General features: G+C 39.4%; 3 protein-coding genes across 3 annotated transcripts; 1 reads left to right on the forward strand and 2 right to left on the reverse strand.

Annotated features, from left to right (window-relative positions):
* The first annotated feature begins 2214 nt into the window (after positions 1 to 2214).
* Positions 2215 to 3948, forward strand: LOC146703027 (serine protease 33-like). The gene is made up of 6 exons (XM_085466125.1): positions 2215 to 2348; positions 2491 to 2511; positions 2705 to 2867; positions 3133 to 3401; positions 3490 to 3635; positions 3713 to 3948. Exons 1-6 carry the CDS (start codon positions 2294 to 2296, stop codon positions 3941 to 3943), a joined length of 885 nt encoding a protein of 294 aa, XP_085322251.1. The 5' UTR covers positions 2215 to 2293; the 3' UTR covers positions 3944 to 3948.
* Positions 3949 to 4648: 700 nt separating this feature from the next.
* Positions 4649 to 29320, reverse strand: LOC146703028 (receptor-type tyrosine-protein phosphatase H-like). The gene is made up of 23 exons (XM_085466135.1): positions 28952 to 29320; positions 27983 to 28100; positions 27380 to 27634; positions 27025 to 27270; positions 24946 to 25191; positions 24547 to 24792; positions 23707 to 23952; positions 23308 to 23553; positions 22463 to 22714; positions 21278 to 21550; positions 20498 to 20755; positions 20076 to 20306; positions 16358 to 16615; positions 16098 to 16191; positions 15967 to 16020; positions 13853 to 13934; positions 13613 to 13703; positions 13425 to 13501; positions 13055 to 13189; positions 12776 to 12898; positions 12418 to 12578; positions 8100 to 8235; positions 4649 to 6343 (listed from the first exon to the last, which is right to left on the reverse strand). The coding sequence occupies exons 1-23, from the start codon at positions 29012 to 29014 to the stop codon at positions 6173 to 6175; spliced, it is 4062 nt and encodes a 1353-aa protein (XP_085322261.1). The 5' UTR covers positions 29015 to 29320; the 3' UTR covers positions 4649 to 6172.
* Positions 25198 to 26611, reverse strand: LOC146703029 (tenascin-like). Its single transcript, XM_085466126.1, has 3 exons — positions 26185 to 26611; positions 25786 to 26031; positions 25198 to 25641 (listed from the first exon to the last, which is right to left on the reverse strand). The coding sequence occupies exons 1-3, from the start codon at positions 26585 to 26587 to the stop codon at positions 25487 to 25489; spliced, it is 804 nt and encodes a 267-aa protein (XP_085322252.1). The 5' UTR covers positions 26588 to 26611; the 3' UTR covers positions 25198 to 25486.
* Positions 29321 to 56671: the final 27351 nt, after the last annotated feature.

Genomic DNA, 56671 nt, shown 5'->3' on the forward strand with positions numbered 1-56671 from the left:
AGGACTCTCCATTTACATGTATAAATTAGAGTCTATTAGATAGATATGATACAAACCACTGCAGTGCAGTACTTGTAATACTCTATTGCTGTAATGCTCTAATCACTCTAATGGAATATTATGGTCGACAGGATCTAATGGTATCGAACACTGAAGAAGATTTGTAACATTTGTAACCTTCACTAAAGCTGTTTCTGTGCTGTGATGGGCTCTGAAACCTGACTTAAACTCTTCAAATAGGTCAGCCCTCTGCAGATGATCTGTTAGCTGTTTTATAACTACTTTCTCAAGAATTTCTGAGAAAAGCAAGGTTGGAGATTGGCCTATAATTAGCTAAGACTGCTGGGCCAAGAGATGGCCTCATAAGATGGCCTTATAAGTTCCAGTTGAACTACTGCCAGCTTGAAGGCCTGTGGTACATATCTAATTATTAGAGACTGGTTGGAGTAATTAATTGTGGGACTTCTTAGAGCAGTCTTGTAGCAATGGGCTCTAAAAGACATGTTGATGGTTTGGAGGAAGTAATTACTGCAATTAACTCAGACAGAACAATTGGAGAAAAAGACTCTAAATAAATGGTACTGAAAGGAGCTGTAGATAACACTACATGTGTGAGATGATAATGAGTAATTTTTTTCTCTAAAAATTACTCTTAAAATTAAAATTCTCTTAAAATTTTATTTGTGAAGAAGTACATGAAGTCATTACTAGCTAACGTTAAAGGAATGGTTGATAGGCCAAATTTTCAGTTTTGGGTTGGTGAATGGTCTGGCCTGCAGGCAGGGCAGTTCAGCACCTCGACTCGTCTTCTGCAAAGGTATGCCTTTGTAATCAGTGCAGTTTGTGTTAAACATTGTCTTGCTAAAATACGCGAGGCCTTTTTTTAAAAAAATATGCCATCTGGATGGGAGCATATGTGTATATACTTTTCAGCATTAATTGTGTTTTTTCCAGATGTGAAAGTCACCAGTTCCATTAAACTGAGTGCTGACAACAAACCAGCAATTGAGAATTTTTTTTTTTCTTTTTTATGGTAGATTTCTTTAGTTTAAGACCTTCATTCTGGGCCTGTGGTACATTTAGAGCTCCAGATTTACCTTAATAATGTCTCTTTGCGTTTCTACATTCAGTTTCTGATCATTCTTAACAGGTTTTAATTAGTTGAAGAACATTCCTATAACACAATGCTTTCACTGTTATGCTGACTTGTATTGAGCAGCTGATTATTGATGCCACACTCATCATGGTAGAACTGAGACCAAACATCTGACCACTGCCATAAATCTAAGATATGCTGGAGTGTTGCACTGAGATTGTTTACAGGATTTCTGAAGCTTAGTTGGAATGATCACCAGGTTCTTTGTTACTTCGAGAAGCCTATCAGACTACTTTCGTTGGCCATTGTGGCCATTCTTTATAGCCTTAGCAGATCTGTTGGTTGATATTGTGAATGTCTCAGAGCTCTGCAGAAAGTTGCTTCAGTCTCACGGTGCATTTGGCTTGGTTATCTTACAAAATATTTTAACATGGTTATAGCTGTATAAATCTTTGATTTCAGGCAGTTTAGAATATCAGAGGTGACTTTTTAAAAAAGTATTTTATAAACATCTATAGATATTATGTTTCTGTTTTGTAACCATGAAGTATGGAATGATTCATGACGAGGCAAAAAATTAACAGGAACAATTTTAGTGTTAGGGTGTAAAGGGAATTAGTCATAATGTTTTCTGAATGTGATGTAAATAGTTGTCACATCATGACAACATGATACTGGATAGTCATTAAAACACATGACAAAACCAGTAAATATTTTGTCACTGAAATATCATTTTATGTCGATATAGTAAACTGACTGACTTGTACAGAATTTCACCACAATCTCAGCAGATGACGCTGACTCAGTCTTTGGATATTTTACATATTTAATCTCCTTATTTGGTTCACAATCCACAGGGAGGTTTTTCGATGACTTTGAGAACATTAATGTGGAAAGAAGTACAGAACTGTAAAAAGGGCAGAAGTCTGTAACAAAAACTACTGCCAATATTCGTGTTTATTACAAATATGACATATAAAGAAAATTATATATATTTTTTAAATTGCACTGTGGTCTTTAAATCTTTGTCCCAGAAATTAAAGGTAGAAGGAAATGCTTCAGTTTTCTGGCGGTGGGATGTGCACATGGGCAGGGCAAACATAGTGGCAGGTGACACTCTGCTTATATATTTGCCACTCACTGCTAGCTGGGTGACAAGTACAAAAGAGGGACACACAAGAACTGTGAATTTACACAATGGCGTTGAGGCAGTGGACTCATTTATTTGCTTTGGTGAGCCTCCTGGCAGCAGGTAAGTCAGGCTTATGCCAACATGTGCATGCAACATAAATGTTTTGACTTAAAATATAAATGCAAATATATATTTTCACTTAAAACCTTTTAAAATTGTCTCCTCTCATGAACAACACTGATCCTGTTGTGTTTCTTTCCAGAATCAAATGCTCAGCCTGATGGTAGGTAAAACAACAGTTTCTCTGATTAAAAAAACAAATCATTAATTCAAATTTATTATTTTTTAATATTAATTATGTATTTTAAAATAAAAAAATTAACCGGGATCCAGATAAAAACAGAAAAAATGTTTTCCGTGTTCCTACAATGATTTATGTTGCTTCTGAAGTTTGATCCTGCTGATCTTTGTTTCAGTATGTGGCACTGCTCCACTCAACGGCAGGATAGTCGGAGGTGAAGATGCTCCACCTGGATACTGGCCGTGGCAGGTCAGCGTGCAGCTACGTGGTAAACATTTTTGTGGCGGTTCCCTCATCAACAAAGAGTGGGTGATGTCTGCTGCTCACTGCTTCTCTGGGTGAGTAACACAAACATCTGTTTAATCTTTATACCTAACTGATCCAGCTAGAACAGGACTTTGACTAACATTTGTCTAAAAGGCAAATACCAGATTGGAAATTCTAAAAATTATGTAATTCCTGAAACATTTCATGAACATAAATGTTGAAAAACTGACCCAAGCTTTCTTACTCTTCCAGCTCAAATGCAGCATAATGACAAATGTTTACAGTACATTTTTTTGTCAAAACGTCTATATTTTCTTTTCATTTCTATAACTTTAGTTCAAGTCCTTCTGGGTGGACGGTTTCTCTTGGTCTTCAGAGCCTGCAGGGTGCAAATCCAAATAAGGTGTCCAGAAATGTTGTCAAAATCATTTTGCACCCAAACTATGACAGTATGACCAACAACAATGACATCGCTCTGCTCAGACTCTCCTCACCAGTCAGATTCACTGACTACATCAGACCTGTGTGCCTGGCAGCGAGTGGCAGTGTGTTCAACAATGGCACTGATAGCTGGGTGACTGGCTGGGGTGCAGTCAAGGAGGGAGGTGAGGCTGTTGTTGGTGTTTCAGTGTTCATGTGTTCTGTGGTTCATTGGTTTGTGTGTAAACAGCTCCTCGTCTTGCATCCCATCAGTGGCCTTACCCTTCCCTCAAACGCTGCAAGAAGTGGAGGTGCCAGTTGTGGGAAACAGACAGTGTAACTGCCTGAATGGAGTGGGCACAGTCACAGACAACATGATCTGTGCTGGTGTTCTGGCAGGAGGCAAAGACTCATGTCAGGTAGGCTTCATCATCTCATTTGGTTACATAACCAGGTGTTTCAAAGATTCTCAGATGTGTCCTCTTTATCTCTACAGGGAGACTCAGGAGGTCCAATGGTGAGTAAACAGGGCTCTGTTTGGGTCCAGTCTGGAATTGTAAGTTTTGGTTTTGGTTGTGCTCAGCCCAATCTGCCAGGAGTCTACTCCAGAGTGTCCCGTTACCAGTCCTGGATCAAGTCCCGCATTCGCTCTAATAGGCCAGGATTTGTGCAGTTCATCTCCAGCGGGCTGGATCCTGACAGCAGCTACACCTGTCCTGGTCTCTAACAAGACTCTTAAGTGAGTCTGAATATGAATGGAAAAAATAAATATATATATAGCTTTCAGACTGTGCTTGGATCTCACTGATTATGAATCCTGTTTTACATCCACAGGGACATAAGAGCAGAGTCTTCATGGTTCCAAGTTGCTGTCGTAACAATCACTGGACGTAAACTGAGCCATGCAGATGTTGACATCTTTACCAAAACCTGAAGATTTGGGTCATTCTTTCAGGAGATTGTTAGTGAAACATCATCTCCTGCAGCACTTTTGACAAGATTTCACCAGATTACTGAGTTTCCTTATTGCTGTCTTTTGCTGTCCTCATTATCTCCATGTTCCTGTTGTTATGGTTTGTTGTTGTTGGAGGTTGAATTAGTTTGTTATTACAAATGACCAACAGATGCTAACAATCTTCATTAGCACCCATTTATATTTATTTAATGTACTAATGATGCTCAGATCAAAATGAAGAAACTAATTCATATAACCTGATTATTTTGTAATATTTTGGTATGTTTCTGTGAACTAATTATACATAAATATGTCTGTTCTGTGCATTCTCATGCTGTTGTCTAAATATAAATGGTATGATTATGTAAATTTAAAAGTAAATTTAAGAACTAAATTTAAATGCAATTCTAATTACATATAGAATATAATAAACATTCATTAAGCAGAAAAATGATTTTGTTTTTGACATCATTCAAAAGTAAATATTATATATATTATTTATTTGTGAACAATTTGCATCATAAGTGACAATTTTAACAAATCACGGGTGCTTTTTTCACAAGCTAAATCAGTTTGAGCATATATATTTAATTTCACACAAAGGTATATTAAAACATACAATGTCCGTGAAAATATAAACAGAAAATTTTAAATTTAGATGTGCAGTCATGAGCATATTCTTGATAAGCTATTTTAAATTTCATTCTATAATACATCACAATCACAATCTCTTCATCACTCCATCTTCTCGAGTAGTTACATTAAACCTTCAGTCTATTTTATTTAAGGATCCAAATTATAAGAATTATACATCAGATATCAATTCCTGATGACTTCTATTGTGACTCCTTAAAGAAAAATGTGTCTGCTTGTTATATTTCGCCTTCAGGTACCTGTGTGATCTAAGCAGATAATTAACAATTGCATTTTTCTGCTCAGACAGACACTAAAAAACTATCCACATCCCTAAATGCACCGAGTTTCTGCCATGTGATTGGCTGATTAGATATTTGCATTAACAAGCAGCTGAAGTGGTGTACCTGTGAAGTGCATGGTCAGTGTATGTCACAGTCTGGCTACAGACTCATTTTTTCTCAGTTGCAATGTATATACTAAACTGCATTTAACATCTCACGATACACTACAGATACTCCTGCAGTGCAGTCATGTTTTAGAGTCACTGTGGTAATTGTGCTTTTAATGCTTTTAATTACCCGTCTAATAATCACCCTCTACATCAGCCCATATACAACATTCACAAATTACGTGAGAACGCAAATGGACTGAGGGAAACAGAAGCTTAAATACACAGTACAATGACGAGGAAACAGAAAATACATGCGGAACAGAGCTGAGACAAATTAGACATGACGACACCAGGGAACCAAAACTAAACACACTGAGCATGGAACACAAGACCTTCACAATAGAACAGGAAATGAATGAATGACTGACACATGAGTTTGACAGAGGAGTGGAGGAAAGGCAGACGAAAGGGAGCAAGGGAACATGAGGGAGAGAGAGGAGACATGATGGGCTCAGGAAACATAGAATGGAAAAGAAGGAGGGAGACAAGACGCAACGGCTCATACAAACACATAAACACAGACACAGAGAGAGAGGCAAAGACACAAGGGGAAACCTAACAACCCAAGAACTAAACAGGGAGTATAAAGAAATTCAAAACAGAACAACTAAGACTATAAATGAACCTGAACATAAACCATAATACAAAATATCACTAGAATAGAAGAAACTCAACATGATGGGTGAAAAGGACCCAGAACCATGACATTTTTAACATTCCCAAGTCATCAGAGGGCTATTTTCTCACACAAAAACAACAATTATAATATCACACATTTAGAAGAGATGCAAACTAAATAAGATCTGAAGTGTAGTTAAGATGTAATAGTTTGCATAGTAGTTTAAAACCAAAATATTGCTCATAGACAAATAGTTTTTCATTGGGTGCATAAAAGATTAAGTGCAGGGTTAATACTAGGCATTTACATTGTGCCGATGGAGCTCTTGGAGTGCAGTGGCATTGACGTATATGCTGTCTGGCGTCTCGTATGTGTTCTCACATATATCCTCATAAATGTTCTCTTCATTCGTGTCTTTTGGTTGCAGACTGTCCATAATGCACTGGTGCAGGAAAATGTACTGGGACTGAAAAGGAAATACCAGACGTTTTTGGTTATTTGAAATGCAGAACTACTGCCTGTAAAGATCATAATATATCATAATATATTATGATCTTTACAGGCAGTAGTTCTGCCCTAACCCCTAACCCTAACCATAAAATATTCTGCAGTAGATCAAAAACGAAACATTAAGTCATTAATCAACATCTGAACATTACCTGATGCTGCTGAAGTGAGACAGAGCAAAGTTACAGGGGTTTTATTAGAGACACAGCTAAGCATTTTGCAATTTTGGATGATTTTAAAAAGTTTAAATTTGTTCAGTAGCCTATTGAACAGCAGAAATGAGTCTTTCTTTTCGGAAGCAAGTGAAAGGGAAAAAAAAAGCAGCGGCCAACAGCGCTGTAAACAACGGTAGCCTTGTGCATAATAAGCAAGCGAATAATGCAGAAAAAAGATTTTTAGATGGGAAACTGTTCTTGGAGAGAGACAGCGAACTCTGCATGAAGTGTGATTTTATCGTGGTGGGAGCAAAACAGCAAAACTAATTCATGACGATGTTTACGTGAAGCGAAATGTGAAGCGTAGTTTGGATCTTCATTTGCTGCTGGTTCAGTCAATATTGTTTGGAGAGAGATAAAAACCTGCAGCTTCTGAATCTAGCGCAAAAAGGGCGTAAATACAAATCGCGGATCCGCCGACGGAGGGGAATCAGTGAGCTGTCAGCTTTCAGCCCCGACCCTGCCCATGCCGTCGGGTGAGAGATCTCACTGCTTCTGATCTGTCGATGGGTCCGCGCTTTGTGTTTGTGTCTTTGTGCAGAATCCGTGTACCTGCTTTCATTTACTGTTTTAGCTGTTTGGTGATTGTTGAAATTTTGTGAGGTTTAACCTGAGATTCTGGCATTTCGGGAAAAATATAATTAGTATTAAAAATCGATTTAGGGTTTTAATGAATTGATTTTACGTTATCCAAGCCCACCTCTACAGCAAAACACTTGATTGAAATTTTATTATAGTCCTGTTTGTGACATTCTGGACAGTATTTGTCTTTGTGTCTATGTCTACATCTTTTTAAGTAAGAGAGCTAAAAAATTTTTTTCATAAAACAAAGCTTGTTGGACCTTTTTGTTTATTAAAAGAATTGGAATGCTTTATTTTTGAAACTGTGCTGCAATGTTGAAAGAAAGCTATAAAATCCCAGGCAAGGAAAGTCGCCTTCATGTTTTTCTGTTTTTTCCTCAGTTACTTTAACACAAAGGCATCTGCTGTGATGCTTACACTTTTGATAAATTCTCGCAAGTGTCAGCTTTCTTTTTATAGATATAAAAATATGTACTGATATGTGATCAGAATTATAATATTTCTGACTGAGGCAAAATTTCTCAGATTCAAATCGAATCGAACCGTGGATCGAATCAATTCGGGACCATGTGAATTGGAATCAAATCGCCCTATTTTACTGTAACATGTACAATGAACAAACTGGGCATTAAAGATTTTTTAAAAATATTTTAAGGAGTCATCTGCTGGTTAATGTGTACAAAATTTGAAAACAGAAATTGAACAATAGAAAAAAATCTTTCAAACTCATATTTTAAGATGAAAGGATGGACAATAAGGACCTCAATTTAAAACAAACAAACAAACAAAAAAACAACTGCATATCTTATGATGAATAAAGTGCTGTCTGTGTGTTGTGTCACCAGCTGTGACTATAAAGAAATACATTAGCTAATTAAGGAAGTGGTGGCTCAATCAGAAGCAGTTTAACACAGTTACCTCCGTCTGCACCATGTACGGTCGGCTCAGTCTCATCTTGTGTACGAAGGCATTGATGCCGACTGCTTGTTCTTTCTCCAGCTGCTGAAGCAGCACATCCAGGGAAATGATAGTGCCAGTTCTCCCGACTCCAGCACTAAGAGAGACACAAACGTCATAATAAGATAGCAAAAGGTTTTTAAGGTCACATAGAAAGCTCTCATCACTGTGTCTGTGCCAAAGTTATTATAGTTAACAAAAACTAAACTAGAACCTATAACTAGATGTGAAAACAATGTGGAAAACAATACTGTACACAACAACAACAAGCTTCAATAAAATTATAGAGGAAATGTCTTTAATTATAGTCTTTGTCCCTTTGGTCAAATTTGTCATCACAGCCTGCTCAGTAAGGCTTTAGTGCACGTGTTTGCAATTTGTAATGTAATATCTGCTCAATGCTTTTAAAAATATACCCCTGACAAATACCCTAAATGTTATAATTATTAAAAAAACAACAACACACAAACTAATGAAAGCTTAAATAAAACGGAACATTTCAAAACAGTAAAAACCAAAGTGAAACTAGTAAATGCAAAATGAAACTAAAGTGAGCTGAAAACAAGACATCAAGACAGAAAGAAAAATGGATTAGAAAACACAAAACCTGAATGACACTGTTAGTCACAAAAGACTTTTAATCACAGACAGGAGTGTTTGGGAATGTGATACCAACCCTTCACCTGCTCCTAATACGCTGCCTCGAAACATCACATTATATTTTTACAGTATCAGTCAGACACTGTCCATGCTGTGTCTCTATAAAGTCTCACATATAGTAGAGTTTATATGTGAGTACGTAGTAATTTATAATGTTGTGGTTAATTGAATGCCTCCTCTGCAGATCCCAGAAGAGGTCTGACTATAACTGTAACACAGCATGTTGTATTCTACAAAGTCACTGGAGCACAATTGTGTCGTTGGTGGTATTTATATTTATGAGAATGATCCCAATTTGTTTCAGTGAGTTTTCATAATCTTACAGGATTGAAGGCCACAGAAGGAAAGAAGTAAATATTAGGATGAACTAGTTGCTCCTAACTGAAGATCTTTAAACTCAGCACTTACACAAAAAATGACCTTTAATAAATTATGATTTAATATTAGTAAATTCTTTATGCTGACCAAATTTATGGTCTCCAGCTTTTATGTCACTTCTTCTTAATCTAATGTGAATGAGACTAAAGAAAGCGTGCCTGACAAAACAAAAAGCCCAAAACACCTGGATTTAACCAAGCAAATAGTCTATAGCTTTCCCATTCATACTTACTGCAGTAATCAGTAATAATGTTTAATAATTTTGGCAACCAATAGCTTATTTAACCCTAACCCTGAAGTAGCATCTTATTTATTAAGCGGTTATTTAGGAAGACATATCCTGTAGTAATGAAAAATATGTTAGTCCATTTCAGAAAGGTCAAATTACTGGCCTCCATCAAGCAAAGAAATATAATTGCTGAAACTCCTAAAATGGGTTAAGACATTTCTAAAGCATTAAAAAAAAAATTATAATATAATAAAATCTAAAAATTAATATTAAAATCTGGAGAGAAAGTAATGAGCCATCATCTTTTGAGAGTAAATATGGTTGCAAAATATTCTTGAATGATTGTGATTTGAGCTCAGTTAAATTTAATTTGAGCTCAGTTTGGTGAAACCAAATCATAAAAAACAAAACAAAATACAAAACTATTTGACTTGCTTTCACCACTCAGTTCAAAAAACAGCAGCCGTGTGTGTGTGTGTGTGTGTGTGTGTGTGTGTGTGTGTCTGTGGGGTCATTAGTGATAATTCAATAGGATAGGCACCATCAATGTTGAAAACTATAAATATGTTTTAGAGCAACACTTTCAGATAAATATCCCAGAGGTCCTGCAAGTGGCCCTTTTACCTTCTTTTACTTTACTTTTATTACTTTTAATAGGCCATTTGGAGGATCTCTTGGAACTTAGGACTGTTAGGTTGAAATTGTTAAATGTTGTCATTGTGTTACTTAAATTTGTACGCCTTGCCTTAAATTGTATGATCAAAGACATTCTTCTGTTTCTGTTACCATCCCCAGCCTGTTGAATGGTGAGGGAGGTAATTAGCTGTAGTGTTTAACTGTAGAGACATCCTATGTGAAAATTCTCTGTCCTTATTTAGTGAGTATGTTTTACTTCCTGCCATTTATGTCCTCACCTGTATATGGTAAACCGTTGGAAGAAGCTAAGCCAGATAAAGGGGTGAGGGGAGATGACCCTTTGTGATCAGCAGGACGTCACATAAACACACACACACACACACACACACACACACACACACACACACACACACACACACACACACACACACACATATACACAGGCTTGTATATGCACACACACACATGCACACACACACACACAGTGCCTTAGTTTTATGACGCACCACAGGGTGGTTTTACAATGGGTGTTTGTGAAACTGTGGGTGCTGGTTCTTTGGAGTCGTTTGCTATAGCATGTGAAAACCGGTTGAGCTGTTCTGCCTTGCATTCTTCATGGGTGATAAGTCTGAACTAGCGGGCCTGCTGAAGCGCAGACTCAACAAGGACCATTCACTTTTATAGTTTAGCTACTCAGTTCTCTTAGATGTTTATAGGCTCTTAAAAGAAGAGGGGCGATGTCCCAACTTTATTGACTTGTGTTGCTGCCATCAAATTTAAAATGAGCTGATATTTATTGTTGGAATTTGGGTTGTAAGTGATGTGAGTTTACCTAAGTTTGTTGACAAGATCATCTAAATGTTTAATGACATATGTCTGAATACAGACAGTGGAAAAATGTCAGTCTTAGTTTTACTGGATCTCAGTGCAGCATTTGATACAGTTGACCACAACTTATTACTCAAATGACTGGAGAACTGGGCAGGTCTTTCAGGAACTGTACTAAACTGGTTCAAAACATACTTAGAAAACAGGAAATACTTTGTATCAATAGGTAACTTCACATCTGAGCAGACAAGTATCACATGTGGAGTTCCCCAAGGTTCCATCTTGGGACCCCTTCTGTTTAACATTTACAGGCTCCCACTGGCACAGATTATAAAGAACAACAAAATAAACTACCACAGCTATGCAGATGACACACAAATATATATCACAATGTCACCAGGAGACCAAGGCCCTGTACAGGCTCTTGGTAAATGCATCGAGGAAATTAATGACTGGTTGTGCCACAATTTTCTCCAGCTAAACAAAAACAAAACTGAGGTAATAGTCTTTGGCGCCAAAGAAAAACGATTACAGGTCACCAGAGAACTTCAATCTATACACCTAAAAACCACAAACCAGGCGAGAAATTTGGGTGTAGTGATGGATGCAGACCTAAACTTAGAGAAACACATTAAGACAATAACAAAGTCAGCTTACTATCACCTCAAGAATATTTCAAGGATAAAAGATCTGATGTCTCAACAGGACCTGGAAAAACTAGTCCATGCGTTCATCTTTAGTAGGCTTGATTACTGTAACAGCATCTTTACAGGTCTACCTAAAAAATCAGTCAGACAACTACAGCTCATTCAGAACTCTGCTGCTCGAGTCCTCACTAAGACCAAAAAAGTGGACCACATCAGTCCAGCTCTGAGGTCTTTACACTGGCTGCCTGTCCGTCAGAGGATAGACTTTAAAGTTCTGATGCTGGTCTATAAAGCTCTGAATGGTTTAGGACCAAAATACATCAGTGACTTCCTGACCCAGTATGAACCTTCCAGATCCCTCAGGTCATCTGGATCCGGTCTTTTATCAGTTTCCAGAGTCAGAACCAGACACGGAGAAGCTGCATTCAGCTTTTATGCTCCTTATATCTGGAACAAACTCCCAGAAAGCCTCAGATCAGCTGAAACACTCAGTTTATTTAAATCCAGGTTGAAGACTCACCTATTCTCAGCTGCATTTGAATAAAGCACCAAATCCACACTTTTAAGCTTAAATTTCAAAACTTACATTTAACTACTGATTTTATCTACTGTTCTGATTTTATCTGTTTTGATTTTATATACTGTTTTGTTTGTTTGTTAATTAGTTTGTTTGTTTGCTTGTTTTAATCAATTTTAAATCATGCTTTTTATTTGTTTTTGTTTCTAATGTCTCTGTAAAGCACTTTGAATCACCTTGTTGTTGAATTGTGCTATACAAATAAACTTGCCTTGCCTTGCCTAAAGTAAAGGTGGTCCAGTATTAGAGTGTGTGACTTTAGCTGGGTGGATATTGTATAAAAGCAACCCTGCACCCATGTAAAAGGAAACACTTATTTCATACCTGGAGTGAACCACAGTTGGTGCTTTGCCCCCTTCTCTCTCTATGTGCTGTCTCACCAGTCCTCTGAACTGGATCAGGATCTCTGTGCACTCTGGGACTCCATGATCAGGCCAGGCAGTAAAGTGGAAATGTTTAACTGTCTGTTCTTCTGAGGTTTTTCTCTGTGAGGAACATTCATATACAGTTACTTTAGGCCTATGTCTTGATATACAGCATAATATTTTAGGTATCAATCAACCATTATTCTTTTAAAAGCAACATTAACAGTTAAAGCCTTCAGTGTTTTCTATTCATGTTTTCTAGCCTTACTTAGTACCATCTACACACACACTCAGAAGATATAAGTAAGTTTTTATACATCTTTCAGGTTGAATTCTCTCAGCGTCCAGTTGGTCTCCTGTTGCTCAGATCTCATGGTGACCAACAGCTCTCCATAAAGGCATGACTTGCTGTCTGCAGGCCAGTATTGTTCACACCTGGTCTAGAAAAATGAACAAAAAGCAACAAAATACATGTACAAAATGTATTTTAATCATAGATCTTGATCTGTTCTTTGTGAAGTAACATGTTTCCTCCTGACAACAACTTCCTTAAAAGACCATCAATAAAACATTTTAAGATTTTCCTGAAGACTTACCCGCCCTCCTTCAATGCAGTTGGTTACCATAACGATCCTCTTAACTCTTTGTTCCCAAATCATTCTCCAGAAATCATTAACAGTAGAGGGCAGAGGGCCCTGAGTGGCAATGTACTCTCTGTTACTGCTGTAGCCCTGAAAAGCAGTGGACAAAGTTAATCCATCCATCCATTCGCTTCCGCTTATCCTTTTCAGGGTCGCAGGGGACAAAGTTAATATGTAGACTAATTTAGCTTGTATATCTTCTGCTCGTTATAGAAATGAAAAAAGAAAGCTCATGAAATCGCACAAAGGTGCTTGTTTATATGCTTTCTGTATGGTGTAGTTATAAAGAGATCTTCACTGAACTTTATCTTAATGTAACACTTACCGGCATGTAATTGGCATTGATATAGTCTGAAATTCCATCAGGATCTGATGTAGTTAGCTTCACACGACACCAGTCATCTAATATGAGAAAACAGGTGATTTAACTCCAGTGCACCTCCAGTAGACGTGACATAGACTGCTAGACTGAGCTCACAACAGCACGGTTCAACAGTCAGAGGAGAGACTCACATGGCAAGACGTTATTGAAACGATTCTTCGCTTTGTTTTCAGGTAGAATAGCAGTCTTTCGTGTCTGGTCTGTTCCAACAGGAGCGAGGCACTGCATGAACGTAGCAGATAACAAAGCATGAAACTGAGATACTGGCCATCGTAAAACGAATAAAATGGTAAGAAATAAAACAGTAAAGACACAAAAACAGGAACACACAGAAGCAGAAGAGAAAAAAAAATCTTGATCTTTTTATGCACCTCATATTCCTCGCTGAAGCCTCTGTTCTCGTCCAAACTCAGCTGATGGAAGTGGTCCGGAAACTTTGCAGCAGGAATAGATCTAAAAATAAATAAAAAAATACATAAATAAATAAAACATAAAAAAAGTAGAATTAATCTTACCTTTGTTTTGACCTAATGTTTCACCGAATTTACCGGAGGAACCCACCCGAGGGATTAATAAAGTTTTATCTAATCTAATGAAATAATAAAAATTATATGATAGTGATTAGGGATGGGTATCGAAAACCGGTTCTTGTTGAGAACCGGTTCCCACTGTTTCAATTCCTTGGAATCGTTTGCCATTTTTGCAAACGATTCCCTTATCGATTCCAGTCGCCCCGAATGACGTCACCACGTTGCGGAGCGTCGCTTACCTGGCAGGAAACACGGCTAAAAAGTTTGATTATACTTTACGAGAACGGAAGACAACAGGGCAACTTGCAATACTTGCAAAGTAGATATTTCATTTAAGGAAACACTACGAACATGCAAAAGCATTTGCTCACAAAACACGTGATAATGTCGTGTTTTTAATTCCGCTCCGGACTCGTGAATCTCAAATCAGCAGCACCGGTAACGTTTGCACGTCCTCTCCCGTTAATGCGGCAGGTAAATAATCAACTAACAGTGCATATTATGTTAGCGCGATCTGCCTTATTACAAAACCTGCCATTACTGTGCATTTAGGTGACCATGATGAGAGAGACAGACAGAGTCTGGCTCAGATGCTGGCAGTTGTTGCTGCAGTCTACTGGTAGCGTCTCCTTTCAGGCCAGGATAGACGAATGTCACCGAGCAGTGACTAAGTTTGTGGTAAGGCTTGCACTCGTTTGCCACAGATGCCCCCGATTTTCGGTAAGTGAATGTGTTTAATTGTAGGCAGGGACATTACTGGGGCGATCGTGGCTCGAGAGTTGGGAGTTTGCCTTGTAATCGGAAGGTTGCCGGTTCGAGCCCCGGCTTGGACAGTCTTGGTCGTTGTGTTCTTGGGCAAGACGCTTCACCCGTTGCCTGGTGGTGGTCAGAGGGCCCGGTGGCGCCAGTGTCCGGCAGCCTCGCCTCTGTCAGTGCGCCCCAGGGTGGCTGTGGCTACAATGTAGCTTGCCATCACCAGTGTGTGAATGGGTGGATGACTGGATATGTAAAGTGCTTTGGGGTCCTTAGGGACTAGTAAAGCGCTATATAAATACAGGCCATTTACCATTACTGGATATCTCTTGTGTAATTGCTACAGAATAATTTATGTTATACTTTGTTATTGCTACAGAAGAATATTTATTTTATTATTTTACATTTACAATTTTTTTCCCCGGGGACCCTGTGACACCCCTTTGAAGAGCTGTGGATCTCTTAAGATCACACTGCTGGGTTTGTAAGGCCATGTTACTCCTAAATTTCTATTGTCAGAGATTTACAGTTAACAAACAGTCAGGTGAGTAAACAACACTGAGACACTTGAGATTGATAACGTGTGGCACGGGTGAAACTCAGACAGAGAGTCACCCCGTACTGCAGCATTCGTTTATTTTTATAGGTTACATCGTCAATATGCAAATATAATCACATTTCCTGTTACGCAGGTCCTGATGCTGTCTGTGTGTAAGCTGTGTGTGTGTGTCACAAAGTATGTGTGTTGCAAGTCAATTTCTAAGAATAATATAATTCAAGTCAACTTCTGCGGATATGTATTTCTGTACTAGTCTCTTGCGGTAAATGTCAGTGTCACAGGGTCAGCTTCCTGTTTCTACAGAAAACTGTGTCTGGTGAAATATGTGTAACATAACATTTGAAGCATAATCGAATAAAACAATAAAAACTCCCTAACATCTATCTTGTTCAAAGAGAAGATATAAAACAAAGTTCTAAGCTAATCAACCTTAGTGTTCTCCTTTTTAAAAAAAAAAAAAAGAATCGATAAAGAATTGAATCGTTAAACAGAATCGAAAATGGAATCGTGAAAATCTTATCAGTACCCATCCCTAATAGTGATTGACATTAATGATTCCCTCTCAAACGTATTAATTAATTTTTTGCCTGAATTAATGTTTTTTCTTCATTGTGGGTAATTGTCATTGTAAAAAAACACTTACTTGCTCTGTGTGTTTGGTACTTTGGATCCACCAATGAATGAAGACTTCTTTCTGCTGCAGGATCAAAACATTAAATATGATAAATGTCTTGATTTAATTTACTTTATTCTTGTCAGTGAAGTGAGACCCACCTAATAATATCTGGTCTTTTGAGGAAAATTAAGACAACCAGAGCGACCAGGAGACCAAAAAGAAGCACACCAAATACAGACCCTGCAATAACTCCTAAAGGGAGCAAAAGCATAGTTAAAATGCAACAAAGTTAAAAAGTTTAGAGCTTTATTTTACACTTGAGTGAAATGAAACGATTTGTAATCAAGTCAAAGTTGAAAATACTGTATACTGTTATGATTACAAGCAGTAACATGGTAATGTAGTTACTTTTACTCACCCCTTGGATCAGTTTGGCAGTAAAACACATGCGGTTCAGAACTCCTCACCCCAGACAGTGAAGTTACAGACACCTTATATTTTTTGGCAGGTTGGAATCCATCGATTATGATCTCAGTTTCAGGACTAGCTACTGTGTGAGTCTTTCCAGCCACATTCACCTCCGCATTAGTCCACTCGCCCTCTGGGTCTGTCCATTTAATAAGAACAGAGTATCCAGCTGCCCAGTACTCACAGTGAGCATTTAGATTAGGAGGAACTGAGTAAAACAAGAAAAAGGTTTTACAGTCATAACTAAAGCAGAAAATCTATGACTTATAGCATCCATCCATCCATCCATCTTCAACCGCTTATCCGAGGCCGGGTCGCGGGGGCAGCAGCCTAAGCAAAGAGGCCCAGACCTCCCTCTCCCCAGCCACCTCCTCCAGCTTATCCGGGGGAATACCAAGGCGTTCCCAGGCCAGCCGAGAGATATAATCTCTCCAGCGTGTCCTGGGTCTTCCCCGGGGCCTCCTCCCGGTGGGACATGCCTGGAACACCTCACCCAAGAGGCGCCCAGGGGGCATCCTTGTCAGATGCCCGAACCACCTCAGCTGACTCCTTTCGATGTGGAGCAGCAGCGGCTCTACTCTGAGCCCCTCCCGGATGGCCGAACTTCTCACCCTATCTCTAAGGGAGAGGCCAGCCACCCTTCGGAGGAAGCTCATTTCCGCCGCTTGTATCCGCGATCTCGTTCTTTCGGTCACTACCCACAGCTCGTGGCCATAGGTGAGGGTAGGGACGTAGATCGACCGGTAAATTGAGAGCTTCGCTTTTACACTCAGCTCCCTCTTCACCACGACGGACCGGTGCAGCGTCCGCATTACAGCAGCTGCAGCCCCAATCCGTCTGTCAATCCCCGGCTCCCTTCTCCCATCACTCGTGAACAAGACCCCGAGATACTTGAACTCCTCCACTTGGGGCAGGGACTCATCCCCGACCCGGAGAGGGCACTCCACCCTTTTCCGGCTGAGAACCATGGCCTCAGATTTGGAGGTGCTGATCCTCATTCCCGCTGCTTCACACTCGGCTGCGAACCGTTCCAGTGCGAGCTGGAGGCCTTCACCTGATGAAGCCAACAGAACCACATCATCCGCAAAAATCAGAGATGAGATTCTGAGGCCACCAAAGCGAAAGCCCTCCGCCACTTGGCTGCGCCTAGAAATCCTGTCCATAAAAATTATGAACAGAACCGGAGACAAAGGGCAGCCCTGGCGGAGCCCATCACCCACCGGGAACGAGTCCGACTTATTGCCGGCAATGCGAACCAAGCTCCTGCAACGGTTGTACAGGGATCGAATGGCCCGTAGCAATGGGCCAGACACCCCATACTCCCGCAGCACCTCCCACAGGGCACCCCGAGGGACACGGTCGAATGCCTTCTCCAAGTCCACAAAACACATGTAGACTGGTTGGGCAAACTCCCATGCGCCCTCAAGTACCCTCGAGAGGATAAAGAGCTGGTCCAGTGTTCCGCGACCAGGACGAAAACCGCATTGTTCCTCCTGTATCCGAGGTTCGACTAGCGGAAGAACTCTCCTTTCCAGCACCCTGGCATAGACTTTCCCAGGGAGGCTGAGAAGTGTGATCCCCCTGTAGTTGGAACACACCCTCCGGTCCCCCTTCTTAAAGATGGGGACCACCACCCCGGTCTGCCAGTCCACAGGTACTGCCCCTGATCTCCACGCAACATTGCAAAGGCGTGTCAACCAGGACAGCCCTACAACGTCCAGAGCCTTCAGGAACTCGGGGCGGACCTCATCAACACCAGGGGCTCTGCCACCAAGGAGTTGTTTAACTACCTCAGTGACCTCGCCCCCAGAAATTGGTGGGTCATTCCCCTCATCCCCAGACTCTGCTTCCTCCTCGGAAGACGTGTCAGTGGGATTAAGGAGGTCCTCGAAGTATTCCTTCCACCGCCCGACAATTTTCTCAGTCGACGTCAACAGCGCTCCGCCAGCACTATACACAGTGCAGGTAGAGCACCGCTTTCCCCTCCTGAGACGCCTGACGGTTTGCCAGAATCTCTTCGAGGCAGTCCGAAAGTCTTTTTCCATGGCCTCTCCGAACTCCTCCCACACCCGAGTTTTTGCTTCAGCCACTGCCCGAGCCGCATTCCGCTTGGCCTGTCGATACCTGTCAGCTGCCTCCGGAGTCCCACAGGCTAACCAAGCCAGATAGGACTCCTTCTTCAGCCTGGTGGCTCCCTTCACCTCTGGTGTCCACCATTTGGTTCGGGGATTACCACCACGGCAGGCACCAACCACCTTGCGGCCGCAGCTCAATGCAGCAGCTTCGGCAATGGAGACGCTGAACATGGTCCATTCGGACTCAATGTCCCCAGTCTCCCTCGGAATGCTGTTGAAGCTCTGCCGGAGGTGTGCGTTGAAGATCTCGCGGACTGGGGCCTCTGCTAGACGTTCCCAGCACACCCTCACTACGCGTTTAGGTGTACCAGGTCTGTCCAGTGTCCTCCCCCGCCACCTGATCCAACTCACCACCAGGTGGTGATCAGTTGACAGCTCAGCCCCTCTCTTTACCCGAGTGTCCAGAACATATGGTCGCAGGTCTGGTGATACGATTACAAAATCGATCATCGACCTACGGCCTAGAGCGTCCTGGTGCCGCGTGCACTTATGGACACTCTTATGTTCGAACAGGGTGTTCGTTATGGACAAACTGTGATTAGCACAGAAGTCCAATAACAAAGCACCGCTCGGGTTCAGATCAGGGAGGCCGTTCCTCCCAATCACGCCCCTCCAGGTCTCGCTGTCGTTACCCACGTGAGCATTGAAGTCTCCCAGCAGGACAACAGAGTCTCCAGGTGGAGCACCTTCCAGCACCCCCCCCCCCAGGGACTCTAAGAAGGCTGGGTACTCTGAACTGCCACTCGGCGCATAAGCGCAGATGACAGTCAGGACCCGTTCCCCGACCCTAAGGCGCAGGGAACAAACCCTCTCGTCCACCGGGAAAAACCCCAACGTACCGGCAGCAAGCCGAGGGGATATTAGCATGGCTTGGGCTCTGGAACCAGTCTCCTGGAGAGGGGCTGGAGAGGGGCTGGACTCTGTCTCAGTCTGGAGTTGCCCCTGGTGAGAGGCGGCGGGCTGACTTATAGCAAATATAATGAAACTTTTTATACTATAAAAAAGAGTGTATAAAAACTGCCTGTAATTTTAAAATTAGTTTTCAACTAGAAAGATTATTTGCCTTATGTTGAATTCAAAGCAGTCCTCTTATTTTAAACATTTTATAATTTTGGGGATTTTCATATAAAAACTAGAAATAAAGACCTCAACATTGACACATTAGATATTGAAAGAAATACTAATTTTCTGCTTAAAGCTTTTTAATTTCTTGAGCTAATTTATCAGAACGAATTGGTCAGTTAATAATAAAATGATACCTGGATGAAGCTCATATATTAATACTGAGTCAATGAATATAACTGTGTTAACCTGCGGCATGTAGATGGTGAATAAAAGGTGTTTTGTTGCAATAACCTTTTTCAAGACTAAAACAATTGAATGCAAGGGAAAAAACTAAAAATTAAAAACTAAATTAAATCAATTCACAGATAATCTTTCTGTAACCAATATGACTGAATGCTTTAAGATCTCAAAAACTACTTTATAGATTAAAAATATGCTAGTCCTTCAAATGGTTTCTGTTGTACTCACGAATTGTTAATTTGTGTTCACACTGCAGGAAAACTCTGGAAGACTTTTCATAGACAAGAGAGATATTATAGGTGGCACCAGGGTAAAGTCCAGTAAACGACACATTTTCACGTCCATTACTGACATGAACGTTAGATCCATTATAGGCGCTTGCGGTCGAAAACAAGCCTTCAATCTTTGCTTTGATTGATGAGTTGGTAACTTTCCAGTCTGCACTGGCACAGTCGATGGCTGAAATGGATGAGAAAACAGTTATATGCAGGAACCTGATTCTTTTTTTATTTTTTTTATGGTTGTTTATACAACTCATTGAAAAGAAGACCACCTGAAGTGCTTCAAACTGCAGGCTCTTTGTAATTTTTCTCATGGGACAAAATTTCATTCTGATACTGAAAAAGTTATAAAAGTTTTTTTTTTTTTACCTGTCACTGTTAAATTCGTATAAGGAGTGCTCCTAAGTCCAGCAAACACTGTGGTTAAGCTGAAATCATACTGTGTTCCAGGCTGAAGAGATGTCACTACTTTTCTGATTGTATCTGAGGACCTGTCTGACACACTATCTGACACACCACCATTGATTTGAAGCTCGTATTGCCAGGCTTTATTCATGTTCTCCCACTCTAGAGTTATGCCGTTAGCAAATCGTTCAGTCACACTGACCCAAGGCACCACTGGTGGAACTGAAAAAACACAAACAAAACTCAGAAGTGGAATTTGTTCATCTTTTTCTTTTAGAGTGAAATAGCTACATGTGACTGTGTAACATACAGGAGTATAGAGCTAGTTCAGTTATCACAAGCTTTTACAAACTTAAGTCTGAGTAGGTGTGTGAGCTAAATGGCTCAGCATCAATGTATGTTTCCAATCAGGTGATCAGATCAGTCAAAATTCAATAAATAAAAAATAACAACATATACTAATAATATGATAATTATATAGTTATTATATAAAATATTATAATTAAGCATGCTGCTTGCTAAGAGGACACCATTCATGTTTGTTGCTCTATTACAAGCACAAGCCTATCATAAGGGTTAGATGCACACTTCCTTCTGCTCTGAGATAGTGGAACCTGGATGGATAAATGGCACTGCAGGCCAGAAGGAAAATATAGAAATTTGACTTGGACTTATATTGTCCATTTAAATATATTGTATCACAAGGAAAACAAACAGTTTAAAAAAACCCACTTGATTACATACCTGTCGGTGCACTAAAGTTGTATCCAGAGCTGCTGACGTTCTCAAACACAGTAAAGAGGGTAAAATTGTAGTTTGTCCCAGCAGTCAGAGAAGAGACCACACATGTAACTGATGCACCTGATGTCGTGCATCCGTCCATGTCATTCTTGCCAATAACAATACTACCGCTGTCATATTCTAGGATGTATGTTAGCATGTCGTTAACCTTCTCCCACATCAGAGTTATACTGTTCTCATTTTGTGTCACAGTCACATTCTGGACATTTTTTGGAGCTGAAAGAGGACAAAGAATGATTTCGGAAGCATAAATAGATGTTACTTTTTCCTTTCAAGGCACTCATAGTGACAAAGCAACACACATAGGGGAGATAGTTGTAACGTGGGTCAGTTGTAACACTTCCAATTTCTCCAATCAGGGCTAATATGTTCAGGGTTGGAATATGTTCAAAAGCTAGATTTTTGCATTCTGTCACACACACACATAGCTACATAAATGGCTCTAAGTGCATTCATGTGTTGAATAAACAAAGATTACATGTTAATGTTTTGTTAGTACCCTTATTTCATTGTGTTACATTTTACCCCAGGATATGTTACAACTAACCCAGACTATGGGGTTAATTGTAACATTTCACTCTTCGTGTTTGAGACCATACCATGCAATGGGTAATTGTGCTGCAGAGAAAATAGCTGCACTATTTAATAGCAGAGACATGTAAATACTTTGCATTACATTTTGAATCCACTACCTTAAAAGAGCTTCAATTTACAGACAGAAATGTCAAAAATGTTACAACTATCCCCGGTCTCCCCTATGTTAATAAATAAATGAAGCTCTGGTCTCATTTAGTCTGATTCAAATGCAGTTGCTGTGAATTATAAGGAGCTAAAGATGAAATAAAGACAATTTTACAAATTCTGATTCACAAATGACATCCTTAAGTAACCATTTTGGTTTCCTAAGTTTTAGTAAGGATGTATTCTGGGATGTTTTTAACCTTTTCCCACTGCAGTGTTATGCTCATCTCATTTTGATGCACCACAGTCACATTATTAACACTTTGTGGTAAGATAACAGCGGAAAGTGGCTTTGACAAAAAAAATCTCTCCATCAGCTAAAGTTTCAAGTACTAATGAGGCGTCCATCTGGGCTAATTTATCTATAATACAGAAAATATGTCTTACCACCATCAGTGACTGCGATGCAGTTTACTCCACTGCTTCTGACATTTCCAAACACAGTGAAGAGAGTGAAATTGTATCTGGTTCCACTGGTCAAGTCTGACACTCTGTATTCGTTTTCAGAATTACTAATATTGATCTTGCTCCCATTAAACGCAAGAATGTATTTGTCGATGTTGGGGACTGTTTTCCACTCCAGATTTATGCTGGTCTCATCTTGTCCATTTTTCTTAAAGTCGTCAGCATTACGAGGAGCTAGAATAGAAAAACGCACAAACAAGAAACTGTAACAACATTTTCTGGCAGAAACAGAAACATGGAGCGAGGCTTCAGTTTCAGTATTTTTATCAGTCCTTTTGAAAAATATTAGGTGAGCTACACTCTTCTGTTTCTGAGAAACCTTAAACATCATTATAGAGCTCTGCCCTTGTTCATGTTGTAGAGGAGCATCAACTGTGGAACATTTTAAAGGACTATGACTGTTTTAGATGTTTTTAATCTGTTAGCCTCCACCAGGTTAGCAGTAAGCAGTCTAGGATTATAGGTCGGGTTAGTATTTGACATATTCAAATTGGAAAATTTGACAAATGTTTATGTTATTATTCTGTAGGATGTATTCTGGGATGTTTTTAACCTTGTCCCACTCCAGTGGTATACTCATCTCATTTTGATGCACCACAGTCACATTATTAACACTTTGTGGAGCTAAAGATAACAGAGGAAAGTGGCTTTGATTAAAAAAAAAACACACAAAAAAAAACAACAACTCTCCATCAGCTAAAGTTTCAAGTACTAATGAGCCGGTCCATCCTGGTTTATCTGTCTATGTTAGAGAAAATATATCTTACCAGTGACTGCGATGCAGTTTACTCCACTGCTTCTGACATTTCCAAACACAGTGAAGAGAGTGAAAGTGTATCTGGTTCCACTGGTCAAATTTAACACTCTGTATTCTTTTTCAGAATTACTAATGTTGATCTCTCTTTCATTAAACACAAGAATATAATTGTTGATGTTGGGGACTGTTTTCCATCCCAGAGTTATGCTGGTCTCATTTTGATGCACCACAGTCACATTATTAACACTTTGTGGAGCTAAAGATAACAGAGGAAAGCGGTTTTGATAAACAAACAAACAAAAAAAAACACACAAAAAAAAACAACAACTCTCCATCAGCTAAAGTTTCAAGTACTAATGAGCCGGTCCATCCTGGTTTATCTGTCTATGTTAGAGAAATTACATCTCACCAGTAACTGCGATGCAGTTTACTCCACTGCTTCTGACATTATCAAACACAGTGAAGAGAGTGAAATTGTATCTGGTTCCACTGGTCAAATTTAACACTCTGTATTCTTTTTCAGAATTACTAATATTGATCTTGCTCCCATTAAACGCAAGAATGTATTTGTCGATGTTGGGGACTGTTTTCCACTCCAGATTTATGCTGGTCTCATTTTGTCCATTTTTCTTAAAGTCGTCAGCATTACGAGGAGCTAGAATAGAAAAACGCACAAACAAGAAACTGTAACAACATTTTCTGTCAGACACAGAAACATGGAGCGAGGCTTCAGTTTCAGTATTTTTATCTGTCCTTTTGAAAAACATTAGGTGAGCTACACTCTTCTGTTTCTGAGAAACCTTAAACATCATTATAGAGCTCTGCTCTTGTTCATGTTGTAGAGGAGCATCAACTGTGGAACATTTTAAAGGACTATGACTGTTTTAGATGTTTTTAATCTGTTAACCTCCAACAGGTTAGCAGTAAGCAGTCTAGGATTATAGGTCGGGTTAGTATTTGACATATTCAAGTTGGAAAATTTGACAAATGTTTATGTTATTATTCTGTAGGATGTATTCTGGGATGTTTTTAACCTTGTTCCACTCCAGTGGTATACTCATCTCATTTTGATGCACCACAGTCACATTATTAACACTTTGTGGAGCTAAAGATAACAGAGGAAAGTGGCTTTGATTAAAAAAAAACACACAAAAAAAAAAACAACAACTCTCCATCAGCTAAAGTTTCAAGTACTAATGAGCTGGTCCATCCTGGTTTATCTGTCTATGTTAGAGAAAATATATCTTACCAGTGACTGCGATGCAGTTTACTCCACTGCTTCTGACATTTCCAAACACAGTGAAGAGAGTGAAAGTGTATCTGGTTCCACTGGTCAAATTTAACACTCTGTATTCTTTTTCAGAATTACTAATGTTGATCTCTCTTTCATTAAACACAAGAATATAATTGTTGATGTTGGGGACTGTTTTCCATCCCAGAGTTATGCTGGTCTCATTTTGATGCACCACAGTCACATTATTAACACTTTGTGGAGCTAAAGATAACAGAGGAAAGCGGTTTTGATAAACAAACAAACAAAAAAAAACACACAAAAAAAAACAACAACTCTCCATCAGCTAAAGTTTCAAGTACTAATGAGCCGGTCCATCCTGGTTTATCTGTCTATGTTAGAGAAATTACATCTCACCAGTAACTGCGATGCAGTTTACTCCACTGCTTCTGACATTATCAAACACAGTGAAGAGAGTGAAATTGTATCTGGTTCCACTGGTCAAATTTAACACTCTGTATTCTTTTTCAGAATTACTAATATTGATCTTGCTCCCATTAAACGCAAGAATGTATTTGTCGATGTTGGGGACTGTTTTCCACTCCAGATTTATGCTGGTCTCATTTTGTCCATTTTTCTTAAAGTCGTCAGCATTACGAGGAGCTAGAATAGAAAAACGCACAAACAAGAAACTGTAACAACATTTTCTGTCAGACACAGAAACATGGAGCGAGGCTTCAGTTTCAGTATTTTTATCTGTCCTTTTGAAAAACATTAGGTGAGCTACACTCTTCTGTTTCTGAGAAACCTTAAACATCATTATAGAGCTCTGCTCTTGTTCATGTTGTAGAGGAGCATCAACTGTGGAACATTTTAAAGGACTATGACTGTTTTAGATGTTTTTAATCTGTTAACCTCCAACAGGTTAGCAGTAAGCAGTCTAGGATTATAGGTCGGGTTAGTATTTGACATATTCAAGTTGGAAAATTTGACAAATGTTTATGTTATTATTCTGTAGGATGTATTCTGGGATGTTTTTAACCTTGTTCCACTCCAGTGGTATACTCATCTCATTTTGATGCACCACAGTCACATTATTAACACTTTGTGGAGCTAAAGATAACAGAGGAAAGTGGCTTTGATTAAAAAAAAACACACAAAAAAAAAAACAACAACTCTCCATCAGCTAAAGTTTCAAGTACTAATGAGCTGGTCCATCCTGGTTTATCTGTCTATGTTAGAGAAAATATATCTTACCAGTGACTGCGATGCAGTTTACTCCACTGCTTCTGACATTTCCAAACACAGTGAAGAGAGTGAAAGTGTATCTGGTTCCACTGGTCAAATTTAACACTCTGTATTCTTTTTCAGAATTACTAATGTTGATCTCTCTTTCATTAAACACAAGAATATAATTGTTGATGTTGGGGACTGTTTTCCATCCCAGAGTTATGCTGGTCTCATTTTGATGCACCACAGTCACATTATTAACACTTTGTGGAGCTAAAGATAACAGAGGAAAGCGGTTTTGATAAACAAACAAACAAAAAAAAACACACAAAAAAAAACAACAACTCTCCATCAGCTAAAGTTTCAAGTACTAATGAGCCGGTCCATCCTGGTTTATCTATCTATGTTAGAGAAATTACATCTCACCAGTAACTGCGATGCAGTTTACTCCACTGCTTCTGACATTATCAAACACAGTGAAGAGAGTGAAATTGTATCTGGTTCCACTGGTCAAATCTAACACTCTGTATTCTTTTTCAGAATTACTAATATTGATCTTGCTCCCATTAAACGCAAGAATGTATTTGTCGATGTTGGGGACTGTTTTCCACTCCAGATTTATGCTGGTCTCATTTTGTCCATTTTTCTTAAAGTCGTCAGCATTACGAGGAGCTAGAATAGAAAAACGCACAAACAAGAAACTGTAACAACATTTTCTGTCAGACACAGAAACATGGAGCGAGGCTTCAGTTTCAGTATTTTTATCAGTCCTTTTGAAAAATATTAGGTGAGCTACACTCTTCTGTTTCTGAGAAACCTTAAACATCATTATAGAGCTCTGCCATTGTTCATGTTGTAGAGGAGCATCAACTGTGGAACATTTTAAAGGACTATGACTGTTTTAGATGTTTTTAATCTGTTAACCTCCAACAGGTTAGCAGTAAGCAGTCTAGGATTATAGGTCGGGTTAGTATTTGACATATTCAAGTTGGAAAATTTGACAAATGTTTATGTTATTATTCTGTAGGATGTATTCTGGGATGTTTTTAACCTTGTTCCACTCCAGTGGTATACTCATCTCATTTTGATGCACCACAGTCACATTATTAACACTTTGTGGAGCTAAAGATAACAGAGGAAAGTGGCTTTGATTAAAAAAACACACACAAAAAAAAAAACAACAACTCTCCATCAGCTAAAGTTTCAAGTACTAATGAGCTGGTCCATCCTGGTTTATCTGTCTATGTTAGAGAAAATATATCTTACCAGTGACTGTGATGCAGTTTACTCCACTGCTTCTGACATTTCCAAACACAGTGAAGAGAGTGAAAGTGTATCTGGTTCCACTGGTCAAATTTAACACTCTGTATTCGTTTTCAGAATTACTAATATTGATCTTGCTCCCATTAAACGCAAGAATATAATTGTCGATGTTAGGGACTGTTTTCCACTCCAGAGTTATGCTGGTCTCATTTTGTCCATTTTTCTTAAAGTCGTCAGCATTACGAGGAGCTAGAATAGAAAAACACACACAAAAGAAACTAAAACAATGTTCCCAACAACATCTTGCATTTTGTGTAGGTTTTAATTAGACTGAATGTTTTGTTCAGTGCTCACTAACCTGTCACAGCACTGAATCTGTATCCATTGCTGTTGAGTCCCTCAGACGTGGTGAAGAGAGTGAATGTGTAGTTTGTCCCAGCAGTCAGAGAAGTGACCACATGTACTATGGGTCCTTCTTCAATTTTATTAATATCTTCTCTTATATTACCATATTGCAGTATGTATGTTGGGATGTTGTTAACCTTGTTCCAGGTCAGAGTTATACTGTTCTCATTTTGTGTGGTCACATCCACTCTGTCAACATTATCTGGAGCTGAAAAAGAAAAGACACACAGTGGTTGTAGTTCAAAAAAAGTTTAAAAAAGAACAAGAACTGAAGCACTGACTATACTGCTTTCACTCCTTTTTTGTTACATTGTCAGGAGCTGTGATGATTTGAGAGTGGTGTTCACCTTTTACCACAATAAAAACCCAGAATGACATTCACTTCAGTTTTACCGATCACCAACAAAAGTCTAGTATAGTGTTTCATTCTTACGGGCTTTTGCTGTTGTAGATGTAGTTGTTTGTTCTGTTGAAGTCTGTGGAGTGGGATTTGTTTGAGCCAGTGGAGTAAATGTTTGTGTTGTTTGAGTTAGTGGAGAGGTTTTTTGTGTTGTACCTGTCAGCAGATTGGTTCTTAGTCTTGTGCTTGTTTCTGTTTTTGCTGTACTTTTCTGTCCTGCTGTCACTGTCGTCGTCACTGTTGATGTGATTGTTCTAGTGGAGTCAGTTGTGCCCTAAAAGCAGAAAAAGAGTGAAAAATACAGAATCTAAAATCTGTGAAAAAAAATCACCATTGAATACCCAGTTAACACGAGTCTGTGGCAGAGTCACAGAGCGATGTTTGCTGCTTTTAATTTCACATCTACATTATATCACAAACATTATGTGAACAGTAATACTTCGAGATATCCTCTGAGCTTTCTGCTTTATAAGAACAAAAACTTTCACTAAAAAAAAAAAAATGATGTGCAGGAAACAAATAAGTCAGTGTCAAATTATTTTAGCATTTTATGTGTCAGCTTCTACAACTAGCAACATCTATAACATAAAAATCACAGAGCTGGCAAAAAATCTATTAATTAAGTGTTTGGTTTGACTAAAAATACAAATCATATGTATTATTATATTGTATATTATAGCTACAGTTACTTACATTTACTGGCCTATGAAATATCTAACACATTTCTCCTCGGACACACTCTTTAAAATTCCACATCTGATTTGATTAAATCATTAAGTCTGTATCGTGTAAGTGTTTAAGATATTGTTGAATTTTCTTCTTTCATCCTCTTTTTGTTCTCAGAGGAAACAGATCGGTGTCGCAAAGAAGGAATAAATTCATGTTTCAAAATCTGGAAAAGTCCAGAATTTTCATGCCATTTAACAAGATTTTGTTGTTCTTGTATTTCTGTACAAACCAGTATTTCACAAAACATAACTATAGTGTTTCAAATACATAATGAAGCATGTCATGCATTTAGGCTTCACTGTGGTTTTGACTGCACTGCTTCCTTTTGTCGAGGGTAACCTACACTGAGCTTCGCTATCTGATCACCATCAAAGTGAAAGGTAAAAAAAAACTTACCCAGAGTAGACTCAGGAAGACACAGAGCAACAAGTGGTCTGAGATAAGGGATAAAAGCTTCATCGTCTTCAGGACTCCTAACTGGCACACATACTTTGAACTTGTTCAATTCCTTTGTTTTCCCCGGATAACCTTGTAGCTGCTATTTTCAGCACCTCTGCTGGTATGTTGACAAAAACCACACTTAAGTTTGGCAAAGAATTTCTCTGACCTGCACTATGATAACTTTAATTCAAAGTTGTTGACTTTTAATTCTTAGCTACATCCTCCTCTCGTAACCTCTGGTCCCTTTTCATATTGGCAAATGACTAAGTAAATAACTGCTTCTCCTTTCTGGCCTTGTACAACTACAGAGACCTTTGCCCCGCCTGTTACTTCCTTATTAACGGTCATGCTGTGCTGCTTGTCAAAGGTACGTCAATCAAGAGCATTTGCCTCTCTTACATGTTTATTGGAGGTAATTGCTGCATATCAGCTGCTATTTATCTGTTCATGCTTGTGGCCGCTTGTGTGCCTTTATTATGGGCAAATAAAAGATGAGACGTTTTTGTTTATGATCACAGGTAAAGTTGTGAACTGCTACTTTGAATAAATAATATTTGTGTTGTTTTATTTTAAGAATTTCCAGTCTTTTTAAGGTTTTAAGTAAAATCACTGTTTAGGTTCCTCCGCTGATTGCTTTCACAGCAGAGTGGATCTCCTTCTTGTGTCTTAGCACTGTCTCAGAAAGTTGTGATATTTATAGCTTCCTTGTGGTTGATCTCAATAAGGAACTGCGAACAGAAACTTACCCTCATACTGTTAACTGCGCACAAAGTCACAACAGTCTTTATGGTGTCATATTTTGAGTAGCGCTCAATAAAAGTGCTGATATTTCAAAGAAAATTGTTGTCCACTGTGGAAACATGATGGGGAAGTTAGGATTCATAAATGATAATAGTTTTCCTCATCTGTTAATATGGAGTCATTTCAATTTTTGAGCTTCCGTGTTATACTGAGGATAAAGATAGCTCTTTTTAAACAAGTGCATACATTGACTATTGATAGACAAATAACAGTATTTTATGACAAGGGGAGCCATCTGCACAATCATTCGCATGTTTTTAAGACTTGTGAAAGTTGGGTTGGGTGTCCAGGTAAGGGAGCAACCTTTTATGGGTGCAGCTTGTCTCAGACCCAGACCACTTTGTCTTGTCCCCTTTCTGTGTGTGTCAGTTGTAATTAACTCCGAGCAAGCCTATATGGGGATCTGCAAGTTGGGACTGTAGAATATTTAGCTGATTTAGAGTTTAGAAATGTGTTAAAATATAATGTAGAACTGTTGTAGAGACACTGACACTGCCCTCACTATAATAAAGGCTGATTGTAGGAGTAGATTGTAGACCTCCCCCACTGAGTGGAAATTCCCCAGAGGAAGTTTTAGGGTGGGGGTCTCAACATTTGTAACTATGGTCTGGAAGTGAGAGGGGTTTTATGACCTCTAGGGAGTCACCTACACCCACAGTGTTTTAACGGTCATGCACACACATCCACACGCACACTCACTCATGTGCACACACATACACACAGGTATGCGCACACACCCACAAGGAGCAACAGGACAATTGACCTACTGTATGCTAATGTGAGAGATGCATACAGAGCCACCCCCCTCCCCCCACTAGGGAAGTCAGACCACAACCTGGTTTACCTACAGCCACAATACACACCCCTCGTCCAAAGGCAGCCTGTCACAACACGCTCCATCCGGAGATGGACCCCAGAAAAGGAGGATGCTCTGAGGGACTGTTATGACACCACAGACTGGGATGTGCTCCTGAGCCCACATGGTGAGGACATAGAGGGGGCGACACACTGTCTTACAGACTACCTCAACTTTTGTGTGGACACGGTCGCCCCTGCTAAGACGGTACGGTGTTATCCTAATAACAAACCGTGGGTAACACAGGAAGTCAAAGCTGTCCTCAACATGAAGAAGAAGGCTTTCAGGAGCAAAGTGAAGGAGGAGATGAAAGCAGCACAGCGGGAGGTGAAACGCTGCCTGAGGGAAGCAAAGGACACCTACAGGAGGAAGGTGGAGCAGAAGTTGGAGAGGAACAATATGAGGGAGGTCTGGAATGGTGTGAAAACCATCACAGGCCACAACACCAAGAAAAGCACAGTGGGGGGGACTGTGGAGAAGGCAAACGAACTCAACAACTTCTTCAACAGGTTTGACCAGCCCACAACCCCCCCACCCTCACCCTCACCTTCACTACAGAGTCCAATCCCCACTCTCCTACCTCCCTCGCTTCCCCCCCTTCCTGACACCATGACACCCCCCTCCTCCAATCCCTCTCTCAGCAGCAAGACATCTCCCCCCCTCCCCTCCTCCCAAACATCTCCCTGTGTCACAGTGGATCAGGTCAGGAGACAACTGAGGAAGCTTCGCCCCAGAAAGGCAGCAGGCCCAGACAAGGTGTGTCCTAGGATGCTAAAGGCGTGTGCTGCTGAACTTGGGGAGCCGCTACAACGAGTCTTCAACCTCAGTCTGCGACTGGGGAGAGTGCCCGCCCTATGGAAGACATCCTGCATCGTCCCGGTCCCCAAAAAGAACCGGCCCAATGAGCTGAATGACTTCCGACCAGTGGCACTGACGTCACATCTTATGAAGACTCTAGAGCGGCTCTTCCTCAACCTCCTCCGACCACAGGTACAACATGCCCAGGACCCACTACAGTTTGCATACAAGGCGGGTGTCGGAGTGGAGGATGCCATCCTGTACCTCCTACACAGAGCCCACTCACACCTGGATGGGGGAAAAGGCACGGTCAGGATCCTGTTTCTTGACTTTTCCAGTGCCTTTAATACCATCCGGCCCTGTATGCTTCAGGAAAAACTGAACAGGATGCAGGTGGACCCCTGCCTGGTCGCTTGGATCTCCGACTACCTCACCGACAGACCACAGTACGTCAGGCTGAAGGACATCACGTCTGACACAGTGGTCAGCAGCACAGGAGCACCACAGGGAACTGTGCTGTCCCCTCTTCTCTTCACCCTGTACACCTCTGACTTCTGCTACAACTCTGAATTATGCCACATTCAGAAGTTTGCAGACGACACAGCCATCATGGGGTGTATCTGGGATGATCAGGAAGAGGAGTACAGAAGTCTGGTGAGGAACTTTGTCGCATGGAGTTACACAAACCACCTGCAACTCAACACCTCAAAGACTAAGGAACTGGTTGTGGACTTCGGGAGGTCTAGAGCAGGTCCACTGCCGGTTCAGATAGAGGGGGAGGAGGTGGAGGTGGTCAACAAGTACAAGTACCTCGGGCTGTGGGTGGACAATAAACTGGACTGGTCATGCAACACAGAGCACCTGTATAAAAAAGCCCAAAGCCGACTGTACTTCCTCAGGAGGCTGAGGTCTTTTAACATCTGCAGGAAGCTCCTGAGGATGTTTTACCAGTCGGTGGTTGCTGGAGTACTTTTCTATGCTGTGGTGTGCTGGGGGAGCAGCACAGCAAAGAAGGACTCATCCAGGCTGGAGAAACTGATCAGGAGGGCTAGCTCTGTGGTCGGCATGAAGCTGGACACTCTGCTGACAGTGGCAGAGAAAAGGACATTAAAGAAACTGATGGACATTATGGACAATGCCAGGCATCCTCTGCACACGGCCATTAACAACCAGAAGAGTCTGTTCAGTGACAGGTTGCTTCTCCCAAAGACAAGAACTAACAGACTTAAAAACTCCTTTGTCCCACACGCCATCAGACTGTTTAACTCCTCTCTGGAGGGGAGAGGGAGGGGAAACAGGAGGACAAAGGAGGGGGGAACAACTAAGCTGTAGTGCCTCTTCACCTCACTGTGCAATACCTTTTGTGCAATACTTTTGTAAATAGTCAACAGTGCAATAGACCTCAATACTTGAAATGTGCAATTCACTTGTATTTTTATTTTTTATTCCTATTTATTCTATTTATCCCCTTCGTATATTTTATTTATATTGTCTCTGTATTTATATATATATATGTGTGTGTGTGTGTGTGTGTGTGTGTATATATATATATATATATATATATATATATATATATATATATATATACATACATATATATATATATATATATATATATATATATATATATATATATATATATATATATATATATAATATTCTGTAACTCTATACACAGCAAATTCAAAAGTGTTAAATGTTTTGGTGTTAATAGTCTTCTTGCAAAAGTAGAGTTAATTTTACTCTAAGCAGAGTCACATTCTTTTAATGTAACTCTGAGGTGTAAAATGATAGTAGTTAAAATCGAGTGTTAAAAATGAGTGTTTCTCTGTCAAATCTGGAGGTGTTACAATGGAAACATTAACTCTTGACCTCTTAACTCTGAACTCCTAGAAGGGCTATGACACCAACAGAGTAAATTCACAGACTCCGCCCCCAGCATGGCTCCAATCGAAGCTGAAGTGAAGCCGTTTCAGAACTTTTTGCTCTACATATTTGAGTTGTTTGCCATGCTTGGTAAGTCATTTTTTCAAAGATTGTTTCAATTATTATTATGAGCTTTTACTTCTGTGGCTCTTTGGAGTTGAGACAAAGCTGTGTGAAAGGCATTAGCCATGTTGCTCGGTGATAGCATAATATTCTGTTTTAGCTAGCTGAAAGGTATTGTTTGCAGGCAAATACCACAGCCTTGAAAAAAAGCTTGCATGTGAATTTTCAGTCAAACTTTTGGTCAAATACACCTAAAACAATGTCTAGAATGTGAAATGTTGGTATAATGGTGCTACTTGAAGCCTGAAAACGATCGCCCATAAAAATAAAAAAAAACGAGCAAACAGCAGTAGCAGACGTCCTGACTGGATTCTACGTTAGCATAGATCCCTCCAGAGTTTTGTGCACACGGTTTAGGTAAAAATGAAAAAGGTTGAGGTTTTACATTTAGTTCAGTATTACCTGTTGCCTGTGTCTTTGTCTTTTGGGAAAATACTTTACACAAGTAATGGCTCAAAGAGGATTCCTTTTTTTTTTTTTTTTTTTACTGTGCTGCAATTGTTTACTGGATTATTAGTGCCATTAATTAGTGTCAACTAATTTTTATTCAATCTCCACACAGGATATGCTTGTGAAGATGGAATATGGGGGAGAGCAGAAGTGCGTTGAAGTTCCACAAAGGGATGAATGAAGGACATGCATATTGTATTGAAGAAATAAGTGATGAGAATGCTGTTATTTGCATTTACCAGCTCGCCTATGTCAGACCTTTTGATAAACACAATTCTAATGAAAGTGAGAACATGTATACTGTTACATCTTTCAGAAAATGTTTTGAAATTGTGGTGCACAGTTCAGAATAAATGTTTTTCAAAAACCATTGCATCTTTTTAGTAAATGTTTATTTCCAAAAGAAATTTTTAGAAGTTCAGAACGGTGAAATTCCCGCTTTTTAGAATGAATTAGAAGATAACTCTTACGTAGTTAAACTAAAATACTCTTTGAGAGTTAATATATAAACTCTTAACACCAAGTGTTAAATTATCAACTCCAGACAGATTTGGTGTTTAACACTAAATCAGAGTTAACGTACCAACTCTCCAAAAAGAGTTAAATTAACACTCTCTGGTGTGGACCCATATAGACACTTTAATAGTGTTGAAATCAAATCCAACAGTGTTAATTTGGACATGCTGGATTTGCTGTGTAACTTCTGTCGGTGCTGTGCTTTTTTGGAAATCGAATTTCCCAGAGGAACCCACCCGAGGGATTAATAAAGTTCTATCTAATCTAATCTAATCTAATCTACACTCACTCACGAGCACTCACATAGACACAGACACAGAGTTTCCAGCACACCGTGGGGGTTTTATGATGGGGACAGCCTCTATAAAGCTGGCTGTAACTAACAAAGGGGTGAAGATTTGGAGAGGGACACCGGCCTCGTCTTCCCTTCTAGAAGTGCATGCTTAAATGAAGATGAATAAAGATTTTGTGAAAATGACTACTGAGTCCGGTGCCATCTCTGAACGCTCGAGGAATGAAAAGAACCAGGGTAAAACTGATTTCGCAACAGGACATACCACAACTCCGGATCATTGGAGGGGGGGGGGTTTAACTCTTTTATGCATGCTTGTGGGCTGATCAGCCATTTTTTAAGTTACCCCTTTGTCTCGATTAGGTAGGCCAGTTTGTTTGTGTTAGTAGTACTGTTTTTTGCTAGCTTTTGAGTAGAGTTCTATGATTTTGACCTCTTTTATCGGCCCAAGATTGAGATTTTTCTATCCAATTTAACCAACTTAGTTTTGGTGTTAACCCTTTAAAACCGGTCGGAGCGGGCACACTCTGTTTTGCGTAACTATTTTTAAATCGCGGTAGCACTGCAACCACATAAGCCAGCGCAATAAATTTTTTTGCATATGAAACCGGAGGAGTTGTACTTACTAGTGATGTGACGTCCTGTATCGAGGCTTCAAAGCTTGTGTCGAGTAATTGAGGGGGCATTTCCGCGATGCGCGTATCGAGGTTTGCTTCATTTATGGGAGGAGCTGAAAATGATGACGTCCAAAGCCTCGCTGCCCGGCTGTACCACGTGAAGACAGACGAGACAGTTTGGAGAGAGTTTGGAGGTTTATGACAGTGAGGAGAGAAAGCCAGGAGAGAATGGAGCCAGCTAAGAAGAGGAGGATGTCCTCCCCTGTGTGGGAACATTGGGATTTTATTCCTCCCAACAAGGTATGCAAATTTCTACAGAAGATGTATTTTCACAATACTGATGGTGCAATACAATTTATGTTAAGCGGCTTTACTTTTGTACAAGGTGAAGTGTTTGCTATGTGCCAGGGAGCTGGGGCCCGTTCTTCGTACCTCGCTAAGTAAGTTAGCTGGATTTGATTGTTGACGATTTCGCGTGATCTTGGATCATTCGGTTCCCCGAAGCTCATCCGGGACTTGCTGTCATAGCAACAGAGCCATAAGCGTAAACCTGCTCGGGAGCAGGTTTACTTTACGCAGGTATGTCCGCTTCATTTATACGAAAGCAACAGCGATATTCCACCACTGTTTCACGATAAATAAATAACATCAATGTAACTGAAGATAATGCAGCACTTGATCCTTTTATTGATTTCACACAGATACATACAGGTCATTTCCTAAAAAAGGGAAATGTACTATTAACATTATATTACATGTATGTGATTATTACAGATGTAATTCATATTTCAGAGTAGTAATTGTAAATTACTTCGTGTAATCAAGATGAGAGACCACGGCTATAAAAGCGAAGGTGGATTTGGGAAGCCTGTCGCAGCCATGTCCTGTCCGTTTACGCGAGCCACCCATTGCGGAAGGTGCAATATTGATAAGGAGAGTTTTCAGAATTCAGCGTATATTGCGGGACAGACAGGATCCTTTAGCTCAGCGCGACAGTGTGCTCATAGAGAGATATCGATTTTCCCGTGAGGGTATTATTTACTTAACCAACTTGTTGACGAGGGGGTGCAGGACCACCACCTGTCTTTTTTTGCTCTGCCCTTTTCTTGGTTGCTGTTATAAACAAACAAACAGATTATTCCAGGGTCTCTTTCCAAGAGACGAAAAGCAATATAAGTGATAAATATTACCATTCTGTAGAATATTCTTATATTTCACTTTTACTTGTTCCCATGTTCTAGTGGGTCCTGTTGTGGCTCTAATGTGAAAGGGGATATAATATAACATATTATAATATAATATAATGTAATATAATATTGGATAATATAGTGTGATATGATAAATCTACCCTACCGCCTACTGGTGTTGGCCAGAGGGGCCGATGGCGCGATATGGCAGCCTGGCTTCTGTCAGTCTGCCCCAGGGCAGCTGTGGCTACAACCGTAGCTGCCTCCACCAGTGTGTGAATGTGAGAGTGACTGAATAGTGGCATTGTCATGCGCTTTGGGTGCCTTGAAAAGCGCTATATAAATCCACTCCATTATTATTGTTATTATTAAATTACTTCCGAGTTTAATTTGTCAGCAACTTTCTGCCAGCCCTCTCTCCTTGCTTTTGCAGCCTTTGCAGTGTTCCCTTGCGTTCTGATTAAACTCTGAAACTCCTGAAATCCCTCACTCAAGAGTTCTTGCTCTGCTGCCGAAAAATACCGAGCGCGCTCCTTCGACATTTTCGCCGACCAATCAGAGGGTTGCCGATCAATGTTTCTACTATCGATGCGTAGCCCCTTTTACGACACCCAGTGATCTCACATTACTTCATCCAGCTGTACTGATCGTCAACAGCAGGTGTGTTCGGAGAACCGGATTAGCGAGCTCATGGTTAGCGCGATGATTTGGTCTTGGATGTGTCATTTGATCTTGGATGTAGTAAGCGACGTACGAAGAACGGGCCCCTGGGATATAACAACACCTCATCCATGCTTAGGCACTACAGAGCTTTGCATGAGAATAAGGGGAACACCGATTGTGGAGCAAGACCAGGTGAGCCATCAAATGCCATGATAATATAGCATGCCGTAATGTTACTAAATGATATAACAATATTATACAACTGTTATAAGTTACGTGTGTGATATTTATATTTATATTGTGCTGTCTTTCCTCAGGAGAACAATCTCAAATAGATGAAGACCTGGTTAGCATGGTGATTAAGGACTCCCAGCCATTTAGCATTGTGGAGGACAAAGGATTTAAAAGATTTGTTAAATCATTAAATGTTTTAAATGTTCTTCCCACTAAAAAGGCCATAAAAGCAGTGAAAATTTAGTTTTTACAGAATAAAATGTGGGCAGGACTGAGGCTCAAAGCCTCAGTGTGTAGCTGTCAATACCGCAACATTACAAAAGCACAACCACTGTCCACAACCCAACCAGGGCCTCATGAGCCTATACTGGTGTTATTAAAAGTTATCTTTGACTTTATGACTTTCTGTGTCGTTTCTGGGATGCTTAGGACTCATATTGCACTGCTGGAAATAGTTTATTTTGATGCATATGCTGCTTTTTTGCAAATTTGCATTATAATATTTATTTTCGTTTTTCCTGCAGTATATAAAAATTGGTGTATTTCAAAAATAAAACTATGAAGACACTCAAAATAAATTTCCGGTGGTGGGAAACTATTTTGTGCAACTTTTTTGTATTTACAGTTTTGAGAGATAAGCCTCTTAAATTTCTCTAACTAGAAATATATGTTAAAAAAACAAAAACGATTTTCAATTTTTTTGTAGTTTATTGCACTTTTTTGCAATTTATGTAATTGCTATGCACTTAATGCAGACATATTATTAAAATTTGGGCTATAATGGTTGTATTGATGTATAGCAACTTGAAATGCTCCCAAAAATGGCAATACAGCATGTAAAAATATAATATAAGCTCTGGTGGACTTGGTTCTATGGTAGCCCATATGGAAAAGATATATATAAATCTTATAAAGTTTTTATCTGTCTTTTATGAAACTTGTATGAAAAGCATACAAGAGTGAAAACACATATAAGATCCCTTGAAAAATTATATAATGAAACTTGTATGTTTTGTATACTTACTAAAAAAATATATATGAAAGTAATGAGAAAGTGGCCACTTTCATGAGTAAATCATGTAAGCCTTATATGATTTATATATGATTTACTCATGAACGTGGCCACTTTCATGAGTAAATCATATATGTTTTTACTATTTCTTTTCCATATGGGAGGTCTTAAAAAGTTAAATAAAAAAACTTTTTTGGGGGGACTTTCCTTCACTGCTCAGTCCATCACCACAGAACATTGTCATTGAGGGTTCCAAGCTTACATTTTCCTAACTACTGAATGGGGGTGCCTAAAGAGCCAGTTGTTTGCTTGTTCTCTACTTCAGGAAGCAGTTTTCTACCTTCCAGTCTTACATGTTCCAGCCCTACCTCCCCCACTCTCTCATACAACACATCACTTGCACACAATTGAAGGAAATTAATATGGTAAGCTGTGAAAATCTATGAATAATGTTACTGTTATTTAATGAAATAATAGTGAAACAAACCCCTCAGTTTCTTACATTTAATTGTTTCTGTTTCTTGATTAGCTAAGAATTGATAAAAACACAGTGCGATGTGAGCAGATATGTGAGCACAGATCTTCTTTGTTTAACTTACTGTAAAACAGAGCTTCATATTAAACCTTTGCACTCTGCATTTCTTTTTAGTGTGTTAAATTTTGAAGAATTTAAATTACTGTCTCTTTAAATTGTCATTTAAAATAATGTTGCTGCATCATCCTAGGCCAGGTTTCAGTCAACAGTTTTTCAGGATATGAATCAGCCTGTATGCCTTTGACAGCACAGGTAACTGCAGAAATATCTGTAGATTTATCAACTGCAGAGTAACGTGCTAACATGGTGACATTACATTGACATTACACTGGGAGGATTGCTGAACGCTGGATGATTGAGCATGGATCAAGACAACTTGAGAAACATTTTTTGTTGATCGATGTAGCTGTTCCAAATGACAGCAACATCAGGAAGAAGGAACACGAGAAGTTCGAGAAATACCAAGGGCTCAGAGAAGAGCTCGAGAAGATGTGGAGGGTGAAGGTGACAGTGGTCCCAATGGTAATCGGAGCACTAGTTGCAGTGACTCCCAAGCTAGGCGAGTGGCTCCAGCAGATGCAGGGAACAACATCGCAGATCTCTGTCCAGAAGAGCGCAGTCCTAGGAACAGCTAAGATACTGCACAGGACCCTCAAGCTCCCAGGCCTCTGGTAGAGGACCCGAGCTTGAAGGATTAACCACCCACAGGGGCGAGCAGGGAATTTTTTTTAAATATATATATATATATATATATATATATATATATTATACGGTATTGAACCGTTCGATACAGTGCTTTCGGTTCGGTACGCAGATGTATCGAACAATACAAAATTTTTAATTTATTTTATCAACTTCTCTTCTGATGATGCTGTCTGTGTTGAGAGCTCATTGGAGCTACGCTCGACTACTCCGCCTAGGCTGCACTGTCAAGCGCAGATTCACTGAGCGCAGCGCAAGCTAGCGAGACAGAAGCTCGTTGCAACATGGCCACTGCCTCAACGCTACCCGAAATTGAACCTCCCCCACCCTCATTCATATCTGGCCTTTGGAACGATTTTGGTTTTCATGTGAAGCATGACCCTGAAGGTAAGCGCGTCATGGACAAAAGTAAAACATTATGTCGGATGTGCCACGCAATGCTCAATTGGTGGGAATTAGTGCGTTAGCGCAGTTAGCTCGTTAACGTGTTGACGCCGTCCAGCCCCATGCACGGGGCGATACGCGGTAACTTGTTAACGGAGATTTGCCGCGTTATGGCGCTAATGTCATTTTAACGAGACTAACGCTGACAGCACTAGTGGGAACACAACGAATATGACTGCACATTTACGACATGATCCTAGTGCAAAGACAAGTGGAAGCAGACAAAAACAACAAGCACGCATGCTACAAACTTTACCCGAGTCATTTAGACAGCGGTTAGCACATGATTCTCCTTATGGGGACCTGAAATGTTTAATATGCTGCTGAGAATATACCCCAGAAGATAGATAGTTAATGATTTATGTAATAATTTAAAATAAATTATTTATGTTTTTATGAAATACAATATAATTATGATATTTTAAAAATCTGTTTGTAATTCTTATAATAATAAACTTTAAAATGTACCTAAATATTTGATCATTAATGCATTCTGTAAATGTGTATATCAACAAATACTGTAGAATTATCATAGACAACAGTAATGTATGATTACACTATCTTGGACTTACCTCAGTATTCCAACTGTAGATTGTATAGATATTGGATTTATGTGGTAGATGATTTTAGTTATCATCCTACTGCTATTTGTGCATCCGAATCGATTCAGCCTTTTAAATCCTGATTGAAAACCCATTTATTCAATCTAGCTTTCCCTGGTTAGTGTCGGTATCCTGCAGATGTTCCCTTATGTAGTTTTAATCATTTTACTTTATTGCTGAATAACCTCTTAGTCAAGTTGTGTTTTGTATTTTCTTTTATTTTTTACACTGCGTTGGTGTATTTATACCCTGTTATTGTTCCTATCTCTAATTTATTGTATGACTGTGAAGCACTTCGGTGAACCACTGGTTTTTAAATGTGCTATACAAATGAAGTTGTATTGTATTGTATTGTATTGTATCATTGTGAGTTCTTTGATGTTGTGTACCTGTGAGTAAGTAGGACTGATTCTTCCTCCTCCTTCACCATTAAATATGTAGACGCTGCCTTCACCATTATTCTCCAAAGGTGCTCCAACTGCCAAATCCCTGAATCCATCTGAGTTTAGATCAGGCAGCACAGCAAGAGAAGAGCCGAACCTTCCTTTGACAGCTGCATGTCCTCTTAGTACTAATGGATCATCAAAATTACACTCCACAAACTAAAAGCAGGAGAGTGAATATTTTATAGTTAATAAAAATTTGACAAATAAAACGATTAATTTAATTGGATTAGATGAAACTGTGATTTACCAAACCAGTTAATCTGCAAACATAAACTCTTCCCTCTCTATCAGGCTCCATGTACACTGGAGCAGATATGAAGATTAGATCAGTGATGTCATCATCATTTGTGCCCATGGTACACACCTCTGCCCCGAAATATTCCCCAGTCTGATACTGTGTAAGGAACACATTATTATTCTTTTATTTGAGAAAAATAATTTATATATTATTTACAAGGTCATTCAGATCTGTCATGCTGCAAATTCATACCTGTGATGCCAAGGGCTCAATTATTTGATTTTCAAAGTTTTCTCTGTTAACAGCGACTGTTAACTCCTCTGTGTTTATATCTTGGAGCACCAACAACTGTCAGAGAGCTGCTTTGAGTTTTAGCAATTGCCACTGAGTAACCTAGAATTTAGGTATTTAAAATGAGAAAAATGATTAAGTCTCCTCTTTTAAATTGTGCCCATTTTTCAAACTCATTGGTGTGTTTTACATGACAGAATTACAGCAGAGCTGTTTATATACATGAACACATTTGTATGAATTAGATTGTCAAAGCTGTAATATTCTTACCAAGATAACTGTCAGGCTCCAAAGACACATCCTCATATGTTTTCACCTTCTGGCCTCCTGTTGTGTATTGCACGTAGCCTCCCTTCCACTGGTTTGCACCAACAATAGACATCTGAATTCCCTACAGTGTAGACAGAAAATACATTTAAAATACAATTTATTTTCACTTAAAATCCGGACTGTGTTTAACTGTTTATTTGCCTTTAGGCCATAAAAACTGCCACAAAGGCACATGTGAATCTTTCTTTCTATGACTAAACTGTCTGGTGATTTTCAGGTAGTTTTAATTACCTCAGGCACATGAACTGCACTGAATCCCTCTTGAGATATTTCCATTTCCAGTGACTCTCCACTGCTTTGAGATCCTGTAACAGAAAAATAAACAAAAAGGTAAAAGAGAGACACAATACAACAAATAAAAATTTACAGGTTCATTCTTTCATTATGCTTCAATTAATTATCTTAAATGATGTTTTTACAGTTTATTATAAAAGTGAGCATTTATTGTTCATTTTACAAATGTACAGTTACGTTTAATTTAAAATGTGACTTTAATGAATAAAATACAATAAAGTTAATAGAATGTGGTGATTTAGTTTCTTCTTAGTGTAGCAGTTTACACATTAAATGAACGTTTACTGCTTCAATTCAAGAAGGACGCAAATCCATGTAATAAATGTGAAATAAAATCCTTGTAAATAAGTGATCAGCTCAAAGTAGCATTCAATACAATGTAATTATTTTCATTTTTCGAACATTTACATTTACTTTAAGAAAATTGTAACAATAAAAAAATGTTTGTACCTTCGATGGAGAAAATTTTGTCCTGCAGAATGTGTCTTATTACTTCAAGTGTGTCAAAGTTCTTCACTTGAAAGACGTGTTTGACTGAGGGAGACGATGCAATGGTGTGCAGTTCTCTTCTGGCATAATGGTCAGTAAATACATCCCCCACCTATGATTGTTGACAAATTTGTTTGAGTCCTCATACTATGCATAATGTTTTGCTGACTTTATTAAAATGTCATTAAACTTGATTTTTAATAAAATTTACACACAGACATTAAACTCTCTAACCCTGAATAAAACCCAAATCCAGGATAGCATTTATCTCATGCTGTAAAATAGTTTTAATATATTTTCCTCTAGTAGCTAGATTTGTTTTACACACATATCTCATGTTTCCATCAATATTTCAGCTCTTTAATTTATTTAAGAAACTTAATTTCAAGTTTACATGGTCAGCTTATATACAAATGTGTGGCCAGTATATTCAATTCAATTCAATTTTATTTATATAGTGCCAAATCACAACAACAGGCTCCTCAAGGTGCTTTATATTGTAAGGTAGACCCTACAATAATAGATAGAGAGAAAAACCCAACAATCAAATGAAAATGAAAAAACCCAACAATCTTTGAGCAAGCACTTTGGCGACAGTGAGAAGGAAAAACTCCCTTTTAACAGGAAGAAACCTCCAGCAGAACCAGGCTCAGGGAGGGGCGGCCATCTGCTGCGACCGGTTGGGGTTAGAGAAGGAACGCAGGATAGAAGACATGCTGTGGAAGAGAGACAAGAGATTAATAACAGATATGATTCAATGCAGAAAGGTCTATTAACACATAATGAGTGAAAAAGGTGACTGAAAAGGAAAAATTCAATGCATCATGGGAATCCCCCAGCATCCTATGCCTATTGCAGCATAACTAAGGGAGGATTCAGGGTCACCTGATCCAGCCTAAACTATATACTTTAGCACAGGAGTCGGCAACCCTGGGTTGGGTTAACTGATGGCACGACCATAGCTGGACTGGCCATCAGGCAAACCGGGCATTTGCCGATGGTGATTTTTTGTTTTTATGGGCCTGAACTTCACGTAAGAAGTTATGACCTGCAGTCTATCTGGGTCAGATAGGAACCAAGTTTAGGTAGAGTTTATTTTTGTTATGCTGACTTTTTACAGTCAGTTACAATAACTCGTACTGCGTACTAGCTAGCATGATGGAGTTTCTATACAGCTGGGCGGGTGCTATGATGTTACTGATAGTGAACTTTATTTTATTCATAAGGTTAGTTAGTAGAGTTGCCAACCGTTCTGTAAAAGACGGAATCGTCCCGCATTCAGAGAAAACGTATTGAGCTGAAAAGGAACACAGTTTGTCCTGTACTTCAGCTAGAATGGAAAAAGACACAAAGCTGAAGTAATTCTGCGTCTTTTCACTGCACAGCTGTTTCTTCTTCTCTCATTCTCCCCCCTCCCTCTCCTTTTGCTACTTCAATCACGAAACTGATCAATGATGAAACTGATCAGCTTTTCTCTCTTGCTTATTTATCGCCCACTTTGCACCAGAAAGAGGAAACCAGCGGATGTCGCACTAAACAATGGCAGCACGTTTAAGCTTGATCAGCTGTTGTTATAATTTATTTAATATTAATTTCTAGTATCAGCTGATGTTTGCTGGAGCCACAGCTGTAAAAGCTGCTGGTCATGATAGCGGTTTGGATATGTGGTGAGAGGGAAACATGAAGATGAAACCAGGAGATGTCCTTACTGAATCATCAGAGCTGAACAGGTGATGAGAAACAGGTTTACCTTGAATGAGTTGAAGGGAAGTTATGAACTGTTTCTGAGAGACAAATAACACCAGGATCCTTTTCTAAGTAGCTGACAGATGGTAACTGTGCAGGGGCGGGTCTAGCAAAGTTTTGCCAAGGGGCCAGGTAGGACATTAACAGGGAAAGGGGGGCACAAAGAAATACTTTTCTTTCTTACTCTCATTTTTAAAATGTCTAGCTTTTAATAAATAATTATCTGAATCTTACAACCAAAGTTTTTATCTGACGTAAAATGTATAGAAATCATAGATATACCAACAAGAGTGTTTTCCTATAACACCTGGTGGGCCGGTCTCTAGTCAAAATGCCTGGGCAGTTTTTTTGTCCCAGTCCAGCCCTGGGTAAGACACGCGGTGAATTAATCTGAGAAGGCGAATTAAAAAATAAATGGCCGTGCCAGCGGTGCACATCGCAAATTAGCTCCCATAGACCCATTAGTTGTGCTGCTTCTTAATGACGGTATCTTAGCTAACAACCCCCAATTACCAGATTCAACTTGTAATTGGCTAAAAATCACTTAGCCTACTGGTGAGAGGGACGTTGCTAGCTGGCAGTTTTTCCAATGTGGCAGGATGAATATTATGTCTTGGTTCATCCCACTTTCAGTCAGGCGCATTAGGGGGCGCTAGTATAAATAGGAGCAGCCATCTGAGCACCCCTGAATCGCGTACCTGTTATCTCCTTTCGGTCACCTGACTTCGCCCGGTGTTGCAGGTAGGAGCTGCGTACATGTCGTTGTTGCCTCAGCCTGAATTGGCAGTACTTGTGTTGATTGTGGTGTTCGTGTTACAGAGATCACCCGTGGATTTCCTTCCTGAAGCCTCCATCGTGGCTGGTATGTGTGTATTTGGTGCTGTGCGTACATTATTTAGCTGTGGTAAACCAGTGTTGTTTATAGGTCATAGCTGTAGAAGCCTCCTATGGGCCACTCTGTTCATGAATTGAGTGACGCCGTTTAATTGGTACGTAACTCAGCTTCGTTGTGATCTCTGCCTTTTATTGTTGTTTTATAGTAAACGCTTATTATGTATTGCAGGAAGTGTGGGCCTTAGAGGGCAGCCAGTAGCTTTACAGCAAGGTCACTACGGTTTTCTATGCTACGCTAACAGAAGTGCTGCTGCTTTGCCTTTTACCGTCTGTTTCCGTTTGCGAGGGTTATTTTTCCCTGCTGCTGCCAGCCTCTTAAGAGTGGATGTCAGCGTGGACAGCGGCTACATACATGCCGGCTACGGGAGTCAGCTGGCGTGCATGTTGATAGACTGAATTGTTAAATTAAAGTAGTCGGGCGGACAGCAAATTGGAGTAATACGGTAACTCCGTCTGCTCTAGATTTAAGGTTTTATTTAGTTTGTATGTTCGGTTGTTTTGATTTGTAGTTTATTTTTTTTGTTACACCACCGGTAGGAGGCCCTTTATCGAGTTGCGGATCACCAGTGTGTTCCTGCAGTTGGGCTAACCCCAGTGTGTGCAAACTATTTTTTTTGGAATATATTAAAATTTTCTTTGTTTCTTTTATTCAGATGTGGAGGGCCTGACGTGGAGGAGACCGGGGTGCCTTGGTTGTGGGATCCTTTGAGTGTTACACACCTGCATTTTTAGTTTATTAGTGTGAGCGTGTGATAGTGTGCTGCACTTGTGTATTAGTGAGTTTTCTTTTCTTTTTGAGCTGTTTTTGTGCGTGGCATCCCTGCCCCTCCACTGGCAAGCCTCGGCTCGTGTTTTTATATGCTGTTTTAAATCATTATTAATAAATTGTCTGTTTTATCACTGATAAAACAGTATATTGAGTATAATGGATCTTAGTGTCTTCCTGGTAATTAGCATTATTTAGATCCAGTATTCTCTGGGTGAAATTCACAGGGTGGCATTGTCTTTTAAATTGAGTATTTATTCCATCCCCACCTCTTGCTGCCACACCAAGCGACGTTGACATTTCCACATTCCAACACTTCAAATGCTTCAGGAGCTGTCCACTCATCAGCATCAGCACCACGTATATACATGGATACATCCGAAGACTCGAGACAGAATTCACAATTTGTTTTTGGGACTTTCAGGTGTATGGACCAATGTATTTTTTTCTGATCAAACCAGAAAGCTTTAATGAGCAGCTGGATTTGTCTTGCATTAACTGGCTGGACACAGAGGACATCGAAGTGCACCTGATTGAACCAAAAAGCTCGACTCTGTGGGGGTCAAAGTTTGCAGAACTACAAACGCAGTTGGAATCCATAGCTGTGCGTGTTCATGGAGCTTGCATTTTCACCTGCTGGACATCACTACCTGACAAGTTTAACTGTCTTCAGAACATTGCAGAAGCATTATTGACAGTACTTGGCTCTACATGTCTGTGTGAGCAGATTTTCTCTCACATGAGTGTCCTCAGGTAGCCGTCTGAATGCTGGACACTCGTAGACCTGTGTCTCTGTATTAACAAACATGCCATATTGGCCCAGTTTATTTTTCTTATCATTGTTGTGAGGAGACCATAAATAGCATTTGCATTTTCTGTTGTACAGTTCATTTGCTGTTATGGAGTTCTTGTTATGGATAAAAAGTGTCTTTTTTTTGTTTCAAAATAGCTGATAACTATTCGCTGATAGCTGCCAACATCTGCGAACAAATATAATCCTATAAAGTTGTTCTATATAGTGTGTAGCTGTTGATATAGAGCGTTATTAAATTTATTGCTAATGCAATCATATGCCACATTGACTTCTGAGGAAATTTTGAATGGCACTCATCTATGGGCTCAAAATGTGGTCATAAATATTTTGTACTTGTAAATCGGTTTTGTACTTGTAAAAAAGATTTGTATGTGTAAAAAAGATTTGTATGTGTAAAAAAAATTTGTGCGTGCGTAAAAAAGATTTGTATGTGTAAAAAAGATTTGTGCGTGGACTTAGCCCAAAAAAACCCTGCAAGTTACAACTACAAATTTTGACCCTATTTTTCTTCCTTTAAGCTGATTGGTCAATGTCATGTCAATCACAAATTAAACAATCCAATCAGAGAACAGATGGGTTTGGCTGTCGGAGGGGGAATTTTTTGAACTGCAGGTCCTTGAAGGGTAATCTCTATATAAATATCCGATAGCAGTTAGGTCCCCTTACTTTCAGCAGCTGTTGAAAGGATAAAGTTGTGGTATGTCAGTGGTTAGGAATACCATTATTACTTTAGGATTAGTTTAACACAACGTCAGGGCTGACCCGGGACCATTGCTGTGAGTCACAGTGCGCAGCATAAAAGTCCTTTCACATCGGCAGGATGTGCTGCTAATGCTAATTGCTAACTAAAAGCAAAGGATCCAGAATTTGTTGCTGGCTGCTGAGCTCTGTGGGTTTTTGCAGCAATTCTACCTGTACTAGATGCACCTGCTCCTTGTCGTTTCTATCTCTGACTTTATGTGAACTACAAGAGTTTGTGGGGTTTTTTTGCTAGTTCTGCAAATGTTCAATAAAAACATGTATGCTAATTCATAACGAAGAAAGCTTTGTAATGAAGACTGTCATTTCCAAAACACTGCCCCCCCCCCCGCGTCCGCAGCGCTGTTGAAAAGGCTGTGGAAGTCCCTGTATTAAACACGTAGTCCTGTGACACAAAAATCACCAAACTCGGACGACCACAGACTGTTTTCCTTAGTGGTGATGAAGGAAAACGCTGGGTTGGCATGTAAAAGGGCATTTATTCCCTTCAAAGACAGTCTCCGACAAGACCGACAGTCTCGGTCATTGTGTCCTTGGGCAAAACACTTCACACTTGCCTACTGGTGGTGGTCAGAGGGCCAAGTGGCGCCAGTGTCCGGCAGCCTCGCCTCTGTCAGTGAACTCGTTTTCATGTTCCAGGAGTCATTTTAAAATGTTTTGGACTTTGTGATATGGTGCGTTATCCTGCTGGAAGCAGCCATCAGAAGACAGGTACATTTTCATGACAAAAGAATGAGCTCAGGTAGACTGTAGCATTAAGCAGTTGAAGTAACAAAGTACAAGTCCTTCATTACAGTACTCAAGCGGAATTTTCAGGTATCTGTAGTTTCAGTTACTTTTACTCGCCAGATTTGAAAACAAATGTAGTTTCTACTCCTTACTTTTTCAAGCGTGTTGCTTTTGGTTTAAGATTCTTATGTGCAGTTATTGTTGCTCCAAACTGACATAAAATTCGGTTTCAAAAATCAAACAGACTTTTAGGGAAGAAGCACTGATGATGCATGATGAATACAATAATGATGTATTCATCATTAGTTATTATGGCACACAAAGAGATAAAAGAAGCCAAAAACATTTATGCATTATTTACAACACTATTAACACTGTTCTACAGGGTAAAAGTGTCAGGAAGTTGTGGTTGTGGTACTTTTATATCTAGCAAGTATATAGCTAGCTAGTTCCATTAGCACTTAACTCCTCGACACGTCAAATGCTCAACAGACTTAAACTAATACCAGTGAAGAAGGAAATTCAGCAGTGTTCATATTAGCTTAGCTTAACTTTTTAAGTGGCAGGTAATTTTAGATGTAACTTTGAAAACAGCCCAATGAACATCAGAAATTACACAAATTTTCTGTGCAGTTTGCCGCAGTCACACTCCTCAGCTAGTTAAAGCTGCAGCTGCTGCGTTTAACTGGAAGAGAAATAAATTTGAGATAACTTCAGTCAAAGATAGAGAAAGATGAATTAAGGCTGAGAGGAAGAAGAGGCCACAGCAGCAGACCATATGATTTGGGCGGGCAGGCAACTTTGACAATTCAATTCGGCTCAGTTTGGCTTTCCATGAAAAAAACAAACAAATTAAAATTAAATAAAAATAAATAAATTTAAAAAAATTTAAAAATTGTTTAGATTGCTGTGATTATACTTAATGTGTGAGTGCAAGTGCTCATACATGCTATACATAATTACAACCATACTGTTCACACACACCTGGTGAGTTTAACTAAGGCTGCGTTCACACTGCATGCGACCCATATCCGATCATGGTATGACAGTTTGAACAGCACAAGTCCGATATTTTCAAATCCGACCTAGGTCACTTTTGTATGTGGTACTGAATCCGATACATATCTGATGTTTTAAAAAGCGACTGCTGTTTGAATGGTCATGTCGCATTAAATCCTTCTTTTACATCACTGACACAAGACAGAAGCCAATTATCAGTGCTGGAGTAGACAAACGAGAAATCATGGTGGCGGAAACTGGAGACGGAGCGAGTCAACCCATATGGAAAAGAAATAGTAAAAACTTATAAAAGACTTGCATAAGATGTGGCCTACTTCATGTAGTGAATCACATAAGGCTTATATGATTTACTCATGAAAGTGGCCACTTTCTCATTACTTTCATATATTGTTTTAGTAAGTATCCAAAACATCCAAGTTTCATTTATATGATTTTTCAAGGGATCTTATATCTGTTTTCAATCTTGTATGCTTTTCATACACGTTTCATACAAGACAGATAAAACTTTATAAGATTTATATATATCTTTTCCATATGGGTATGGACAGAAACTGAGGTTTTGGACTTGATTAGCATATGGGGAGACAATTCTATTCAAGCTGCGCGGAGGTAGCAGCCACTGCTCCAAACAAAGCCGTTGTTAAAGCACAGGGTCTCTTTTTTTCACAGTGTCCTTCTTTCTCTAATTAATTTGTCAAAATTCTGTCGGTTATGAGTGTGCAGAAATTGATAGACTGCTGCAACAACACCTACTAGCTCTAGCCATTTTTACTTCCGTAAACAGAGCGTGTTGTGTGTGACGTCTTCTTTTGCGCATGCGGGCCGCTTTGAGGGTCATAAACCGCTCACACTAGAGCGCGTTTGCTGTCTCATTTTATTTGCAGTGTGAACAACCAGACAAAAAAATTGGATTTGATCAAAAAATCAGAATTGAGCATTAAGACCTGCAGTGTGAATGTAGCCTGATTTTCCTGTGTAAATGTGGATGCTACTGACTACTGACTGTAGTGTATATCAAACCATCTAACATTTCACAGGAGGGAAGTGAAGTAATTTCAAACTTGTTATGGTGAAAAAAGTGTGATTCTTCAATACTTTTAACATGTTGTCATCCAGATTTTTAAAGCTACAAAAGATGAGTCCACAATTGAATGATAAAAACACAATTCATACACAAAGTGACCTCTGGTAAGAACAACCATAGAGAAATTGTGTGGCTTTCTCTTTGCTCTGATTACATGCATTTCTAACACTGGTTCACAAGTCACACTGCTACATGAAACTTATTCACACCCTACCAGACGACACACGTCAGATTTAGCTAGAGCAGTAACATCTGCAATGTAGGCAACAGCAAATAGATCGATTTTTTTATTGCCATTGTTTTTCTCTGCCCGTTTACGCTCATTATAATTTATGATGAAAAAGTCTGTAGTAGGAGATATTATTTTATTATAATATTAATAAAGACATTCAGTTAACTTTGCACAAAAAATGGTAAATGTCCAAGCAACATCCATACAGTTACTTTTTAATTTTTACTTTATGACATTTCAGAGCTACTTGCTTTTTTTCACTTTTGTTTCAATAAAAACCTTTTACGTGACTTTTTAAAACACAAGTATCTGTTGTTTTGCTCAAGTGATGTGTGTACTTTGTCATTTCTATCAGGCATCAGTGTGCATATCAATGCTCAGCAACACCAACAAGCCTAAAAGACCAGAGTACAACAATTTGTTGTACATGTACAGAAACAATAAATTTCCATTCTACCCTGCTCTAAGTGGATGATTGCAAATTCTTTCCTTTATTAAGAAAAACATCTTCAGTTTATCTCTGAATGCTGCCTGGCTGGTGGATAACTAACCAGCCAGCTCTAGTTCTTTTGAAGCCTTATTACATCTCTGCATGCTTATTAGCAGAGGTGTGGACTCTAGTCACATGACTTGGACTCGAGTCAGACTCGAGTCATTAATTTTATGACATTAGACTTGACTTGAAAAAATGTTCTAAGACTTGTGACTTGACTTGGACTTTTACACCAATGACTTGGGACTTGAATTGGAGTTGAACCGGTTTATTTGAAAAGACTTGATATTTTACCCCAAATATAAAATTTAACATGCATATTATATAGAGATTGAAAATGTGACGTCATTCACGGGTAGAACCGCAAAGGATTCTGGGAACTCGTGGCAAGCGGTACTAGCGCACGCAGGCTTTCAATTGAAATCAGTTACACAGCGATAAAAAGAAACACAAAAATGTCAAGAAGCCGTTGTATTATTAACTGCAATAGCCGGTCGCATGACAGCCACGGGAAGCCGACGGGTAAAGAGATCGGTTGTTATCGGATTACGTCGTTGAAGAGAAATTGTTCTAGCCATGTTTCCGAAGTAACAAAGAGGTGACTGAACAGAAATTGTCGCGCTATGCTCCTTTATTTATTGTGCATAAATAGTGAATTGTCCTGACACAATATTGCGTTTCGCTTCTGTTATTATGGTACATTGACAAAAACATATACTTTTATTCACAGGATAAAACAGGTTTTTTGTATCACCAATTGCCCAGTACGATTACAGCATACAGTATTATTGTCACTGCTCCATTTCTGTGATGGGTACCAGAAATTATTTCCACTACTAATTAATTACCGTTGAGCTCAAAGTTCCTATTAATAAACGGTTAAGGAATGTGTATTTATGACGACAATTTGTGAGACTGGTAAACTTATGATACGTACGATGGTCTTTCGTTCTACACGGTGCATTTCAAGGTCCTGTACCCATCCGTCGGTAAACTGTACCTGGGCTTGTTGCAGTGACCTGAAGTTACTAAACTTCATGAGTGTATGCACTCACTCCAAGAACCGTATGATTATAAATATGCATATAAATATGCTACGATGAGATAGCTGACTTCATCTAACTAGCAAATGTTGTACAGGCTACGTTGGTGATTCAGTTTTTTTTTAATATGTATGATATTTTTGTCATGCGATTTTAAAGCTGGTCCTACAACCGCATCCAAGAATAACATGCAGCTTATCTCAGAACTGTCGGTGAAAATTATTCTTGGAGCTAGGTTTAATTGAGCTGCATTTTAAAGAGGTGCAATTTCACAATTTGTGTATATTTTCTAAGTTCACTATTTTGTCATGTGTTGAGAAAAACACAGATTTTAAAATTACATGGTCTAATATTTACATTTAGCATAACTGCAACATTATTTTTTCTTTTTTTTCTTTTTTAAAGACTCGAAAGGACTTGAAATTCAAAGTTTCAGACTTGTGACTTGACTCGGACTTTTACACCAGTGACTTGAGACTCGACTCTGACTTGCCTGACATTACTTGAGACTTGACTTGAGACTTGAGGATAAAGATTTGAGACTTACTTGAGACTTGCAAAACAATGACTTGGTCCCACCTCTGCTTATTAGTTCAAACTGCTTTTCAGGAAGTCACTTCTTTTGCATGTGTGCACCACTGATAAAAATGAACTTGTCAACCCAGCATAACACCCAATAATAATAACCACATCCAGTTTCACATCAGTTTTTTGTAAGTCTTTCTGTGTGTGTGCATGTGTGTGCGTGTGTGTGTGTGTGTGTGTGTGTTAAATGGCATATCTAAGAGAAGGAAATTTAATCAAATGCAGCTCTTTATGGTTTCATCAAGATTTATTTTTTTTAAAAAGGTCCAATATAAATTATTCTGTTGAACACTGTTAAACATGAAGTAAAACAGGAAGCAACAGAAAAACACTGAACATGGAGACAAAGACTGAATAAATAAACCAAATGCAAGATACACTCAAGAACTAAACTCAGTTAGCTACAAAAAGCCAGACAGATTTACATATTGAATCATTAAACCAGTTAAAGATCATTAAACCAGTTAAAGATTTACATATTGAATCATTAAACCAGAAAGAAATGACTGTACTTGGAAGTAATACACCGCTACAACAAAACCCACAAAACTCAACAAGCCACCAGAGCTTCATTGTGTTTAATATGCCAAAAGTAGACAGTTAACATGTCCCTGGAATTATAAACACATTTGTGATTCACGAACAACCTTAATTTAATTTAAGTTCCTTTATGTTACAACAGCTAAAAGGTTCCCTTGCTCTTGCAATGCTTGGCCATGGCTCACATGCACCACAGCTCAGGACCTAGATTATTGGCCAACCTTAGCCAATCTTAACTCAGATTGAAAAACTTCTTCAGAAAATTTCCTCAGATTAAATCCAATTCCCTTTGGTGGACTTTGACTAGGCCACTCCAAAGTCCTTTTTGTTTCTCTTAAGCCATTAAGACGTCAACTTGTTGGCGTGTTTTGAATCATTGTCCTGCTGCAGAACTCAAATCTGCTTCAGCTTGAGGTCCAAAACAGATAACCAGACATTCTTTTTCAAGAAACTTAGTTCATTTACCACAGCAAGTCTTTCAGGTCAGTTTAACACACAGGGCAATATAGGTTTGGATTTTTTCCCTTTAATAATAAACGCCTTCATTTATAAACTGCAATTTGTGTTTATATGTGTTATCTTTGTCTAATATTTAAATTTGTTCGATGATCTGAAACATTTAAGTGTGGCAAACATACAAAAACAGGAAATCAAGAAAGGGGTGAACACTTTTTCACAACTGTATATATGCAGACTATTTCACCTTATGTAGGCATGTTGTGAGTAAAACCAGAAAAGCAAACTCTCCACCAATGATTTCCTTGGTGAAATTTGGTTCAGGATACACTTCTCCTGTATATAAACATGTATGATGAAGGCATTAGAGATTGTGTGCCCTGAAAAGCGCCAGGCCTTTGCAAATATCAGCCTGACAAGAAACACAGTTGCCGACAGGATTTCTGATCTTTCAGCGGATTTGGACAGCCAGTTGAAGTCATTTATTGTGTTTTCAGTTGCAATTGATGAAGGCACGGACATTACAGATGTTGCACAACTGGCAATTTTCATCCGCAGAGTTGATGACACATTGACTGTCACCGAGGAGTTCGTGGAGTTGGTACAGATACAGCTGATATTTTCACCGCACTCATCGGCGCGCTGGACAGGGTCGGAGTGGACTGATCCCGCGCTGTCAGCCTGGCTACAGATGGTGCGCCCTCAATGATCGGGAAGAAAGCAGGCGTTGTAAAAAAGTTCAGAGATAAAGTGCAATCTGCAAATGGAGGACGTGATTTTTGGACTTTTCACTGTATTTTGCACCAGGAGGCTTTGTGTTGCAAGTCACTGAAAATGGATAACGTCATGAAGGTGGTCATCCAAACTGTTAATTTCATCCAATCCAGAAGCCTCAATCACCGTCAGTTTGACAGTCTTCTCAGAGAGAAAGACCACATCTATGGCCTGCCATACCACACTGAGGTAAGATGGTTGAGCCGAGGTGCTGTGCTGAGGCGTTTCTTTGATTTACGAGAAGAAATTGAACAGTTTATGGAAGAAAAGGGCAAACCACTGTTAGAATTTCATTCCGCAGAATGGATGCAGGACCTTGCATTTATGGTGGATGTTACAGAGCACCTGAATAACTTGAACAAACAGCTGCAAGGAGGCAACAAAGTTGTCACGCAGTATTATGACAGCATACGTTCTTTCAAGTTGAAGCTGTTATTGTGGGAGATGCAGCTCGCTGGTGGTGATGCAGCCCACTTCCCCTGTCTGAAAAATGTGTGCACGATCCAAAGTGTGGCAGATATGAAGCAGTTTAAAGATAAAGTAACGGGACTGTTACTAGAGTTTGAGCAACGATTTCAGATTTTTGGTGAACTGGAGAAAGACTTCAAAGTTTTTTGCTCACCATTCACCGTGAATTCCCGTCAGTATCCAACTTGAAATAATAGACTTGCAGTGTGACTCGGATTTGAAGGGCAAATTTGCCGCAGCTGGCTTGAACACATTCTATCAGAATCTCTTGCCAGGTTACCCCAACTTGACAGCCCTCGCTGCAAAACTGTTGTGCATATTCGGAACCACGTATCTTTGTGAGCAAGTTTTCTCTGTAATGAGCATAAATAAAACAAAACTGCGCTCAAGGCTCACGCACAGGCACTTGAATCACATCCTGAAGTTAGCTGCCGCTCAGGATGTGAAGCCTGATATTGATGAGCTGGTGAAAGCTAAAAGATGCCAGGTATCAGGAGTCAAATAAACTATGCAACCCCACTGAAAGTGCTGCATGAGACACCCTGATGTAGTTCTGTGATCTGTGATATACTTCTGTGAATCGCCTCTCATCCGAGAAGCTTCTTCAGTTCTAAGGGTCAAATGGTGGAGAGTCCCAGATTTAAACCCAGTGGGAGTTTCCCCCCAAAGAGGGACAAAAGGACCCGCTGGTGATCCTCTACCTAATCACATGAGCCAAGGTGTGAAAAGTGTGCAGATGAACACTACTACTGAATGGGAGTGCCTAAAGAGCCAGTCGTTTGCTTGTTCTCTGCTTCAGGGTGCAGTCCTCTACTTTCCACTCACACACACATCACTTGCACACAATCAAAGGAAATTAATATGGTAAACTGTGAAAATCTACCGATAATTTTACTGTTATTGAATGGAATAATTATGAAACAAACACCTCAGTTTCTGACATTTAATTGTTTCTGTTTCTTGATTTAGCTGAGAACTGATAAAACACATTATTATGCTGTCAGATATGAGAACACAGATCTTTCTTCTCCAACTTACTGTAAGCCAAAGCTTCATATTAAACATTTACTGTCTGCATATCTTTTCAGTGTGTTAAATTTTATAGAATTTAAATCACTGTCTCTTTAAATTGTCATTTAAAATAATGTTGCCGTGTCATCCTAGGCCAGGTTTCAAAAGATGGCAGTTTATAACAGCTGACTAGATAGCTCGATTGACCGTGGAGTCAGTCAGCTTTGACCTGAATGAATACCAAACTACTTTACTTATTCTCCAAGCAGGAATGTTAACAGAAGTTAAACAAGAACCAGCTAGAAAAATATTAACAAAGTAAACAGTATGCTCAGTTGTTCTAAAATGTCATGAAAAAGTCAAAAAGCATATCTGGACATGCAGACAGAAGATATTATTCGTTTTATTCAATAAT

Source organism: Copadichromis virginalis, linkage group LG8, assembly GCF_057382275.1.
Source record: "Copadichromis virginalis isolate Kocher_CV1m ecotype Utaka linkage group LG8, C_Virginalis_male_GT1.1, whole genome shotgun sequence".
NCBI lineage: Eukaryota > Metazoa > Chordata > Actinopteri > Cichliformes > Cichlidae > Copadichromis > Copadichromis virginalis.

Excerpts from the sequence above, each read along its gene's own strand:
- LOC146703027 (XM_085466125.1), top strand. The coding sequence starts at position 2,294 with ATGGCGTTGAGGCAGTGGACTCATTTATTTGCTTTGGTGAGCCTCCTG. Across the intron at positions 2,512-2,704 it reads ATCAAATGCTCAGCCTGATG|TATGTGGCACTGCTCCACTC; the intron begins GTAGGTAAAACA and ends TCTTTGTTTCAG. Across the intron at positions 3,402-3,489 it reads GGGTGCAGTCAAGGAGGGAG|TGGCCTTACCCTTCCCTCAA; the intron begins GTGAGGCTGTTG and ends GCATCCCATCAG.
- LOC146703029 (XM_085466126.1), bottom strand. The coding sequence starts at position 26,587 with ATGATGTTTAAGGTTTCTCAGAAACAGAAGAGTGTAGCTCACCTAATA. Across the intron at positions 26,032-26,184 it reads AAACTGCATCGCAGTTACTG|CTCCACAAAGTGTTAATAAT; the intron begins GTGAGATGTAAT and ends TGTTATCTTTAG. Across the intron at positions 25,642-25,785 it reads AAACTGCATCGCAGTCACTG|CTCCACAAAGTGTTAATAAT; the intron begins GTAAGATATATT and ends TGTTATCTTTAG.
- LOC146703028 (XM_085466135.1), bottom strand. The coding sequence starts at position 29,014 with ATGAAGCTTTTATCCCTTATCTCAGACCACTTGTTGCTCTGTGTCTTC. Across the intron at positions 23,554-23,706 it reads AAACTGCATCGCAGTTACTG|CTCCACAAAGTGTTAATAAT; the intron begins GTGAGATGTAAT and ends TGTTATCTTTAG. Across the intron at positions 12,899-13,054 it reads ACTGCATTGAAGGAGGGCGG|ACCAGGTGTGAACAATACTG; the intron begins GTAAGTCTTCAG and ends TCATTTTTCTAG.